Source organism: Pezoporus flaviventris, unplaced genomic scaffold, assembly GCF_033815535.1.
Source record: "Pezoporus flaviventris isolate CSIRO_AGI_PZ_B2104156 unplaced genomic scaffold, CSIRO_AGI_Pfla_v1 ptg000002l, whole genome shotgun sequence".
NCBI classification, from domain to species: domain Eukaryota; kingdom Metazoa; phylum Chordata; class Aves; order Psittaciformes; family Psittacidae; genus Pezoporus; species Pezoporus flaviventris.
Window position 1 is genome coordinate 7,287,347 of NW_026892550.1, and position 72,089 is coordinate 7,359,435.

General features: G+C 39.3%; 1 protein-coding gene and 2 long non-coding RNA genes across 3 annotated transcripts; 2 read left to right on the forward strand and 1 right to left on the reverse strand.

Annotated features, from left to right (window-relative positions):
* Positions 1–15,259: 15,259 nt before the first annotated feature.
* On the reverse strand, positions 15,260–30,681 carry LOC133276849 (uncharacterized). Its single transcript, XR_009746036.1, has 3 exons — positions 29,819–30,681; positions 23,549–23,626; positions 15,260–15,479 (listed from the first exon to the last, which is right to left on the reverse strand). It is a non-coding gene; the product is annotated as an uncharacterized LOC133276849 (long non-coding RNA).
* A 24-nt stretch (positions 30,682–30,705) lies between these two features.
* LOC133276854 (uncharacterized) lies at positions 30,706–34,432 on the forward strand. The gene is made up of 2 exons (XR_009746037.1): positions 30,706–31,040; positions 34,156–34,432. It is a non-coding gene; the product is annotated as an uncharacterized LOC133276854 (long non-coding RNA).
* ADRA2C (adrenoceptor alpha 2C) lies at positions 31,804–33,742 on the forward strand. The gene has a single exon (XM_061468008.1). The coding sequence runs from the start codon at positions 31,818–31,820 to the stop codon at positions 33,153–33,155; it is 1,338 nt and encodes a 445-aa protein (XP_061323992.1). The 5' UTR covers positions 31,804–31,817; the 3' UTR covers positions 33,156–33,742.
* Positions 34,433–72,089: the final 37,657 nt, after the last annotated feature.

A 72,089-nucleotide genomic window follows, 5' to 3' on the forward strand; every position in this document is an offset into this window, starting at 1 on the left:
AATAGAAAAGCATAAATTTAAAAATAATTTTTTAACAAATCAGAACCCTGCAGCTGGAAATGAAATCACTCCAGCTTTTAGCTTGTGAGACCTAGGCAGTAAAATGAGATAATGGTAGTAATAATAATAGTATGTATCACATTTATTACACATAAAAGAAAGAAAAAAAGTGGATATTAAAGAATATAAATTAGGACATAAAAGTGCAGGAACTGGTAAAACCACAAGGAAAACTATGTGGTCAGCAAAGTTCAGGATAAAAAAGAGATTGTTAAAGCAAATTTGGAACAAAAGAATATGTAAAGAAGTGAGGGGTTGGACAGGGCTTTGAGAATCTAAGGCTCTAGTAGAATATGACCCTGCCCACAGCAGGGGGCTTGGAACTGGATGGTCATTAAGGTCCCTTACAAACCAAATCACCATTCTGTGATTCTATTATTCTATTTCTAAGGAATTGCCTACAATACAGCAGAAAAGACAAGCTTCTCTACATGTTTCTCTTTCAGGCTTTGAAAACAGTCGATGTGCTGTGATAGCAGTGCATGTTGTAGTGATGATGATGACAATGATGATGTATTTCCTATTCTGACCGTGACTCAAAGAATTGTTAGAAGGCAGCTACTGAAGTTAGATCTTTTTATATAAGCAAGTCTGGATAGCTTGCATCGGAGATTTTAAAAATGCTGTTTGAGAAGCTCTGTGGATCCTTAACACTGATTTTCAACAAAACTGGGAACAGTAAGCTAGTTTCAGAAAATTGAAAGGAAGCCAACGCTGTAAGAAAATCTGAAAAAGGTAAAGTGTGCAATCTGGTGGGTCTATTGGGCCTTTCAGCTCTAAAGAATTGCAAAAGCAACGATGGGTAATAAGATTTTTTTCTCATTGCCAAGGATTCATTGACAACAGGTCATGATAGTTAACTTGATATATTCCCTTGATGTCATAAATTTGGTTGAAAAAGTAGTAGTGCGGATGCAAACACAGAGCCTTCAATGGTCTCAGACCATATTTTCATTAGAAATGAAAGTCTTAAAAATAAAAAAAAAATCACATTGAGTACTTTTCAAACCACTGAAAACTTAATGTGTGGATGTCTAAATACAGGCAGCCAATGAGCATTATACTACTTAGCATTTTTACTAACAAGCTACTAGAAGTATTGACAGATGATCTAGAAGTGTGAGGGTCATAAGCCATGAAGATAACATACCCCTCATCAAGTCTGGTGCTAAGACCCCAGGAAGTGGAACTCTGGGTGTGTTCACCATGGCTGAAGAGGACTTAGGAGTCACAGCAGATAGGGACATGAAGATGAGTTCATACTGTTACTGTTTTATGGTGTTTCCAAATATTTCCTCTAATTGACAAAGTCCTGATATGGTTACAGCTAAGGGTGAATTTCCCACTGAGAATTGCACTAGTGGGACACCATGAATGTGAAAACAAGAAAGTTCTTTCAAGAAGAATTTTGCTAAACTGCAGACTGTACAGAGAAGGCTCATGGGAAGGATGAAAAGATTAAATATCATTCTTTATACTGATATAATCAAAGACTCTGCTAGCTTAGATTTATGCAGAGAAGATTAAGGGGATGACTTCGTGTAGGCTTGTAAGTACTGACATGAGAAAGAAATCTCATAATAGAGTGTCCTTCAGGAAAACAGGCTGAGACATAATAAGATGCTTTGGCTGGAAGGCAAGGTTAGGCAAATCAGATGAGACAAAAAAGATGCATTAAAGCTATTGCACCTACCTGTTGCTGAGGTATGTTCTTGATCCTCAGGAATGTTTAAATCAAATCTGCTTTACAGATAACACTCCACTGAATACATAAACATGAAATTCACACACTGTGATTTCCCCAGGAATTTCTAATGCTAATTCAATGCTTTGGACTTAGATTTTGATTTTTATAGAAATCAAAGTGGAAGATAGATGTTGAGAGGTCTTTAGGTGCATTCCTGAATTTGATGCCTTACCTTCAGAGAATTTCATCTTGGTTTTTCCTAGTGTCATTTCAGAATAAGTTTTTATGTTCAGCTTATTTTTCTAAACAGGAACACACGGCTGGAAACCCATGACAGCAGAGGAGTGTTCTCAACAAAATAACTAGTGGCCATAGGAGAATAGAAAGATGAACCAAGGCCTAATGTTTCTGCACATGCATTGCAAAATTCAAGTTTTTCTAAATGTCTCTGTTGTCATCTTTTGTGATTGACCAGGCTGTGATGGTGCCTCCTGGATTTCCCATATTAGTGTTTTGGCACTGATCAACAAAATAGGAGAGAAGGTCTGAGGGGACTGACCCCACCTTGAGCACAAGTCTGGAGAGCTCCAAACCTGCTCCTCCTGAGGCTGAGCCATTAGACAGCAAACATGTACGTTTAGATGGTGAACAGACAAGGAGTGGTATGACAATGGTCCAGTGGAGAGTACACCAGATGGGAGGTAGGGAGAACTCCCCAGTCATCCACTTTCTCAATAAGCTGATGTAACAGAGCCTGGGTCAGGCAGCAGCCTAATCCAATTCCAAGTAATCATAGAAAAGGAGGGAAGAATACAAGGAACCAGTCTGACACAACCTCTCAATGGGGAAAAAAAAAAGAAATAAATAATAAAATCCAAATATTTCTAAAGAAAAAAAAAGCATCCTTGGTCAGTGTTAAATTTTCCACACAGGCAGAATCCTTCCAAACCCTTCCTGGAGATTGAAAGCAAATATAAAGTTAAGAACATGAAGATGTGTTTTTCTGATGCATGAATAGCTCACATTAGCATTAATAGAAATTACCCACATGCCTCGTAGACTGAACAGGCTCAATATTCAAATTGACTCCGTGGGAGCTGCTAGGTACAAAGAAAGCTACACAGGAGGCTCCTGGAATGCGTAATACTACAGGCTAGTATGAACTTCTCTTATTTTCTTAGGTGTTCCATGAAGTTAAATATGTACCTTGAAGATGCATCTACATAGTCTTGCTTAGATAGACAAGAGGCAAAGCTCATTATTTTAGGACAGAAACCTTGTTTAAAACCTGCTGAAAAAGAAAAATTGAAGACAATGTCATGCAACAGATTTCTGGACTGGTATAACACACTGTCTTAAACAAACTTGTGCTTCTTCAAATTAATGTATTCTGCTTGCAGAATGAAATCAGTTGCTTCCCAATAGAGTTCTGCAATTTCAGTCTTCTTTGGAACAGCTGTATGGAAAAAAATGTAAAAAAGTGAAAAGCCACACTTTAATTTTGTTGAGGTATTTAAACAATAAATGTGCATTTCTCTTTTTATTTTTCTTTTTCAATTTCTTTGATTATTGTGAATGAATACATTTTAATTCTAATACTCCCAACAATATGAATATCCTCAATGTGCTAAAGAAATAACTTTATAGACAGAACTATCAGCTGTGTGCTAAATAGACTTTTGCATGCATTTTTAGTTAATTTTTAAGTATTAATGAATGTAAATGCACAAACTAACATTATGGGGTTTTTTTCAAGGTACAGAGTAAATCAATTAGACATTCTAAGCATGTTTTCATTGTCTTGATCAGTAGCCCATGCAAGCACTTCCCCTGACTCATAAGGCAGCTACCCGAGCAATTTCAGAATAAAGTGTAACATTCCTAGTTTTAAAAAAATCACTATTGTAATTTCTATTATTACAGCTGAACAACTGAGTCAAAATTCTGTTCACATAATCTTACTGCACTCAGTCTACAAGCTATTGTACATACAAAGCACTTCTCCTTTCATTTTCTTAGCAGAAATACTAATGGTTTATAAAATGTATCATCATTAAAGTTGTGCTTATTTTAAATTTTTCTTTTCTGAATGTGAAATACGACCTTATTGACAGATGGCACCAAAAGGCAAAGATATTTAATACTTTTCCACCTCAGCTTTTGCTAAAAAGGACAAACGGTTAGAATGTTCAATATCACTGAGAAATAGAACATCAGCACAGGGAAAAGATCAAGTAACAAGTTGCTCTTTGACAAGTTGAATCTTTTCATAACTGCTGGCCCTGATGGGATACATTCAAGTTAGTTAAAGAAATGACTGAAGCAATCTCAAAAGCAATAGGGACCATTTCTGAGAACTTTTGGGAGGGGTGTAAGATGCTGTAAGACAAAATATAGCTCAAGATTTAAAAAAAAACTCTGGAACAGAAATAAAATTATCTTTATGAAGCCATAGGATAATAAGGAGGTGAGTAAATCATGTCAAACTGCTATAATTTTCTCTTGTAATAGCTTGATTGGCATCATGAGACAGTACTAGTAGTACTGAATCACATGTCTTGACTCATTCCTGGAACCATCTCACACAATATTCTCACATGAAAAGTAGGGAGACATGGGCTAGGTCACCCACGTCACCTAGGGTGGATATGATGATGGTTATGTACGCGTTCTTAAGGAACAGTTACAAAAGACACATTCTCAGGAGTAATAGACATACCAAGTGGGATTTTGTAATGTCTTGGTCTTGGTCTAACATAGGCTTTGACACTTGGAAGGGACCTTAACAATCATCTAGTTCAATCCCCTGCCACAGGCAGTGACACCTTCTACTAGACTGGGTTGCTCCAAGCCCCACCCAACCTGGCCTCGAATGCTGCCAAGGGTGGGGCATCCACAATTTCTCTGGGCAACTTGTTCCTGTCCTTACAGCCTTCACAGTAAAAATGTCTTTGTAATGTCTAATCTAAGTCTGCCTTCTTTCAGTTTAAAGCCATTCCCCATTATCCTATCACTATATACCATTGTAAAATGTCCCTCTCCAGATTTCTCATAGGCCCCTTTTAGCTACTGGAAGTCTGCTCTAAGATCTCCTTCGAGCCTTCTCTTCTCCAGGCTGAACAAGCCCAACTCAGTCTGTCAGTATGTTGAGCTATTGTAGAGCTCACAGGAGAGCTGCAGGAATAACTGGAGTCCTAAAATATGCCAGCTATGGGAGATTTCAGAGGTTTGTACCACCTAGAGAAGATTGAAGGGAGACAAGTTGATGATTTTGTGATTTGTAAAAAGCTCCTGCCAAGAACAATGAAGAATATGTTCTTCAGCTCTGTAATGAATTCTGGCAAGAAAAGTTCAAATTAAACATCAGTAAAAGGTGCCCAGTAGTAAAGTTAGTAAAACTCTGTGACAGGTTGCTCAGCTACAGTATTATGTAACATAGAGTACATGCCTGGGTATAAGTAAGAATGGCACAGATATGAGGGTGTCTGCCTGTGGCAGGGAATAGACTAGATGAACTCTACCGGCTGATATTTCACCTTTATTATCTATGATTTGTATGCTTACCCAAATTTCTTAATGAAAACCAGACGCTGATACTTTGGGAACAGCTATGCTGCTGATGTACTGAAGCCATTGCCTTGCACACTGGGTAAAATTTTTCCATTATTTTTCCTACCTGTCTATATCTATTTGCAATCTTTTGATTTATCCTAAGCTTATCAACCCTTTCGGGCATGATCTGCCCTTTTTTTCCCTTTAGTATACTGCCCAGTGCAGTTGACTAACTAACGCTACATTAATTCCAGTTATTATAGCATATACAGTTACTGTATTGATCATCATCATTATTACAGCTCAGGTGCACCCCCTGAGCCAATGTTTCGTGCTGGTGCAAAGCGTAGATAGGCAAATAAGCAATCCAATGACCACTGCCCTCTCCTGAGATCAGTGTGGCAAACAGACTTTCATAGGGGTTAGAAACAGTCTTCAGAGTGTGCAAACGTAAACTGTAAAACGAAATCATTTGAGGGGAGGTTCCTTGGGAAACCACTCCTCAATTAATAAACTCCTAGGAGAGTATGAAATATGCTGGCTCATAATCGTTACCGATATCGTTTGCCCAGGGGACTGATAGCATGTAGAGAAGGCAGGTAAAAAAGCCATGAGAATAGAATTGGAAAGAGGGTAGAAAGGAAAGATCAAAGTGGTGTTTACTGTTACAAGTGCTATAAGAATGGTGCCTGACCAATATCATTTAAATACATTAGAAATTTCTATCACCATGCAGGATCTGAGAAAAGTTATTATCTGGAAGTCATCCTCTGTTTTGAACTAATACCTTGGCCTAAATAATTCTGCGTGATTCTAGGATGAACATGACAGAATGGCAGCGATCAGTGACATCAGTCTTTGAGGTTGGGTTATGAATAAATGATAACAATAATAGATAGAAGAAATTTAAACTGGAGCTAGCTAGGAAATATACATTGTTTTAAGAGAAATAGTCAGGTATCAAAACTTTTTAATTGTTTTCCCAAAGGAAGAAATATGACAGGTTTTATAACTTCTGATCAGATGAGAAGTTTGTCACCTAACAAGCAGAGCCCCAGGATCTGGGGACTCACCTGGAAGTTGCAGAGGCAGGTGTTTAATCTGAATTCCTTCTGAGAAACTTTATGTTTCTGACAGAAAACAGTGTTATATGATAATTTTTAACACTGATAGCTTGAACCAAAATTATTAAATGTGGAGCAAATAATCCATTCTGTTCGATCTTCACTGCTTCATGCACTGGAACAGCATCAAAGTCATTTTTTTCTACCTGAAATACATCCTAAAATATATTTTAAAAAGCATGTATCCATTTGTCTTTTTTTATTATTATTTTACAAATAGCAGATTTAACCTTGACTTTTATTAGAAGTTTTATTCTTTTCATGCTTTCTTTAATATCTTAGCTCAGGTAGACATTGTCAGCCTGAATTTGACCTCATAATTATTCTACACTGAGACAATACCACTGACTTCTGGCCCTGATGCAGGCTGTTAAATCTTGATCCAAAATGAGTATCATTTGCATTAATATGTGTATAAGAGCATAAACACTCAAGGGGATTCAGTTCTCTTAACTTACAACATCTATGGCATAGACATCTATGTCTGTGTCAGCCCAATATCTCATTTCTGGCTGATGGAAGGAAATCTATCTGACCAAACGTAGGTGGACATTTTAGGATGAGATAAATAATATCCAAAGAGCAACTGATTCTGCCCAATGACTGAAAGAAGAGCCCAGAACTGCTTGAAAGTCCACAGATTTCTACACTTAATCAGATGAAGCCAACTTTTAAAGGCAATGGCTGAGACTAAGCTCTTATCTGTGCGCATGGAAATACATAATGAAATCAAGCCCTCAGGAGTTTACAGCTTGGAGCCCTGATCCAGCTGGCTCCTGTACACACACAGTTGCTAGATAAATCAAAAAGTTAAAACATGGTAAAAAGACAATATTATTAGCCTTTCTACATCTCCAAAAGATGTTAAACATGTTAATACTTGGTTGATCATGTTCTTTTTAGCATGGGATCTCACATTACAACTCACTCTGCAAGCTTAGGCAGTCAGAGCATTACATACCAGCCATCCCACTGCCTCTGCAGAGCATCTGACCTCTTAAGCCAGAATGAGAGTCCCACCTTATAACAGTCTGACTCCCTAACCAAGTCAGTTTGCCAGAATTCACATTCTACTAAGGAACATCTTCTAATTGTTTCATTCTTGATTAAACTGCCTTGGATGTATATTAATATGTACTTTGGAGTAGTCTTAATTTTGAGTGACTAATTATTCAAAATCCCTATTCTGTAAAACAGCACCTTCCCTTTCCAGAGAAGTAAACAACCAATTTAGAAATCACAGTATTACATATATATACATGCATATAATTACAGTTTAGCATTTTAGCAATCCCAGTGAGAAATAAGTTAGCATGACAGCCTGACAATAGACTTCAGTGGAGTTCAGAAAGCCTGCTCCCTTGCTACAGGGCTCTGCACTACAGTTTAAATTCTGCACGTTCTTAGCATGCCTCGTTATAGTATTATAGTAATACTGCAGAATAGTGCATTAAAGTGGTAAAATTAAGGGATAACCACTTGCAAGCTGGTCTAGTGTGAGGTGTCCCTGCCTGAGGCAGAGAAGCTGGAACTAGATAAACTTTAAGGTCCCTTCCAACCCAAACCATTCTAGAATTTTATGATTGCAAGAATGCTATTGATGAAGACCATTCAGAGTGCTGCAGCAAACGTAGACCTTGTCTGTACGTGCACAGGGATGTCATATGCAATAGACTGTCCTCCAATTATTTTTAAAAAGAGGTTCTCTTTGGATTTTCATGCAATGGCTACTAAGAGGAGTCTACTTGACATGAGAAAGCACCTAGGAGGGGTACTGGAGACTTACAGTCCTTAGAGGGAAACTGCTGGGGAACAAGAGATAGCAGTCCCTCAGTACTGAAATGTTAGCCTTCTGTGTCATGTAACTACTGAAAGTCTTTTGGTCTCCAAAGCCTTTAATGACCTTCTTTCTCTTGGAATGTCAAGCTTCTCGGGGTCTGAGCATGATAAAGCACCTCGCTTTAATCCTTGAAATGATAATTTTCATTTCAAGGCAACAGTTGGTTTAAAGATGATGCTGCTGCTAGTGATGGTTTTGATGTAATTATCAGAGCTGGATTGACTCAAAATGCCAATTTATCCAAATAGTTCAGAAGAGGCTTATATGTTTGAAAGATATTCTGTTTATTCCAGCTATATCTGCTGGTCTAATGACAGATTATTTCTCTTTAAAACCTTGTGCTCTTTGTATTATAGACCTTGACTGCTATGAGAAATCTCCATGCTGGAGAATTACAAAACTTAGCTGGCCAAGCTTATACTTCTTTGAACATATCTTTGCTTTTGAGCAGGAAGTTAAAATAATTGGTATCCAGAAGCTCCTTCCACTCTATATCAATCCCTGACTATACAAGGCTTAAACCTGGTAGGTTTGAAATTTGCCGTTTTTAAGTCTTTGTAATGAGGGATCTGATCAAATAAATCAGTTCTGGTATTCAAAATTCAAATTCAGTTCAAAACTGATCAGTTATAAAAGGCAGATTCTCAAAAAGCTAATAGGAAATATGAAGCAACATGAGTTGAGTTGCCAAGGATGTTATGAGATTCCTTTTAACAACCTTGGGCTTCCCAGATGGAGAATAGATTTCCAACTGGATGCAGTTTTCTAGCAGTTTTGCCTTCAAAAGAGGAGATGAATAGAGAAATGCAGGGAAGTAGATACATTCAGTTCAAAGAATACACAGAACATGCACAAATATAATAGAATATGCAGAATCATGGCTTGAAGAGGTATCTCTGTCATATGTCTAATGTCTCAGACTAGAACAGGTTTGGGTACAGAAGGCAGTGATGTATTTATGGCTGTATAACATGCATGTGTGTTTGGGGTGGTGGTTGGACAAAGAGTTTAATAGGAGTTTGGGGTTTTATTTCTACAACGAGTACATATGCTATCTTCAACTTCAACACCTATTTGAATTTCCAAAACAGAAGAAAAAAACCAAACTTAAGTTACATTTGAAGGAAATTTATAGTCAATTTCAAGTAGGCGTTTTCTAAGCTGAAAATAAAAGATCTTTTACACCACTGGAGTTGAAAGGGAGCTTTCACTTTCTGCAAGCATTTTGGAGTTTAATACTGTGTGTTTATAATATATCCATATCATATTTAGCATTCACTTTAATGGTTCAAATATTTCCTTAATTGAAAAACAACTCCAGTGCAATAAGCGTAGTTGAGATCTTTTACTTTAAATAATGTTTTGCTTCATCTAAAATTAATGATGACAAGTGAGGGCTTATTTATATAGTAGAGTGTAATTAAAAATGATGCACTGATGTGGGTTATTCTCTATGGCCCTGATCGTGCAAATACACGAGATTAACTTTATGCAAAACAGTTTTTACACTAAATTCCACAGAAATCTTCAAGCATATAAAAAGGCTCAGAAGAAGAAGTTTTTTTAAAAATTAAGTTATATACAGACACATCCTAGTGCTCAGGATGTTCTGTAGCATTCATATTGCTCCTACTGAACCTCTTTGCCTGCTCAGCATCAGTAAGAGTCATTATTTGGTATTCTTAGTTCATAGAAAGAAAACCAAATATTACCTCTCCAGCAAGGACAGGAGCCGAACTGGGGGGATCAGTGGATGAATTTTTGTTAACCACGATTAATTGCTACAGTGGCTTTGATTTAATTTAGGTTAAACAGACTGAAATTCAGTCCAATTTTGCCAACCCAATTCAGAACCTTGCAAAGTGAAGATTTCACTCAGCTCAAACTCCAAATGCCTCATGTGAAAAAAAAATATAGAAATCGAATGTCAGAAATTTACAGATCTTGGCTCACAACTTCTTGTAGTGTAAATCAATTTGGCCTAGAATTTATTTGATGAAATATGCCTCCTGACAGTCTGTGTAGGTGATTGAAGCTACAGAAACATTTATATCTGAAAATATGAGCTGCCAAAGAGAATCAGTTTTAAAATTATGTCCATAAACTGCAGTAGGATTTACTAAGGGGATGCCATCTGCTGAGGATATTAGCAATTTTTAGGCCTTCTGTAATGGCCTTTTTCTGATGCACCTCTAGCAGTCTGTATCATATACAGAACGAGATGTTGAATCCCATGTGGTGTGATGTACGAACTCTGATCTAGAAGGCATGAACCAGCGCCAGTCTACTGAGACTTACTGGTTGGGAACCATCAACCATAGGTTTATCTAAATGGCTTTGAACAGTGCGAAACACTCAAGAGACCAGGCACAACTGGTATGACTATCTCCATCACACCATGTAGATGTGACATGTCCTCAGCTGCCTAGACCTAATGATCTGTGCTGGATGTTTGGGGTTTTGCATGTCAATTCCCTCCCTGGTTTCTCTGTACAAACATGATGGATGATGAGAGGGACCTGTTTTAGCTGACAGGACTTTTAAAAATGTATCTGATTATAACTGTTTTAATTATATTTATAAAGTCATAGGCTTAACAGGAGAAACATGACTGATTCCCATGACTTAACATGTTTAATAGGAAACATTACTGATACCCTTCTTAACTTGAAGAAAAAGACCTACCCAACATATTTTTTCATTCACCGCACACTTAGTTTGAGCAAACATTTCCTGAGGCCTTATTCTGGACCACTGAGCATGAATAAGCACCATAGTGCTTTTGCTAAATGACCAGACTAATATAGCATCAGTATAGTTAATGCATCATTTGTCATAGTCACAAAGATGGAAAATACTTTCATGCATTTGTTTTTATTTGGGTACTGCATACTTTCAGCTGCCATACTCAGCAGGAAACCTAAGATTATTAGAGCACAAGCAATCTTTGGAATCGAGATAAAATCTGAAGATGTCTCTATCATATGTTGTGATCAGAAAACTAAACTCCTTGCAGCTACTTTAAAACAAAACTGTGCACCTTCATCAGTCTTATTTTGAAAATATCGTATTATTCATCAAGATTTATGAGCTTTGGTTTGTGTATCAGTTAGGTCTAGAATCTCATTCCCTTCATGTGTCTGCACATTATTTCAACCCATGGCAAATTCTACACTAATGACACATTCAAGAATGTCATTAGGGAATGGTCATATCCATGGCAGACACAAATATTGAAGAGACAGAGGACAAATAAGAATGATGTGCATTTTCAGAAAAGCCCAAGCACATCCAGCCACACCTACATAAACACATTACTCACACGAATCAGTGAACAGGTCAGGAATAGCAGCACTTAAAACACATCAGAAATACAGTGAAATTAATAAAAAGGATTCCATTGATTTCGGTGAGCTTTTCATGAGGCATAGCTGCAAATTATGCAACAGAGATTTAACCAGCAAGTTCTTCATGGGCATTAAAATACAGCTGCTTTCTTAAATTAAAGAACCTTCCTCTTTATTTACTGCTTGAGAGGAGTGAGGATGCTGGGTGCTGCAGTAGCCCAGCCCATGTGGTTTGAGCTATGCAGATGCTTGCTGTGCTTGTCTCCTTCTTGCATTTCAGTATTGCCCAGCACATCTATTTGGAGCAGAATTAAGTGTTTGCTCTCAAAGCAAAGCCCAAGGAATGCAGAGGGAATGAAAGGGTCAGCAGGACTCTGCTCTGAGAAGCAACTGTGAAGTGCCTGCTGCTGTTTTTTCCTATTCCATTCCACAGCTTCTATATTAAAGTTATTCGACTTCAACCTTTCACTTTGTTGGGTGTGTGATGTGTGGGTGCTTGTTTATAATGGAGTTACAGATAAATCCATTTTCAGGTGTAATTCCTTCACTTCAGACCATTGTTTTAGCTTTATCATCCATTTCTCCTCATCTCAACTTTTTTTACTAGGGTTCTTTCCAGTTTCCCAGTCTACCGCACTACCTTCAGTTCACAGCTAAAAAGCAAACCATTCTTCTTACACTGCTCTGTCCTTCAGATGATGGGTTCACAGGAAATACTATAACCTGAAAAAGTTATTTTAACTTTTTGGAAGACCTATTCTGTTGTTTACATACCTCATTGCAATTCCTGTCTGCCCTGTGGGCTGCATGTACTGGATGTACAACAGCATATTACTAATACCTTAGACATTGCAGAAAGATTTGTTTGTTTAGGCTTCTTTGTTGCATCTGAAATCATTTATTGATGCCAAATGCTAACCCAGAGATTAACATTTGTTAAGAACTTCCTGGGCCTGACTGGTAAAATGATTAAGGAAAAGAAAAGATGTTTTATGATGCTACAGAAAATGCAAATCTTCATTTTAGCAGTTCTAAGATCTAAAGCTGAAAAGAAATAACATTTTAAATGGCCAAATTGAATGAACTGAAAACTGCACCATCCGGAAAACATTCCGTCTGACTCCCAATTGACATCTTAACGAAATAATTTTAGTAAACAAATAAGAAACAGAATTGAAAAGAGACAGATTGAAGGGGAATGAAAATGTCTGTATGAATGTTGAATCCCATAGTTTTGTCAGTTACAGCTGATATCAGAGAAATGTGATAATTACCAAGTAAATCTCATACTCATCATGACTGGAAGGTCTTTAATGCTGGCAAAACAACTGCTGATCTTTCTCAATCAACTTCCACATTGCAGGAGAAGGGTGATATTTTTCATCTTTGGGTTATTATACAGTTATTTCATTGCCACCTTGATTTCTCTTTTCTAATCCATTGATGAAGTAACTATCCTACGAATACTGTGATTTAGCGCCATGTCAGTATGCAAGTGATGGAGCGCTATGGCCCCTTATAGCAGAGCCTTCCACTCCATTTGGTGTATTTAATCATCTGGCCTATGTTCATGAAGTCTTTTTAATTTAGTTCCTGCTTTCTAAAACAACTTACTGTAACATTTCAAGGTTTGTTTCATTAATTGAAACATGAGGTACTATTGACTACAGGCTGGCAGATAACCTGTCTACATCTTTAACTGACTTTCTCATGAAACTAGCAACATCCTTCGATGTTGCTCCTGAGATTATCATTTACAACATTTAATATAAGGTTTATTCACAAGTGAAAAGTGAGATTTCTCTCAATCTCTTAGCTGTTCATCTCTGCCCTGACAATTCATATTCCATTTATATATATGTGTAAAGGATGATGCCTGACGAAGAGAGTGGATAATTGTAGTTGTTTAGCATGATGGCTTGTGTTATATATTTCTGGTTTTCACCTAGGATAGTGTATACCATGTAGAGATTTTTCTTTCCTAAAATTAATGGATGTACTTGAGTCTCTTTATAATCATTTCTTTCAAGCTCACACAAAAACATTTTAGACCAAAAGAAAGCTGGGGTTTCTGGGGTTTGTCATGAGTGCAAGACTGCAAAGGCCTGATCCAGTAGTCCTGAAATGGAAAGGTTTCTCACTGACTTCAATAGCCATGCTTACAGCAACATGGCCCCATGGAGGTGACCTAAAAGTTTTTGTCAAACAGCATATTGCTTTTCCTCTCAGAAAAATGCTAGTCAGATCTTCTAGGAACAGAGACCATCCCTGCATCCCCATGGGAAAAGACAGAGTCACGGCTGCGCATGTCCCAACAGAACAAATGCACCTACACCTACACTTACACCTACACTATGGCTGCCATAGCTGTCATCGTTCTACACTGGAGCTGCAGGTATGAGGCTGATCCCCAGCAGGAATTGAAGCAAAGTTTGCCAGTAAAGCATTGCAGTTAAACTGTATAGTGGTTCAGAGGCAGAGTGAAAGAGTGTGGGAGGAATAAAGAACAGTTCCTTAATGGGGAGGGATTGGCTGCTCCCTTCATCATCAAGCCAGATGCAATATATTCTGATCTCGACTGTTTTAGTACCTCAATAGATCAAACCTATCAACCTTTGCTTTTACTGGAGCTCTTTGATAGAATTATACTTTTTAATTGTATATTTAATGCCTGACCAGTGAGAAAGACGAAAAGAACAAGTTCACTGCTTCTCACTACCTTCCTCAATGAAGCTGATGAAGATTTTTCCCATCTTTGTGCTTTAAAAATTACTTAATAAATCTTTACAGACTGAGGAACAGTAAAAGCTCTAGTGCTCTTTTAGGCAGAAAAACCCAATATATAGGAGGATAAATAATTTAATACATCTCACCTCACTAAATAATGTTAGCACACATTTCAGAGAAATGTTGCTGTGAAAATCAACACAGACATATTAAAATATTAAACAAAATTTGCCTGATATATTTATTTATTTTTATGCTTTCCACATGTTTAAATAAAAGTCAGGGCATAATCTGTATGTCAGTAATACAGGAAAGAGGTAATCAGGACACCTATATCAACATTGTTTCTACTTCGAGCTGATAGTGAACAGAAGTAGTGCAAACACATAGTTCTTTCAATTTATCCTATGTATAGTAAAAATGAGTTTTTATACAAGATGTTACAGTGAATATATACTGAGGGAGTAGCATTTTTTTTTCAATGGTTTCTGCATATTAAAAGGTTGACTTAACTATGCATTGCTAGGGTATCATTCTTAAAAAATCAAATATTTACCTAGAAGTTGCCATATTTTAGACCTGGATTTACTGAACAGCCCTCAATTTTAGGTGCAAAGACAAAAAATCATCATATTTAAGATCCAGATTTAGTGAACAACCCTCCATTTTAGATGCCAAGACAAAAATAATCATATTTTCCAGTGTAATACCTACTAAAATAGCCATGATTTCAGAGATTATTAATATGTGTGATCTCATTTTAAAGTTTTAACTCATTTTAACTACTAAAATGTTTTTGAAAAGCCTTTTTGATAGATTTTGGTGAACAACATGAAGGAAAACACACTTCAGTCTTGCAGACACTTTCAAATTGAATCAGAATCAGAAAACTGTTGCATTTTATTTCTACATATTCCCTCTCTAATAATATCATTCCACCTTCTTCCTGTGATCGCATGTGAATTCACATATTCACATCAAATTGCACACAGTCTAAATTTTGGGGTTTCAGTGTGGCTTTTTTCCTCAATGCGGAAAGGAAAGGAGGCTGGGAATTCAGTGCCAGTAAAACCCATTTCCTCCTATGCCTGTGGGGTATTCCAGACCACCTTTCCTCCCTCCAGACTGCTACCTGCCAAAACCTGTGAGCAAGTGGAAGGAAGGGAATTTTCAGTTCCCTTGCTGACAGTCTTCTGTCAAAAAGTAGCTCAGCCAGACGACTAAAGGCAAGTAAGCAAATCTTTCTAAGTAACATCTGGGAAAGCCAAGGTAGAAGAAGTCCTGATACCACATCTTACATTAATGATCACTGCATTAAAAAAAAAAAAACAAAACATAAAAAAGACTGAGGCAAACAACAGAACTCAAAATAGTACCTTATGATGCATGAAACAAAATTATTATTAGTCTGACATAAAAGAATTTACATAAGACAAAAAAAAAGCCTCCACCAGAGAATCGACCATATATCTTAAAACTTCAAAGCACAGCTAGAAATAAATTGACAGACCAGTCTTTGATTCTAACAAGGGGCTATAGCCCACCATCATTTATAGGCAAGCAGAGTTAGACAAATGTTCTCATAGAAATTAAACAATGCTATTGTTTTTTTCAGGAAAATATTGATTTCCATACTGTTTTTCCTGAAGGAAATCATGAAAATAAAACATCTTTATAATACTAAACCAAATACATTTGAATATGTCAAAGAAGATACGCAAATTGTGGGCTTGAGGCCTGATTCATTTGCCTAAATTTTAATAACATAGGCCTAAACAATACTGATGCACTTGAAGGTTAAGTAGGGTTTGCCATGCATCTCCATTGGTACTAGATATCTAGATTTAGGCAACTGAACCAAGCCTTTTTGTCTTATCATACTTTAAGATTGTCGTGGTTTAAGCCCAGCTGGCAACCCAAAACCATGCAGCCGCTCGATCACTCCCCCAGCTTTCTTCCTCCCCCTGCTCCTGGAGGGATGGGGAGGCGAATCGAAAGAATGTAACACCCATCGGCTGAGATAAGAACAGTCCAGTAACCAAGGTATAACACAAAACCACTACTGCTACCACCAATAATAATAATGATAACGGAAATAACAAGGGAAGAGAATACAACCGCTCACCACCCTTCCGACCGATACTCAGCCTGACCCCAGCAGTGATCTAGCCCTTCCGGGTAACTGCCCCCAGTTTATAAGTGGGCATGATGTGCTGTGGACTGGAATACCTCTTTGGTTAGTTTGGGTCAGGTGTCCTGTCTCTGCTTCCTGCCGGCTTCCCCTCCTCCCTGGCAGAGCATGAGACTCAGAAAGTCCTTGGTCAGACTAAACATTACTAAGCAACACTTAAAAACATCGGTGTTATCAGCTTTGTTCCCAGGCTGAAAGTCAAAAACGCAGCACTGCACTAGCTACTAAGGAGAAAAATGACTGCTACTGCTGAACCCAGAACAAAGATGAAGCAAACAATTGAAAAATCTCAAAATACCCTTTAGGATCAACATTCAAAATATTAACTCATCTGTGGAAAATAAGTGCTTTCCATTAGTGAGGTGACTTTTTTAATACAGTCAGCTGAGACCCAGTCCATTACAAGATTAGAGATTAACCATAATCATACTCTTTGAATAAGACACTTGGACAGTCAGGACCAGACTAAATACATACGCTTATAGAAGGAAAATCTCTCTTACTATCAAAAATACTATAAAGACATTACATGGTTACATCTAGATTTATTTGTCTTGGCTGTGATGTTTTTTCTTTCTCTTGAAGAAGTAAACTGCCCTGATTACTTTTAAAGAAATCTTTCCTCTTAATGACTCCACATTTAAAACATCTTTTCCAGTAAATGCAACCATCAAGGGATTTTCTGCAGATTGCAGGGGACATTAAAATGTCAATAATTAAACACTGCAGGAATAAGAATTTTGAATTAAAATGGCTTATACCTGCTTTTTATCTTCAAAGTATTTTGAAATGAACTTCCAATAACTTCAGGGGAGTTCTTTTGATCATCCATTTTTAAAATGAATGCAGGAGATGCATAAAAAGGATTATTTTCTTTTACCCCAAGAAATACTGGAGTTCCAGGAACAGCTTATTTGTGCTTATTTATTCTGATTGCCAATTTTGAGATGCTTTATATTGTGAAAACAAAGCTTGGTGTAAAAGAAATTGATGAATATAGGATTCCTCTACCACATTGATTAGATTTATTCACATTAGAAATGCATTGCTTTGTTTGTTAGTCAATATCCATTCTCCTGAAACTTCAGATTTTATTACTTGATGAATTCCACAATCATAGAGTTTTGAAATCCAGCAGTACTGCAAACTCCTAAAACAAATGTTTTCTTCACCTTTTGTTATCAGGATCAAATACTGAAGTTATTAGATTATCATTCCATTTTCTTCAAGGTATTGAAATAGTGAAGTGCAGCCCACTGGCATTTTTAGCGTTTTGTTCATTCAATACCCTCCTTGTGACTTTCAAAAGACAGAGTGGGACATATTCAACTGAAATTCACTGCCAGATTCTTGAACCATGCCTACTAATACACTTAACTGGCTTATCATGGCTATTCTAAAATATTTCTTCCTATTCCTTTAAATAGAGCATATAGATCTTTATATATGCGTCAACAGTGAGAAGCATTTGAAATACAGTAATATAGTATGCCAGGAATAAAGCAGCACTACCTACAGTAAAACATATATATTAGAAATAAAAAGAGACATGGCATCAAAAAGGGCAATGTGATTTCTGCTTTTATCAGTGAATGTAAAACATGGGTAAGCATTTTTCATTTCAGTAGCAATCAATTCATAAATATAGAGACATGCATCACTAGCATTTGCAAACAAACATAGCCTCTTTTCCAAGAGCTGAGAACCTCAAGTGCAGTGAATGATGCTTTTCATATTCCAGTTCAATACATCTTATATTTATTTTGTACTTGCTTTCAAAGTAAATTAGGACTGCAATACTATTTATATAGGTCTCCAAAATATTTTTCATATAAGTGCATGCCGAGTCACACAAGCTGATATTTTGGTCTGCTCTCAAAATGGCTCCATAAGTCTCAAAGCTATAAAAGAAGGTAACAATCCAGTATATATTTTATCAGTACCTGATTATTCACAAGACTTTTTTAATCATACAGTCACAGCAGAGGCTACTTCTTCTTCATATACATATGGCTGATCAAATACGTATGGCAGTCACTGATGCTGATTGGAAAGCCTGAATTAAAAATGTCCTCTGTTGCAACCTGGATCATTAAGGGACAGTTTCCAACAGTGGACAAATCAGTGCAAACCTGATTGTACTGTTCTTTTCTGGGAATTATACGAGTACAGCTGGCTGACCTATCCACTGTTACGTCTCTTCAGTTCTCTCCTTTTGTCCTTAAAATAAATCTGTCTCACATTCTACCAAAATTAAGATATATTTCCTGATCCTCGTGTTTCCACTGGTCAAGTGTCTCTGGAAGTTTTCTTCTCATTTAGTCAATAGTAAATTGGGTGGTATTTAGGGCTTACAAATACTTTCCAGTTTACTAACCTTTAGCACTACACTAAGGAGAAATGTTTGCTGCTTTGTTGCTCAGTAATGCTTTCTGCTATGAAACAAAAGCTTGGACCTTCACCATCCAAACAAGAAAAAGAGGCATTTCCTTCTCTGGACCTCAGGTCCCAGGCTGAGCTCCTGACCATGCAGCAGTATACCGACAGCTTTGCTGCAGCTTAGGGACCAGGAAACTGCCCTAAACATATTCTCCAGCTCATCTGGCACAAAGCAGGGTGCCATGGCCCTGCTATGCCTCCTGCCTCAGAAGGAACATGTGTATACATGCCTTGAGGAGCAGGAACTGGGTGACAGCAGAGGCACATCAGACAGCACACCAGAAAGGCCCAGGATGTTTTCAGCAGAAAATCACCACAGGCAACATTACCCCATGGAAGCATACAAAGGGCTTTTCTCTCCTGTCACTTGCTGTAGTATAAACCAGGATGAATCCTGTGGAGCATAGTCAATTTAGGCTGGTATTAACCTGGAACAAACATCTATATCTAGCCTCTTTATGTATACGGAGAGACAGGGCTTTGTTGTTGTAATTGTTTTGTTGGGTTTTTTTTAAAGATGTAAGTTGCATAAATTTCATAATCATTTCCTCTGTCTATAATGGCTGCAATCTGCAGTTCAAGAAGATTCCTAATTAATATTAATTCCCAGCCTGTGAACAGTGTTTTGGCAAATAATTAAGTCTGAAGGGATGGCCAAACACACTGATCTTCAAATTTTGAACAATTTAATTACAGGCTTGCTTTCTGTGTGGAGCTGCATAAGCTATGAGTTTAGTAGAGAGTATCGGTGTGGTCCTGTTACAGACGCTATCTCTTGAGCAAACAGCAGAGTCCTCAGCAGGCTGGAGAGCAGGCAGCCCAGGCCTTCTGCCTAAAACCATTTGATTTAAATTTTGATTTAAATGAAATCCAAACTGTCAGATTATGTGAGTGATTGTTTACTTAGAGGCTGCTCTGTCAGACTGCTGAGTTTGCTGTAAATACCTTCCTATGAGAAGCTGGCTAACAACTGAAAGCAGAAAGTAGACACTCAAAAGCAGGAATACTTTAAATTTTAAATGAGTCCATCAATAAAGAAACTTCCTTTATCACAGATTTACAGAGTAATTTTGCATGACTATGCACAAGAGAAATTGCCCTTTTTAGTCTTTTAGAAATTCAGCCCTTTGTTAGATATGTTTGAATTTATTTATTTTACTCATTAAGTTAGAGTGGCTAACGTTAAGGCCACCTTCAAAAACAAGTTACTGTTCTAGAAAGGAGGAAACATCTCCTGTCCCAGCCTGTCATTCACTAGATGTTCCTTTGATGCCAGGTAATGGGATCTTCACTGATAGGGGAGCTCTGAACCCTTTAGTCACTCTCTTAATACATGTTTCAAAGAAAGTTAGTATTAGTAAAATGGCTGTTATATATCTCACCCAATTGCTCCTGCCCAGTCAAAGGTGTCAAAACAAACTGATCAAAGTACCAGAAGGAACAAGACTTCTAACTTGTCAGTCCCTGCCCATGGCAGGGGGGTTGGAACTAGATGATCTTAAGGTCCTTTCCAACCCTAACTATTCTATGATTCTATGACTTAACTGATAGAGAATGATAATACAGTTAAATAGTTTAGTGTAAAATGGTAAGTAACAAATGCTATATAAATGATTAAATGTGTTTTCACAGGTGTTTCAGGAAACCGTTACTTGTAAACTCTTTACTTATAACCTAACCTTAATTGTGGTGGATAAAAGCCAAGATTTGCACCTGCTGGAATTGCTTAATATAAACAGCATGAACCAGAACATCTGACTGGGGTGATCATGTTTAAAGATCAAGAGAGGGAATAAAAAGAAAGAAAAAATCTATGCTGCACTGGTATTTCCTCACAGGATATTCTCTGCACTGTCTCAGCATGTTTCCCTACTTTGGTATCCAAAATATTAGCTATGCACATAATTTAACCATTGGAAGAAGAATTGATCTTGAATAGCAGCAATAAGCATGTGTATCTATCTGATCCGTGCTGACACTCCCAGACCTTACACTTGACTCTGGTTCACGGCAACATCATTAAACAACAGTACTCCCCAGAGAGCTCAGGCGTGCTTCGATGGGGATGCTAGCTCTAGGAGGGCAATGTTAAGAGAAATATATGTCTCAGATGTCCCTCTGCAGTGGACACCAAACTGTGGTTGAACAGGAATGTGAATCTGTTTCAGAGGAGGTGCAGTTGACAAATGCCACAGGTATTTAGTCTGTTTCTTGTGTTGGTATTTAATGTTTATGCTGGTACACTTCCAGTAAACATCCACACCTACCTAGAGGTCTTTACAGCACTGAGCTCTGAACAAGGCATTTGTGATCCATAAGTACTGATGTCAATTCAAGAGTTTGAGTTAAATTTCATTTCTGCATAGTATAAATAAAATTTCTTCAGTATGAATGTTTTCTTTATACAGCTTATAGTTAATTTGTATGGCTTCTGTGTTTTTATTTTCAAGACTGAAAGATTGTTAAAGTTAGCTGAATCTACAGCTATGACAAGCAAGTAGAATACAAATAAGGGAATGTTAAATATTGTGCTAAACCAGCTTCCATTTCCAATACTTGCTGTAACTTAAATGATCAAAGACTGGTAACAGATACTATAGGTTTCTGATTGATTATGGTCTTCCTATTGCTAATTGATTATTTCAGTGGGTTATCGCTTTCTGATCTCCTGAATGTTCTGTAAACTTAAAATCAGCATTGCCTTTGCATGACAGATATATAGCGGGCTACAGTACGTGCTCTTACTCCTGCTATGCATCTTTTTTGAGTTAAACGCTTCTTATTTGGAAAAGCCTACGTTCACCACATTCAGTAGATAAGTTGTTACTAAAGGAACACTGCAATTTTGACATGTTTTACCTAATATTCTTGGAAATCAACATTAGCCTCAATACAAATGTGGAGTATAACCTACCGGACACTGCAGGTGTTGAAAAAATGGATACGATCAGAAAAAAAAACACAGCATATGAGTCCATATTCCTCAGATATTTTGTGAAGAGCAGATGGAAGTAGCATCTTCATCCCTTCCTCCCTTGCTTCCTCTCTTCCTCCCTTGTTTCCTCTCTCCACCTCTTCCTTGCTTCATCTTTCTTACTGGCAAACATGAGTAAGAATGAGTAAAATGAATTAAGAATTAATTTTATGACACATTTTTTCTGCTTTGAAAGATGCTTCTAATGAGCCATTTTCACTTCAAAACTTTGCTGACACTTAGTGATTTATTGATATTTACTGATTTACCATTTCTAAATATAAGGCTCCATTCATCAAAACACAGAAGGACATGCATAAGTTTAATTACATGTTTGAGTTGAAAACCAAACCAGACAGTAAAATGTCAAATGCATCTCTTTGACCTGCAGGTGATTCTCCAGTGGACTGCATAAAGTGTACTGAGAGATACTGCTATAGCAGGGAAGTAATGCCTGCTAGAAGTCACTGCTCCCAACTCATTCTCAATGGTGGGCTCCTTTCTGGAATATAATACAGGATGTAAATAGTCTCAAGTCATCAAAGAAGTGAAATATTACAATGCATACAGAGTATCAGAATTCTTGGCAATAATCTAAGTGCATGTGTGAAAATTACTAATATCTAATATCAAGCTGGGACAAATGAATATGATAAGAAAAACAATAATGTTCTTTACAGGGCTTTTACTGGTCCTTACTAGCAAGGTCCAACATGACATCAACAATGTGTTGACTTGACAGATACAAATAGTGTATGTACAGTCAAGGCTCACTTGATAGTAGTGAAAAGGCTTCTTGGTTGTATTGCCCTTTTTGGTGGAGGGACACTATTCCTTCAAATTAAATACATGAAGAAATTCTGGATCTTCTCTGACACCATTACTAGAAGTCTAGTCTCCAACCCTAACTATTCTATGATTCTATGATTCTAAGTCAGGTAGCTCTTTTCAGTATATGATGAAATTCATAGACACTGGGGACATATAAACATCAATGATACATAACCACCACGAAAATTAAAAATATATCAGGAAAATATTACAAGAGAGATTAATATATATAAAAGAAGGATGAATATAAAAGGGATGATTTTCAATTGTAACATTCAAATAAGCTTTCAGCTGTAGCAAAAGCTGTATTTGACATTATACAAAAAGAATGGAAAGCCATTTGTAAATTTTATATTAATATAGCAGAGATTGTTCTTTATTAAAACTAGGAAAGAGTGGATTAGCAATGCCACATGGGATGCTATTACAGAAAAAAGCAGGATAAGTTAAATCTACTCAATACATTAAGGCCAGAAAAACAAACAAAGAAAAACGGAATATAGGAATAAAGATAAAACAGTAAAAAGATTAGCCAAAAAAAAAAAAATTAAAGAGGCTCTCTTGATAGACAGGAACTGAAAGCAGAACGGCAGCACTGAAGCGACACATGAAAAAATTTTATCAAACTGTTTGAAGTCTTACTGGAGATTTTAAGCCACAGCAAGGAAAGTGCAGTAAGGAGTAGTGACTGGAAATCATGAATGTCAACTTGTTCTAGGGGTACAAAAGAACAGAAAGGCAGAACACCTCCCAGGCAAAATTGCAAGAAAAAATACCTTATTTTCCTAGTGAAATATGGCAGAACTCGATGCCTGTCTTGAAAGAATCAAATCTTCATGAGCTTGAAGCACCCTCTGAAAGACAGAAGAATGCTAAATTAACAAATACAATTCAAATCACTATAGTATACATACGAGGAAATAAAAAGGACAACATGATGTTTGGACATGTCCCTAAGGTTTCATGTGAAGCAGAAATTGGAGCACCTCCCATATGAAGACAGGCTGAGGAAGTTGGGGCTGTTCAGCCTGGAGAAGAGAAGGCTGCGTGGAGACCTCATAGCAGCCTTCCAGTGTCTGAAGAAGGCCTATAGGGATGCTGGGGAGGGACTCTTGATTAGGGACTGTAGTGATAGGACAAGGGGTAATGGGTTAAAACTTAAACAGGGGAAGTTTAGATTGGATGTAAGGAGGAAATTCTTTCCTGTTAGGGTGGTGAGGCACTGGAATGGGTTGTTCAGGAATGTTGTGAATGCTCCATCCCTGGCAGTGTTCAAGACCAGGTTGGATGAGGCCTTGGGTGATATGGTTTAGTGTGAGGTGTCCCTGCCCATGACAGGGGGGTTGGAACTAGATGATCTTAAGGTCCTTTCCAACCCTAACGATTCTATGATTCTATGAATCTGTTCTTGTTCCCATAGAAAGTCTTTGGTGCAGTCAACTATACTGCTTTGAAGTTGTCACTCATAGCAGACTTGGGAAACATGACAACATTTGCTCTCATTCATCTTGTGCAGACACAGTCTTCCTCTTACAAAGCACCACAGAACAGTGTACAAGATGGTAGATGCCTCTTCTCCCAGACTGCATGAGGTTTGATGATTGATTATCATGGCAGTTAATACCAGCCTTTGAAATTCCTTGGATAGTGATTCAAAAAATTAAGATGTATGCCATGAAGTAGATACAGCTGGGAGGTGATGAACCATGGTACCAAAGACTGCATCATCTACTCCCCCACCCTTCATTGCAATGGCTTCTGTTACTTGATTATTACTGTGGAAATGGGTATTTCAATATAAATGAAGAGGGCAGAGATGTAAGGATTTCCAGCCAAAATCTGTCCTAACTAAATCAGTTGAAAATCTGTCATAAGAAAGCTTCTTACACTTATGCCAAGCAGGCCCCACAGCTAATAAATTAGAGGTAGGCAATGTCACAGATGATAAATTATCTACACAGAATTTTCTCTATTTAGAAGCTGAAGCTCATACAAACTTGCAAAACCTAAATCAGAATGCAAATAAATGCATGCTTAACATAAGTTCAGAACAATAAACTACTTCCCATACACATTACTGTGCAGAAGTCTTGCATGATTAAAAAACACACTGAAATCAAGGGGAAGAGTCCTCAAATGCAGTGCAGAGTCCTAGAAAAATAATGCACTCATCCTGTGCAAATGGCATAGCTATCAGTACAGGTGTCTGTAAAGGCTATTTAAAGTACCAACTTAATAAATAAGAAATGAAGAAGCCTTAAAATGAATACAGATAATGGAAACAGTACAAATAGGGAAAAAGAAGAGAGGGGACAGATCTATTTTTCATGACTCTCCAGTAACAGGGAGAATCAAACAAATACTTCTGTGGTAGGTTTGGTTCAAAAGGGCTGAATTAATGGTGCTCTGCAACACAGTTATGGTTGATGTGATTCTATTACAAAAGCAAAAAAGACTTCCAGAAATGAGCCAGACAGGATATGGCTGACTAAGATTATTTGACTTCTGTTTCATGGTCTTACCAACAACGACACCGTTTAGTAAAAGCTTGAAAAAGGGTTACAAATATATCAGAGAAGAAAATTGCATTAGGGAGCTGAACCAATAACTTTCTTCATTCAATTTTAGCTCAAGCATAATGCTAACTTCAACTCCATGATTAAGTTTTGGTTCTGCATCGAGGAAAAAATAATGAATAAACTGGCTTTGGTTTGGTCTTGATATCTTAATTGTCAATGAAATATTCTTTCACACAGAAGAATGAGTTTGAAACAGTCTCATTTCAATCAAAATTTTCTCCTTCACTGGATAGTGTAATAAAAAAATAATAGCTAAAAAAGATGTCAAAGTCCAAAAGTTGCTTTGAAAAAGTGGTTTTGAAAGCCATTTAATTTCCATATTTCTGATGAAATATTTCAAATATTCACAAATAAATATAAATTCTTGTGGTATTATTTCCCCAAACATTCTTTCCCATTTTGTGGAAAGCTTTAAATAATTTTTTTAGGATTTAAAATGACGCTGTGATTAATTTTTTGGTGGTTAGTCAACAAAGCAAGAACTCAACTGGTCCAAATCACATTTTCAAAGAAAAGGTCAGCTGATGCCTAGATGTACAAAAGAGTCCAATTATCCTGTGTCAAAGGAAAAATGATCAGGTGCTGTCATGAAAACTACAATGGAAGCAGGTTGACACTTACATTTTTTGAGAATTTGGTTCCTTTTCTGCAAACTAAAAGTTTACCTTCATTTCTTTCAGTATTTCTTTACAGGTTAATGTCCGTTTAGTGCTATAGAATTTCACAATAGTTCCCTTGATAACAGTATTTACTTCTTGAAAGACCTGAACTCTCCTCCAAAGTAACTGTTTCCTTATATTTAGTCTCTTTCTTTCAAGATCCGGAACAAGCCACTTCACTATCCTATTTTGCTATCACAGGGTTTGTACTGCAGCTTATCTATTTAACTACTTACAGAGATTTCAGCTGACCTGTTCTATTTGATCATGGCATTCTGAGCAGATTTATAATGCAAATTGTGTCTCAGAAAGTATATAGATGTACAAAATGTTTCGTCAGCAGACAGTTTCTAGTACATTTGATAAGACTGCATAATTTTGCCTATTGACGTAAAGCTTAGTTTGAGAGATTAAAAAGAACTTCCAAATGTTTAATAAATCCAGCTGGCCTATAAATCTTTTTGTTTATCCAAGACATATTTTCAAAGTCACAATAGGGGAAGTAAGGACCCCAGGTCCCACTGAAAATCGAATACCATTCCCTTTATTAAGAAAGCTGACATATTCCCTCCATAAATCATAATGTTGCTCTTCTGTGGAGGGAGGGATTATTAAAAATAAAGTGCAGTGAAGAGCATTTAATAGCATAGTTACAATTGTGATGACTTAAAGATATAAAGTATAAGATGACAGGTTTGTATGGGGACATAGTATTTTCCACTAACTCATCTGATATGTTTAGGAGTTAAAAATAGACAAGCTTTCAAGCACACAAGTTCTTCAGATCTTGAACAGAAGAGACAAAACATGGAAGTGCAAAGCACCTAGAACACTTTTTACTGCTAAATCTGTGTTTGTGCAAGCATGGCATGACAACACTATTCAAAGCAGATGTTCAGATGTTCTTATACAACCTAGCAGAAGCCTAAAGATCTGGATGTCAGCAGGAAACTTTCCACCAACTTCAGTGGTTGGGTTGAGATCACCTTTGGTAATTGTCCCTGAGTTTGGACGTGACTTCTTGAAGCCACAACTGGCCAGTCTCCCAGTGACAGCTTTTGGATTTCCCAAGATATAAAACCAGGTGAAGGTCATGGGTCTCTGCCCAATAGTGTCTTCTGGTAGCCCAAACTGAACTAAAGGTCAGTCCAGTTTGAGAATCCAAGTAAAAACCAACAGGAATTAGAGACAACAATCAGTCAGAAACAGTTGTGCTCCTTCAGGATCTTCTCAGCCTGCTGCGATGGCAGGTTTGTATTGGGATGCTGGAAGAGGGAACCGAAGCAGCAGTGACAGCATACAGGTAGATTGGTATAACACCGTATCTACTGGATTACTTCAGGAAGTGTGGTCTTGGGTCAGTTTAAGCCAGGACCATCTTACTGCCTAGAAGAGCCTCATACAGCCTCTAAACTGCTTTATTTTTTTTTAATGAGATCCTGTTAGCACCTACCAAGCATGAGCTCAAATGAGCACATTTAATTTATCTGCTGTCATTTACCCTGCTCCTACCTTTGTCAGTAGACTAAGCAGATTTTTATGAGGGTAGATTTTTTGTATCTGTGCCCATGCTCCATATACATGATCTGGGGTGACATATGGCTATTTAAGCAAACTGAATCTCAGTTACATACATAAAAACTTAAAAGTTACTTCCCTGGCTTCAGTGGAGTTGAATACCAAATTGTTTCAGCTTCAGAGTACAACTTCAGTGCTAAAAAAAACAACAAAAAATATGGATATTTTGCTCCAAATTTCTTTTTTAATTCTTTTTTAAATCCCAATTGGCATTTCCTTATTAGAAATGCCAAGTAATAGCTCAGACATTTTGCTTGTCTCATTCTTTTTGTTATGAAACTTTTGCATTGACTTACTTTGAGCAAAGATAAGTCTTCAAAAGCTTCAGCTCTTTTAACCTGAAGCCCGAAATCATTAGCTGAAAGTTTATTTCAACTTCAAGTTCACACAACTTTAAGACATACTTGGTCAGTCTGACCTCATAATTACCCTCGTAAGGGAATTAAATATTGTGGGTCTTATATACCCCTTTTTGACAGTTAGTTCCTGAATCCCAAATGTTCATGTGATTTTTGAGTTTGTATTTATTGTATTTTAATCCCAGATGAAACCAGTTAGATCATACATTCCTGCTTTCTCCTTAATGCCAGTCATACAAAAGGTTACACTTGTCTACTCATTTTATAGATACCATTATGAAATTTTCAAATGTGAAGAATTGACCACAAATATTTAAGAAGCTGCTTCAGTGGCTATTCAGGTTTCATACTAGAAATGTGCCATTTACTTCCTGTTTGAACTTTACTAACCTCAACATCTATTCATTTAGTCATCTTGTGGTTTTCTAAGCTTTTTTGAAGAGGCCTCTTTATCAGATTAATTGTATATTTAGGAGGACTTGAGGGGGCATCAGATTTCTATTTCCTTTTGTTATATATGTTACACTTTTGTTGTTCAGGTGATTACTGCCTCTGCATTTCACTCTTATCAGAGCTGACACAGTTTAGTTCCAACATTATCGCCTTTGTCTTCCAGGTGCAGGTACAATGTGTTTATTCACAGAATCATAGAATGGTTTGAGTTGGAAGAGACCTTAAAAATTGTCTAGATCCAACCTCATGTGCCATAGGCACCTTCCACTAGACCACGTTGCTCCAAGCTTCCTCCAACCTGGCCTTGAACACTGCCAGGCATGGAGCAGCCACAGCTTCTCTGGGCACCCTGTGTCAGTGCCCCAACACCCTCACAGGGAAGAATTTTTTTCCTAATATTTAATCTAAATCTCCCATCTTTCAGTTTAAAGCCATCACTCCTTGTCCTATAACTACATGCCCATGTAAAAAGTTCCTCCCCACCTTTCCTGTAGGCCCCTTTAGGTAATGGAAGGCTCCTATAAGGTCTCCCCAGAGCCTTCTCCCGTCTGAAGAACTCCAACTCTCCCAGCCTGTCTTCATAGGAGAGGGGCTCCAGTTCTCTGATCATCTGGTTAATTAGTCTTCAAATGTAAAAACAAACAAACAAACAAAAAAAAAACCAACCTTCAGACTAAATTGCTTACAAAACACATTAATTAGATCATAATCTCTGGAGGAATTTTCATGCCTATCACAGCTAAGCATATTCACCCTTCATACTCCAGTCCATGTACCTACACAGAGAACAGAGGAGCCAGTGCTGGTTGCACTAAAAAGATATCTGGAATCAGAGTATCCCTTATCATCCCCCAAAGCCTCAGGCTGTTGTATTTCAACTTGTGCACCATTAAAATATCAAGTATTTTATTATTTTAAATGTTACACAGAGAAAGAGAAGTGCTCTGGAGTGCATTTGCCTTCACTACTCCCAATTTTGTGTTATAAATATAAACCTGGCAGTAAGAAGCAGAACATGTACCAGACTGTGACTCTCCCAAGACCTAGGGATACTGCATTTCTGGGTCCAGATGGGGCGCAGGAGGGAGGCATAAACCAAATGCTCAGACTGTGAATGCCCACAGGCAAAACATCAGGTTCCTCTAGAAGTCAGCAGGGTGAGGATCAAGGAGTTTAGGCATCTCCAAAACTAAGTACTAGCCATGGAATCCAGTCAGCCTGTGGTTTTCAGCGCCGCTGCGTGCTGCAAGTTCTGCTGTAGATATCTACCACTTTACCGTATCTTTTACACTGTCACAATGGGGAAAAACACTCATCCCCTGAAAGCCAGTAACACTGCCACACAGCATAAAAGGAATTCATTATTCTGGATGAAAAGTGAATTAATTGGCTGTGGATGAATTCATATTCTGGCTCACCTGAAATGAACACAGCTAATCCAGTGGTTAGGGTTATGCTACTGTTGTTAGGATTATATAAGCACAGGCTTTTTGCAGTGTGGCACAAGAAAAGCAAGCGCAGCAGCAAAGAGACCAGTGGGACAGTCCTTGCTTTGAAGACCTTGTGATCCAGGCAGTAAGATGTGCTCCCAGAAGAGGCACGCTGTGTATATGGCTGTTCTCTTTACATTCCTGTAACCCTCACCTAAGTGTACCACAGGCAATATCCAGAGGAAGACCCGGGGACTGGTAGCAGTAGAGAGAGCAGGTGGAAGAAGGGGCTTAACAAGAGACAACATATTCTCCAGCGCAGGGCAGTGGCTTTTCTCAGGATCACATACCACCACAGACCAGGACTACACTGAAATGCCTTCTACCCTCCAGTAGGCAGGTTCAGCTGAAGAAAGAGGCATGAAAGTGGCCGTGGCTTTATTTTTATTGTCACTTCTCAAATTTTGCATCCAAAGGAAGGTAACATAAGTCACAGGGCCATCAGTGAAGGAGATCTGAAGATGTGCTCCTCACAGCAGGCACGTAAGATGGATGGGGATGCAGCAAGCGCATGCCCCACTCCCCTTCTGCTTTCCTCTGTGGAAAGGGGCAGTGAGCTAGCCATATCCTGCTCTGATTATCTCTGGCTACTGATAGATCAAGCTCTCCTGTACCTCCAGAGAAAGTCCGGAAACCCAAACAGTGGAAATACTACTCTAAGTTCGCTCAGTGCTTCCCATATTATCGAGGTTTCTCTGCTCTCATGACTACAGCCAAACGCCCCAAAGATTTTCCCCGCTGCTTCCCACCCAGGCCAGCACCCTGCCGGTGCGGGCTTGCACGGGAGAACCGGGGGGGGGGGGGGGGGGAGCGGGCTTTACCCTGGCCAGCAGCTACCCTACATCTGTGCTTAAACACGGCTCTACAGCCCCGCCAGGAGCAGCCGGGTCCCCGCTGCCCGCGGTCCCCTCAGGGCGGCGCGGCCCCTCAGGTAACGGCTGCACCTCACGCGGGTGGACAAGGCCGCCCCCTAGCGCGCCAGGCCGGCACCGCACAGCGAGCACCCTCGCCGCACGCCCGGGAGGTGAGCCCGCCGCCGCTTCCCACAGCACCGGCAGCTTCCACCCGCCGGGGCGGGCTCCGCCAGGGCCGCTTCCCCTCACAGCTGGCGCCGCGGAGAGAACAAGCACCTGCCCGGCCACCAAGAGGGGTAAGGAGCTGCGCTGAGTGGCGGGGAGCACCGCGCCGCCGCTCCTCCCTGAGACCGCCGTGGGACAGAGCCGCAGCGGGGAGGAGAAGGCGTCCGGGCTGGGTGCCGGGGCGGCAGAAGGGGCGGCGGTAGCGGTGGGGCGGTGGCAGCAGCCGGGGCGTTTTTCCGCCCGCCGGGGTGCTCCACGGAGGCGGGCGGGTGCGGCGGCTTCACCTGTCGGCACTGAGCATGCGCGCGGCGGTGGGGCACACCGCCGATTGGGAGCGCGATGCGAGTCTAGGACGGAGCCGCTGGGCAGCAGCGACTTGGCGCCGTCGCGCCGCCGGAGAGGGGCCGCCGGGGGCCGCTCTCCATGGGATTAGATGCCGCTGCTGCTGCTGCCGCCGCCGCCTCGGACCCTGCTCCCTGCGAGGATCCAGCTCCCGCCCCCGACTCCCGTTGGCTGGGGGATTCTTTCCCGGAGCTGCAGGCTGCCTTGAGCCGGGCATGACCGGGCGGGTGACGGGGGCAAGCCGTACCTCGCTGCCCCCTCGTCGGGGACCGGGCGGAGGTAGCGCTGCCGGGCTCCCTGCCGCGCCGGGGCGGCGCTGCCCGGCCCTGCCCTGAGCGTCCGGCGGGGCAGAAGCGGGCGGCTCTGCCGCTGGAGCCGCTCTGCGAGGCGGCTGTTGGACCGTTGGCGGGGGACGATGAGGGCAGCGGGGCGGCGGCGGCGGGGCGGCGGGGCGGGGCGGGGGCTCCGCCGGGCTCTCTAGGACTCCGGCGCCCCGCACACCCACCATGGATCTGCTGCTGGTGGTGAACACGAGCCTGGGCTCCCCCAACGAGTCCCTGGCGCTGCCGCCTTCCTCGCCGTCCTCTTCCGATCTCCTGCAGCCGCCTTCCCCGTACTCCCCGGCGGCCGTGGCCAGCCTGGCGGCGGTGGTGGGCTTCCTCATTGTCTTCACCATCGTGGGCAACGTGCTGGTGGTGATAGCTGTGCTCACCAGCCGGGCACTGAGAGCACCCCAGAACCTCTTCTTGGTGTCCCTGGCCAGCGCGGACATCCTGGTGGCTACCCTGGTCATGCCTTTCTCCTTAGCCAACGAGCTTATGAATTATTGGTACTTCGGCAAGACTTGGTGTAACATTTACCTGGCGCTGGATGTGCTCTTCTGCACCTCCTCCATCGTCCACCTGTGTGCCATCAGCCTCGACAGGTATTGGTCGGTCACACAGGCGGTGGAGTACAACCTCAAAAGGACCCCCCGGCGGATCAAGGCCATCATCCTCACTGTCTGGCTCATTTCGGCTGTCATCTCCTTCCCTCCATTGATCTCCATGTACCGGGACCCCGAGGGAGACAGTTTTCCCCAGTGCAAGCTGAACGATGAGACATGGTACATCCTTTCTTCTTGCATTGGCTCTTTCTTTGCCCCCTGCCTCATCATGGTGTTGGTCTACATCCGCATCTACCGCGTGGCCAAGCTACGGACCAGGACCCTCTCTGAGAAGCGTACAATGCCAGAGGGGTCCTCCCAGACTGAGAATGGCTTGAGCCGCGTTGCTGGTGGTTGCACATCCGTGAGGATGAAGCTGGGAGAGAATGGACATTATTCAGTGCCCCACTGGCGCAAAGCCTCTGAACTGGAGGACATTGAGCTGGAGGAGAGCAGCACCTCGGAGAGTAGACGGAGGCGGAGCCGGGAGGAGCATCCCCGCAAAAGCAGCAAGAGCCAGTCCTTCTCCTACTCATACTCCTCCAAGCACTCTAGTAGCCGTCTGTCCCGCGCTAGCAATCGCTCCATGCAGTTATTCTCATATCGCCGTCGCCGGAAGCGTAGCAGCATCTGCCGTAAGAAAGTCACCCAAGCCCGGGAGAAACGCTTCACTTTTGTGTTGGCCGTGGTCATGGGGGTCTTTGTAGTTTGCTGGTTCCCTTTTTTCTTCAGCTACAGCCTCTATGGTATTTGCCGGGAGGCGTGTGAGGTCCCTGAGACTCTCTTCAAGTTCTTCTTCTGGATTGGGTATTGCAATAGCTCCCTGAACCCAGTCATCTACACCATCTTCAACCAGGACTTTCGCAGATCCTTTAAACACATCCTTTTTAAGAAGAAGAAGAAGAACTTCTGGCATTGAGCTGGAGGGATGGATTTGCCTTGAGCAGGAGTATAGTTAAAAGAGGAGAAGGCTCTGTGCTGACAAAGAAGGGAGGGAAGAGAACATGGGATTTGGGCTCGCCCCCTTGGTGGAGCAGAGTGGTGCTGTGGGGTATAGAGATAGAGCCAGGGAGGCTGAGGGCATTCACAATGGTACAGAATGGTGCTGGCGTGTGAATGGGTAAAAGGGAAGGGGAGTGGTTGTCTTTGAACCTTGATGGAGGTCATGGGGAGTCCACAGAGGAAAATAGGCTGACACTGATTTTGGGAGGCAGTGAGCTTTTACAGGATCTGGAATTTTGTGGGAAAACAAGCAGAGACATCAGGAGGAAAGGATTAAGTGGCAGTGGTGATGAAGATTTGAGTATTTATAAATAGAGCAGCTGGGTCCTGTCTCGTCCCAGTAAGAAATTAGCTTTTACTGCTTATGTGGGCAAAGAAAGTGCAAAGTACCAGGCACTGGCAGTTTTTTGAGTTACAAAAGGATTTAAATGTTTGCCAAAAAAAAAAAAAAGTCCTAAAGAACAATCCAAACTCTTTTCTAAATAAACCTTTGTACTGTTAAAACCTTCTGAATGATGATTTTACACAGGGCTTAAGTCAAACAGAAAGCATGGGGGTTTCTTTTCTTTGGAGGGGTCTTTGCATGTAGAGCTGGATGGGAAACTTTCTATCTTCCCATAGTTTTTGATTGGTCAGTGGGACAAACCTGTGAGTTTTGCATGTCTTCATGAAATATGAAAAGGAGCACATGCACCCTATGACCTTACTTCTCCCGCTTGGATTGCCAGGCAGTAAGATCCATCTCAGATCAGTGTCCTAAGCACCTTGGTGTCCTGAAGCAGGTAGTGGGGGAAAACAAAAATCATTGTTGTGAACTCACCTAGTATTTTCTGAGTTAAAATAAAAAAATTCAGATTTCCAACCAGCTCAACTTGCATGTGTCTTGGGGAACTTCCCCCCCTGCCCTCTCTTTTTAGGTTCCCCTCAAAAGGCTTATCTCAGGGGCTGGGTGGGTGCTGCTCTCATCCTCAGACAGGCAGTTGGAGGCAGTCTGCTATGTAGATTTGAAGAGGAGGAGCAATCACCACACCACTAAGGTTTTTAAATCCTTCTTATTTACAGTCTAGAACAACTAAATCCTTTGTATTTATTTTTTTAATGAGAAGCATACATTGCAGATTGTCAGTGGTGTATGAGATTTCAAAAGAAGGTGCAGCTGTTCCAAACCTTTAATATTAATGTTGCTTTCTTTCCCTTTTGCTGTTTGGATTTCTAGTTTATGATTTCAGAGGATTTTGTTGGGAGGAAGGGAGGGAAGAGGGGAGAAGATAGAGTTATTGAATAGTTATTAAAGCAAACTGTATTTCCCATGAGTTTGTAAAATGTTATGAACTGTAAAGAAGAGGAGGAGAGACAAGGTCTGGTGACTGTACATTCACCGTGGAATGCATACCAAGTGTAAGACTCAGCTGAGCATTTACACCCCTTTCCAGCTGTGCTGCTGCAAGGTGTGTATTCTGTTTGTGGGTAAATACTGCTCCATTTTAGGTGTATCTCTCCTTCCATAGGCAGCAGGATTTGGCATCTGCCTGAAATGAACCTTTCCGTAGTAAACAGCTCTTTGAAAGATAGAGCAAATTCTAATCTCATATGGCAGGCTTCTTGAAACAGCTGAATTGAATCTACACCTGAGAATCTTTAGATATCCCCTTCTTTACTCCCTCTGTTCTGTCTGACACGTGTCTGTAGTCTCTCTTATCTTGAAATATCTATGACATAAGGAGAAATGATAGAGCAGTCACTTTGTTTCATCAGTTTTTCATAGTAAGCATTAAGTTCACTTAACCCTAGAAAAGAAGGTTGTCAGTAGCTAAGAGTCTGCTGTTAATTCAACAGACAATTTAACCTCAGGGCCAGCTCAAGTGGGAGTTCTGCAGGCATGAGGATTAGAAGATTGCACCAAATTTTGCTTGATTTCACTAAAGAAACAAATGAGACATTTTCCAAGTCTTGAATCCGTAACTTATTGGATCCTTACTTGATATAAGGCTTGGAGTTGCGAAAAGATTTGAGCTTTGTTTGCACATCTGCACCTAAACAAAGGATGTTAAGACTTATTTTCAGGAGCATCCCTTTGTAAATAGCAAATGGTTTGGTACAAATATGTACCTGAGACAGATAAATAAGAGGAAAAAAAAAATAGCAAGGAGGAGGAAATTAAAAGCCATTTCTCTCTTACAAAATGGAGAATTCTTTTTTAAGTTACATCAGGAAGAGCTGAAGCAAGCTCGTATTATTTGTAGGTAACAATGTAGCTAAAAAGTTCAGGTTTGTTTAATCTGAAGAAACTATGTAATTGCCAGAGCAACCAAAGCAACACACGGTATATAGCTACTACCTCTGAGCTACTGGACAGCTTCATTAGAGATACTTATTCCCACCAAGATGAAGGTCTGCTTTTGTCACTTAATGCTCATTTAGAGTGGTTTCTCAGTGCGTAGACAATGAGATTTGTTGCCTGTGTAAATAATCCTTCCCTTTTGTTTTACCTTGTAGAATTCAAAGAGTCTATGGAAATGAAATTTAATTAACAGATTTTAGTCGACATGAACTACATATGGAATGACTGATGTGCCTTAAAAGTAATTTCTTCTCTATAAAATTATTCTGTGGTCATTATAAACGTAAAGGAAATAATGTTTCTATTTTGCATTTCCAAATGTCTAAAAGAGATTGATGCAGACACTGTATATCCAGCTGCAGCAGCATTCGTAAAAACAGGGCATTTTCTGTGGTTTTATTTTGTTTATCATCACAGTTACTCACCCGATTAAATTCCTTCTGAGCTAGACTAAAAAGTAACATTATCAATAAAGACGTGCAGTTTACACGCCTTTAAAATGCATTTCCCTCTATAAATCAGTGAATATAGAGGATTTCTGCAAAAATTGTTTTTAATGTAATAACTGAATATGCAGCAAGGAAGTAAAATGGGGCTGATTTATTTTTTTAATTATAGTGTTCTGTTCCTTGCAGTAGCTGAAGACTGGAATTTGTTTGTAACATATTGGGTGGTGGTAACTTTTTATGAAAAGTTATCAGCTTTGCTACTCAAGCTGTGGCTTTGCTTTCACTATAAGTTGGCTAATAACTTATACAGGAAAAAGGTCAATGCAGCTTTTGCTTAAGAAAAAAAAGGAGAAGATATTTTATGTTTCAAATGTGTCCACTTGTGTCTTTGATCACATCTGATGAGCTGGTTGAAACATTCACTTTTTACTGTTGTGTAAGAAGGAAATGTTGCTATGAAGTCATACTGTTTTTAACAGCAAGCACATGATCTTTAACTCTTCATTTGCTTATTTCACCCTGAAGCAAATTTTCTGTCAGTCTAAAGTGAGAAGTTAGTTTCATTTTCAAAACCAGTTTTCTGAATAGTAACTCTATTGGTTGGTTATTTAAATATTGAACACTGTAACTTATCTAGGATGGGAAATCAGTGCTGCTGCCCTTAGCTCTTTTCTGTGTGAGTTTTGCATGAGTGAGACTGCAGAATTAGCCTCTTCAAGGCTTGGTGCAGATGGAAGAGGCCTTATATGTAGGAGATTCGACTGGATCACAGCTTTAAATCATTGCCTAAAATAGAAATCAGTCCCTTGTTCTATGTGCTCTCTGTTCAGAAAAGTCACTTTCCAGGAGCACTGGCAGTTTTTGAGAAGTAGACCTGAAAGTTACATGCAAGCAGCTTTGCCAACATTGAGCTGTATCACACTTTGCGAGTAAGCACAGAAAACTTCGGTGGAGTTTACTTGTGAATGAGGAAACTACTCGGTGTGAGCAAGGATGTTAGGGGCTTCCTTAGACATTGCCTCTTTTTCAGTAAATGTGCCTGAGGAATGTAAGCAAACATTTGTGCACAAATATACAGGAGCAAAAAGAAAGCAGTCTTCTCTGCTTAACTTTGACTGCTGTTCAAATCCGTAGAAGGTGTGGGTCAAGAGGTTTTTGACAATATAACCAGAGCAACAAACCCTACTGTATATTTTCAGTATAAGGTGTGTGAAGAGCACTTTCTGATTGCAGTTGTTTTTCAGAGAAGAAAACTGTTGGTCTCCTTCTTGTTCTGTGGAAGTTGGTATTGGTTAGAACTGCATCTGAGAAGCATAAGGATTTCATAGGAAATGTCAGTAACATGCATTTCAGGTGAATGTTCTAACCTTAAACTATGACTCCAGTCAAGAAGCAGAGAGAATACCTCCAAGCTGTGCAAAAATGAAGGCCAGATGCTATTTGGGAGTTTGTTTTGATGGTTGTGACCTTATTGGTAGTGGAAGGCAACTAGATGCTTCAGAAAAAACGCTCTGAGTTGGAGGAGGAGTGGTGCGTGAGGAAGTGACTACCCATGATACCAGAGGAATTGATATTTATTTACCTTCTTTGCACTCTAGACAAGTACAGTGAAGGAATTTGCCTTCTTTCATTGCACAATAGCAAATGTTAATTTGCCTTTCACATCTGTGGGTCAACTAGGTCATACAGAAAATGGCACGGGAGAAAGTAGGGATTAGGGATTGCTCACTTCAGTGTTAAACACCAAGATTAGTTTGTCCTTTGTCCTTGAAATTAAGCCCAAAATACGGTTTTGGCACTTGGACCCAAATGGCCATGTAGCATCAATAGTGCTACGCTGAATGTTGTCTAGTTTTTGCAAAAAGCATCACTTCATATTATACACCCTGCACATCTCTGTTTCAGACCAGAAAAAGGAGTCTGACAATTAAGGCATGTTGGAAAGGAATAGTCAGCATTTTCTAGGGTGTACTGTGAAGTTTCCCTGGATCCCACTCCGATAACTGAGCTGGCTTTAATTTTGTGGCTTCCTAATCGCTTTGAACTTCTTAGAGAGCTATGTGACATGGAAATAGTAGAAATACTGCTTCTCAAGCAAGCAAAAATTGGCAAATTGCTCAAAGAGTCAGTGTTCAGATGGTTATTCCAGATGCCCAGTCCTCCAGCAGGTGGCTGACTCGATTACTGGTTTTGAGCTGAAAGGCTGGGGTATTCTCAATTCTCAATGACTATCATGCTTGGTCTGAATTTAAGTGATACCTACAGTTGGTACATTGCCTTTCTTTGAAGTGGCAGCCCTTAGAGTACGACAGAAGACATTTTAAGTAGTTTATATCTTCTGGCACGTGTCCTTTACTACAGCATACCAAACATTTTTTAATTCAACTGCACAACAGTTGATAAGGTAGAGAAAGATTGCCAGTATCTTACAGGAAAAAAGAGAGGCACAGAAAATACTAGGAATTGAAATCCAGTGTCTTAGTCCTAGTCTAACATCTTACCACAATACCAGTCTTCCTCTTCCCACCCTCTCCTTTTTCTTTTGGAAAACAGAAATTGCAGAAGCTTATTTTTAATAGATTTACACTAAAAAAGGAGCTTTTATGTCAATAGCCTTCTGCTGTAAAGCAATTTTCTTCTCTGAGAAATCTAATGAAAAGCAAAATAGCATTTAATTCGGTTTGTCTATATGTAATTCTCATAACAAAAATGCTTTATTAACAGTCCTGAATGTAAAGTACACAAATATAGCTGCCTGCTTCATCAAAATCAATTAGTTGTGTTTCAGCATTTTTGTGAACAGCAGTCATTCATTTTATGTGATACTCTTTGCTGATAGCTTTCTGCTGACAGAGAAAGCTGTACATCCTGTTGACAGCAGGAAAAAAATGAGGATTCCTATGTCCCTCTATTAACTCTGTTAAGTCTTCTCTGATGAATTAAAAAGCAGGCCACTTGGAGTAGGTTTTTTGGTGTGATGTCTAGTTCAGAGGTGTACAGCACACTCAATAGGCTAACCCTAGGCTGCAGGGGCATGCTTCTCATTTGCCTTCTCTGTGCCTTTGACCCAACATTTCACATTATTTCCTCTGTAGTGGAACACTGAGCACAGCATCTCTTTCAGCCCGGTCTGCTGGAGTAAGAAATTAATACTGAGGTCTCCCACTTCCTCACTGAGTGCTTTCACCAACAGACTATAAAGGTGACGCATCTAAAATACCTTTCCTTCAGGCACATAAATGTTTTATTTGATCTAGCTTTCTATCTCTCAGTAGATTAACATTCTCATTCCACAAGGACATTCTCTATCTGGAAAGCAAACACATGTCAAATACTGGGAAGAATATGAGAAATCCTGAAAAAAAAAAAATAGCCACTCCAGCTAAATTTTAAAAGAAAAAGCCACAGCTGAACTAAGGAAAAGGCTTAATCTTGTCTGTGGTGATCTCTGAGATCACCTACTTAAATGTGTCTCTCATCCCATTTTGGTGCAGTGTGGAGAGGTATTCAGCCAGGGCTCTTGCATCTGTACTGACAGGAGCAATTTCAAATGCCCAGCAAAGACTAGAGTATGAAAATAAGTGTCTATTGAATCACGTTATAGCAGACTCTCTCACTTTGTCTTTCTGTTTCCCTTTCCCCTCTTTAAATCAGTCTCTACCTGCAATCTGAAAACAGTTCACAGCACATGCTTGCTGTGCCTTTACCTTGTACGCCTTAGTGTCTGATCTACAAAGGGTAGACAGTACTTTCCCTCCTCCTAGGAATCCTTGGGAGGATTGCCCAGAAGACTTATTGTGAGATGCTTTAATGCAGTTCTGCTATATGTAAGTACCTCAGAGTAACACGAGTGATGCTAAAAGTTCTTGACTCATCCCAAGCCATACTGTTTTATCACCAATAAATGCTTATGTGCAGTGCCTACAAATGTTCATTCCCTAAGGCTGGCACTAATTTGTTTACATCAGCAGCAGTTTCTGTTGGTGATTAAAGGGAGACTTCTAGTCAATCGATCAGACCACTACTTTTGATCTGCTACATGGTACATCAGAGGAATGTGATGCATCATTTTAACAACACAATTGGCTATAGAAGTGATTAAAGATTCCTGGATGGCATGTTCTTCTGTCGGAAAAATGCCACTTTGGTGAAATCTGATCTTTTCTTAAAGAATGTGTCTTTTTTGCCCCATGTACAATGGAAATCAGGAGATCATTAATCAGCTTCTGCTGGCCTGACTGCTTACTGGCTTGTCTGGCTGGCTCCTGGATAAGGTGCCAGAAAGCCGAGACTTCCAGGCTCCTGGATCCTGGGCAGTTCAGGCCCCTGGGTTTATGGGCACTCAGCTCTGAGCTCTATTATCATAGTATCTAAATGCTTCATAACCTTTGTTATACTTAGTCTGTCAATGTCTTTTTGCATTAAGGAAGGACTACCTTGCCCTTTTGCTGATGAGAAACCAAAAGATTAATGGCATTTAGGTAGGTCAGTCTTAACAAGCTTCTAATTTATGTTGATCTTCCCAGTTGCAAATTCACTATTGATTCTCGGAACCCTGCTAAGCTCCAATATATAAAGTTCTGCTGTGCTTTAAAGTTCTGCTTGTCCGCCAAACTTGCACATGAATCCTATCAGGATACATAAACTAAATGTTTCTCTCCTTTGCTTGTCTCCACCCAGTAGCAGGCCATGCAGTTTGGGTTTTACAGAGTAAGAAAAAAGGAAGTCATTACCTCCAGTTTGTGAGAAGGCACTGACATTGTTAGCTTGTTAGCTTTTTTTTTTTTTTTTTGACTATTTTTGTGTTTTTAGTCATCAGCATTGGATTTGCACTCCCATTTCTAGGTGCCTGTTTTTACCATGTATTGAGCAAGTATCCTCAGGGCACAACTGACCTGTGGTTTACACCCCAAAGGGGGGAACTTCTGTATTCCTGCCAAATACAGAAATCAGATGTATTACTGAAAAACAAATAAGTTGACCCAAGATCCCCCAAAACTAGTCACTGAAATGGACAACCTTATTTATGGGTAAAGGCTCAAATTCAGACAGAAAAAGAGATGAAGCCAGGGATCTTTCATATCTCCCATTTTAGTGCCTGCCAAGTGTCTCAGGACACAATGCAGATCATTATTTTCTCATACTTTGAGGGTCACTCCCTTGAGATTACTGAACCTGTGTCTTCAATAATCCAGAAATTACCTGTAAACCGAATGAAAAAATAATGTAAAGAAATAACATACATGATTCTAACATTAGGCATGATGGACTCTCTAACTGGCAATACAGCTGTTGAGAGCAAACATCTTGGGGCATTGAGCAATTCTGTGCATGTTTTTCAGTCAAAGTGGTGACTATAGAGGGAACTTGAATGCCGGGTGAACGTTTTGTACAGAGAAGGCTTCCTGACAGTATTTACCACCTTCAGAAATGCCAGTCAATGTCTGTCAAACTCACACTTTTCATAACTAAGGGAAAGGATTGTCCCCAAACATGTTATTAAAGGAAAAAAGTAGGTAGAAGTAATTTTTTTAAGTAGTCATGCATAGTAAATGTGGATGGAGAAGGAACCTGTCTGTTCCTGGAGAAGGAGTTCAGCAGCAGTCCAATTTTGCCTAATTCTGCAATCCGCAGCATGGGATAACTGATAGTCACATGGGTTGAGGCTGCCCTCAGGTTACAATGTTTTCAAAAGGTGTTATAACCTTTTTGTGCGTTAACTAGGTTTTTGTTGTGGTAACAGTTACTACTAATTAATGACAGAAATTACTCCTCCCTCCTGCCTCACCCCTCCCTTTTCTTTCAGAAGAGAAACAAACCAACAGAAAAGATGTTTTGCAGGACTACAAGAATAGCTGTTCCTTTTCTATTTTGGTAATGCAAAAATAAACATTAGGAATAAACATGTTAAAAAGTCATTTCAACTTTTGGATGCAAATTAACCATTTCATTCTCTGATTAATCAAGCACAACTAGATTAACTCAGTGCGCTTACTTATCCATGAGGATAAGTAATGTCATGTAATAAAATTTCTCGGTTGCCCAGAAAGTCTGTGCTCTGTCCTTAGAAGTTTTCAGGACCTGATTGAGTAATGCACTGGGTAACCTGGGTTGGCCTCATAGCTGACCCTTCTTAGAGCAGGAAGCTGGACTAGAAACATCCTGAGGTCCCTTCCAACCTGAATTAGCCAATGACTTAAGAACTGTTTCCTCCTAAGAATAAACAAAAGGAAAGTCGTAATAATTGGATAGCATTAAAATAATAGTCTATAGAATGATGCACATATATTGTTACAGGAGAACAAAGTTTGTTCATCTCTTCCTTAGGCTATTTGGATCTAGATATCTAAAATTTTTCTATCTCCTGTGTGCAAATTCTAACATATATTTGGCTGGGTCCAGGATACAAACCTTTTCTTTGTTTAGAATTAACCTAGTAGCTGGAGACCCCTACATCATGTTCCCTTGTCCTGCCAATCTCCCCACCCCGGCCCAGTACTTAAGACAGTAGAGTCACATACAGATATTTTACAGGCATTTTCTTTAGAACTCCAGCCAAAGTATTGCTTTTGGGTTGTTGTTTTTCTTTTTTTCCCAAATAAAACAAACCATCTTATGTCCAGGAAGTCAAATGTGTCTTCAATGGTCTACTGACTCTGAAGCAGTGAAGTATATAAATCATAAAGCACCTAGCCATGATGTATACCATAGCTGTCACGAGCAAGACAAAACCATGGAAATGAGTGTGTTTCCATACACAGCTGAAGACTTTAGTTAAAGGCTGAGCAATGAGAAGTCTCTGACCATGATACATGTGGCTTCATTCCTCATTCATTTTTGCATGGAAGGGGCCTGACCCTTCCGTAGAAGTGGCATTTCAGAGGATCAGGTGCTAGCTCATGAGTTCATGAATATGTTGTCACATCTGGAATTGCAAGTCATTTTTCTTCCTTTCAGAATATCAGTAATGATTCTCTGCAGCTACAAGGTAGATGCTATTGTAGGGCATGGCAATACAGTTCTATATAACATGTATGTTATAAGGTTTGTTATTTGGTTGCTACTAAGTATATCACAGGTCTGAAAAATGCTCTTAACATACAGTAATCCTTGATGTAGCTTGCAGAAGTACAACATAAAGTATCTGTATCCTCCCTGTGTCTACTCAAGAGAAAAACAAGATTCCTGGGGCCAAATCCGCAGCAAGGTATGATCAGAGCTGCTCTGTAACTGCTTGCTGTAGTCTCTGGTCTGCAGACTCTGCTGAGGCAGCTGAAAGCCCACCTGGGTGAGGGAGTGATAAATCAACACCATCATGAAGCCACAGGCTACATTCCTTCCTCACTATACTTGTTCATGGGGTCAGGAGAGTACAGGTCCCTTTGCTGCTGATGGTGAATATGTTGCTCTGTTTAATTATCAAACCAAATCCTTTCTTGCTGCCCACTTCCACTGTCTTTTATGAAGCTCAAGAGGTGCTTGGTACCATTCATGCTCCCACCCAGCTTCATAAAGTTTAGAAAACTCTTTGGGAGCTTCTTCTGTCATGATGGGGACTCCAAGAATGCTTTTAAATGCCAGAAGTTTTATTTAGCTTTTGATACTATTTGTATGGAGTAAAAGTGCTGGTTCTGGGCCCAAAACTTTTCAAATTCTATTTTAGAGTTAACAGCAAACACTATTGAGGCCTGGACAAGGGTTCATATCTCGTTCCATTGCTGGCCTCTAGCCCAGTGTGCAATGTGCATTGAACCTGTCATTTCAATCTTTTACCTCTTTGTTTCATTACAAGATATGCACAATATTATTTCAGTCATAAATATTTTTGAAAGTTATGAACAAAGAAAGAGCTACAGCAGTCCTAGATCATTATTTTTAGGGGAAAAAAAAACATATAATGGAAACTTGAGAATAGTCACCGAGGTTCTACTTGGGAAGGAGTTCATCTGCTGTCTTGTTTTGCTCTGAATGACTTAAAATTTGAGAGTTGTGATATGTATCATCAGTGTTTAGTTTGTCTAATTTTTGTAGCTTTCCCAAACTCTTGTATACTGAAATAGCTGTAAAAACTTTGAGCTTGCTATTTCATGTATCTACAGAAGATATTACAGAACTGATGATTTACCAGTGGGTTTCAGTCTCTTTTCCCAAGTAGGATAAGACAAAACAGACTCAAGTTGTGCCAGGGGAGGTTTAGACTGGATGTTAGGAAAACTTTCTTCACTGAAAGGGTTATCAAGCACTGGAACAGGCTGCCCAGGGTGTGTTGGAGTCACGATCCCTGGAGGTATTTAAAAGGTGTGTAGATGTGACACTTAAGGACACGGTTTTGTGATGGATTTGGCAGTGTTAGGTTGTGGTTGGACTAAATGTTCTTAAAGGCCTTTTTCAACCTAAATTATTCTATGATTATAGCTAAAGGCCAGAACAATTTTTAGAGGAAGAATTTTGCCTTATATTTTCCTGCTTAGCTTGAGTTCATATTATACACAAATATACAGTGCAAAGTCTCTCTCTCTTTCTGTCTGTCGTACAGCATTGGGAAGGAGTTAAACTCTCTGGGAGCTGCGATTCCGGGAGCAGCACTTGCACTGAGACTTTGATGCTTTTGAGACTGTTCTTGTTTTGGGTTTTTTTATGTGCAAGTTCAATGACTAGAAGCAGGATTCCTGCTCAGGATAAAATAAAGACAAATTGTCTGAATGTGGAAAAAACTCTGGAATGGTAAATGTCAAAGTTTTGTCTACATATATCCAGGAAACTGCACTCATGAGGCTTCTAAACCAGTGTGCTCTGCTTCTGTTCTTTTAAATTATTTTTATAATAACTTCCCAAGCAATTGCACATCTTACAATGAGAACTACATGTGTCCCAAGATTAAAATATCAGAAATAAGCCATTTTTAAACCTTCAGTGCTCAAAACAAATGATGAGTGTGTCTTTATACGCTAGCTGAATATTCAACTCAATTAAATAATTACATTGTGGAAAAATAAAATAAAATTCAGGATAACAATATGTTTTTATGTGTTATTGTTAAAAATGTAAATTGTCCCCTTAGATTGATTTAATATATACCTAAATTTGTCATGTGCTTTTAAAAGTTTGGTTTTGTCTTTCAGTTCCATTTTTGTTCTTTTTTAAGGAGCAATCACACACACACGCATAGTCAGGTAAATATCTCCATGAATAGCCTCAGGGTTCTTTTGCAAGAATGTAATTGTCTGTGCACTGACTGTGTAACTGAATTGCCTTCCTTAATAATGGGATATTGGTTTTATAGGCCTCTGACATCTCCCCTTTAATGCCCATTAATTATCATTTTACTTTTTTTAATGAAAGTCCCTTTCTCCTTTTCTTCCTTCATACTTCTTTTGTTTCTTCCCTGTTCCACAACCCCCTGTAAGGTGCAGTGAGTACAAGAAAATAAAGCAGCAAAATGACTGTAAGCTGGCATTTACAGACTCCTATTCATTTCAAACAGACAACTCCTGCACTGCAATTGAATTAACTGATGTTAGAGCTCAGAAATACAAGCAGGCTCACTCCTATAATTCACAGCTGCTCCTCCCAGAAGTGAAGGAGTTGCTGCTGCCTTCTTGTAATCTTTTGGATCAGGAGACCTGTAATACTGCAAAATAATTCTCTTTGGGTAAGTGTATCTGGGGATAAATTTGAATAATACATAAGAAAGAACACAGAGGATACCAATTCTGCAGCCTGCACCAGCTACAGATGGCTATTAGGTACAGCAGCCTCAGCTTCCAAATGGGACCTAGAAGAAGCCGAACCAGGAAACAGGCATAATTTCATCTGTGATTAAATGTTTCAGTGCAGATTACTTGGGTTTTCCTCTATGTTTTTAGAAAAACTTCAGTTCTGTGCTGGAAACCAGCATGTGACATTTCAACCCCCAAAATAGATGAGAAAATTAGTGCTTAGGTTAAATGGGCTATTAAAACTGTAACTACTGTTTTGCTGAAGTGATAATTGCAATATATATTGTCCAGTAAAAACAAATAGATTCAGCATAGGTGACCACAAAATACAATTCTTACATTACTGTTTCTTCCAAAACAGGTATAAAAATACTGAAGGATGTATAGCTTCAGCTTTCTTTTGCTGAAGTGAGACTTTTGGTATTGATTAACAAATCCTATGAAGAGACTGTGAAGGAGGAAGTATCATTCATTCATGAAATGGAACTAAGTTGTCTCAGAGCACTTATTTTGCAAGGGCTAACTGTTCATAATTCCTCTGGAAATGATCCATCATTGTACTTGAACTTGAGTTCTGGGGCTCAGAGATGGGAAAGGAAAGGAGCTCTTACCTGAAAAAGGGAGTTTATTTTTTACACACCTACTGTGTTTAGCTGCCTTAATAGCTGATGCCTCTTTCACATGAGAATTGTATGACAAAGCTGATAGAGGGGTTTGCTGGAAGCGAGTGCATAAGTTTTTGTGGCGGGTACCAGCAGTTTTCAAGGACACCAAAAGATGTTGCAAAGGGCAGGAACAGAACCAAGTGGGCTGCCCACTTGAATAAAACTACACCTCTGAGCAAGGTCAGCTGTTGATACTGTCTGGAAGGACCAAGCAAGAAAATCCCTTGGGATGGGAGACAGACTTCAACTGAAACACCTGGATGTTGTGAGCAGGTTTGAGAGGTGGGTAGTGGTGTTAGTAGATGGACCATCAGATCAGTGAATGGAAAGAAATAAGCTACCACAAAAGTCACTGAGGATGGGAGTCTTTCACTCCTGTTTGTATAGGGATTCTTATGCTGTATCTCATCAAATTATGATCAGTTTACTCTCCTAAGAATGGTTTGTTTACATATTGCTGAAATGTTACCAAACGGCGATTTCACTCTACACCATCCCACAGGTTAAATTCAGTTTTCAAAGGCATTTTAATGAAAAAATAACAAAAAAAAAACAAAAAAAAAAAACAAAAAAAAAAAAACAGAAAAACCTGACACTAATTAACAAAAATTAACCCCCTTTTTGTACCACTGGCTACCTAGCAGGAGTAGCAGGAGAATCGGAGCTAGTTTTCAACATTGTTTTTCCATTGTGTCAACATTTTTCATAGAATTTTAATATTTCCTTTTTCTTTTTTTTTTCCAATGCGAAACACCAATGTTGGGAAAAACCCTACCAAATCATATGACATAAAAATCTCTTTTCTGTGATTTCATTCCTCTACACCTGTCTTCCTACTGGTATGATCTTTCCTATTTTACTACAGAAGCATGTAGAAAAGTAAAAATCTATACCTGAAAAAAAAGAATTTCAGATTATTTTGTTCATGAAAAAGTTCCTGAAATCCAAACAAGAGAAATAGTAGGAAGAATGAAAAATTCTGATGACTAATAAGTCAGAGATTTTTGTACAAGATACCATTGTTTCTGGACTAGCATTTTCCATTTGAGCTTCAAGGTGTTAATGTGAATACCCAATACGCATATTTATGCCTTTAGTTGAACTCTCTACTAGGAGTATATTTTGTGATGCTTTTGTCAGAGGCTGGATTTCATCAATGTTAACTAAACAAACCACAGTGCTCTGAGGGGAAGACTACTCAAACGCATGGCTACACCTTAGCAGCTGCTGGCTCAGATGGTGATCACTGGTTGTTTTCAGAATAAGCTGCTCTGTTAGCATGGCAAAAACTCAAACTTGGAATTTAGGTATCTTCAGTCTGGACTAACAAGAATAACTTTAGACTATGAGCTTGGAAAATCTTGGGTCTTGCATCTGATCCCAAGCAAAGAGCATTCTGGTAAATCTCTTTGCTTGGACTATAACCAATTTTTATTGTTATGGCTTAGCAGCTTTTGAAATCATTTCAGGGAAACTTTTGTTGTCAAAAAACAATACCTTTCATTATTCAGTCCCTGCCATCAGCACTTCTTGTTTTCATAATATGTTCTATCAATAAACATTTACTATCAGTCAATCAGTGCAAACTCTGTGAAGGTTCATCTACTGCATATTCCATTATGAAAAATTTGTGACAGTTCTACAGCCAACTGATCAGAGAGCTGATTTTTTAATCATATGCATGGGTGAAAGTATTTTACTAAAAAGGAGATATGAAAACTAAGTAGATCATTGTTACTGAAGCAGAGATTGCTTTATATTTTTATCTTCTAAAATGCAGCTGTGAAGATCATTATTAAGAAGAGAATGTCATTTTTCAAAAGAATTTGTGGCAGTAACAGCTACTGAGGCAATTTTTATTAGCTTCAAGAGGGAATGCCTGTTACATAATACTACAGCAATTGTTTCAAGGCACCAAATTCAGAGCTAGATGATGAGGAGAAAACATTCAGGAGGGCACAGGTTCAGAAATTTGGTCTAGAATATTCTACAGAGTTGGCATTTATAGATTGCCTGTGTTCTGTGTAGTGAATAATGAGTACTATTGCTCAGATAGAGTAAGTATATGCATTTACTACATGATGCAGATACTTTCATCTTGCCCTGATAGGTATGGAAGCTTTTTCTCAGTATATAGAAGTGAGATTTCAAGTGATATATTAGACTGGGGGGGAAGTCCAAAAGAAAAGGTTATTGGAGAAGACTCTTCATCAGGGACTGTAGTGATGGGACAAGGGATAATTGGTTTACACTTAAACAGGGGAAGTTCAGGTTAGATAAAAGGAAGAAGTTCTTTACTGTGAGGGTGGTGAAACACTGGAACAGGTTGCCCAAAGAAGTGGTAGATGCTCAATCCCTGGCAGTGTTCAAGGCCAGGTTGGACAGAGCCTTGGGCGACATGGTCTAGGGTGAGGCATTCCTGCCCATGGCAGGGGGTTGGAACTGGATGATCTCAAGGTTCTTTCCAACCCAAACCATTCTATGATTCTATGAAAAAAGCAGAGTTTTTTCTCAGGCATGGTGTGTAGAACAGTTTCCATTGTGGAACCGAGAGGGAAAAGTTAAACTTCATTTACAATGGTGAATGCATGTTTCTGACTAAGCTAATCTAATTGAATTTCATCTACTTATCCACCAGTAGTCATGACACTTTTATTTTTGTTTCATCTTCTCCCCAGTAGGCTTCACTTATTGGCACAGATGGATTCCGATACCACAGGCAATTTCCAGTTGGCTTTAGGACAGCTATTATTTAATTGTTCCCTTTAATCATCTTTGTTACCAGAAGCTTCTGAAAACTCTTGTATTTAAAGAAGGCTGGGGGGAAGATTCCCTGCTGGGACATTTTTAGGGAGGTATAATCGCAACAGATTTCACCCAGTAAATTCCACTCTCACTGCAGTATCTTAAATTTATCTTTATCTATTTGTGATAGCCTGTGAAACCTCCATGTAAATAACCAACAACAGTACACTCACCAAACCCCAGCAGCGACCAAGCAAGCCATGTCATCCATCATTTCTCCCCTTTGGTACTGAAGAGAGCTACTGGAAAGGGGCTTGTGGCTGGGGGTTGCAAAGCAAGCTTTTTGAAGGAGACAGGCTCCCCAGCCTGACTGCTGAGGACATGATGCTTTGCACCTCCTTATGTCACTGCTCAGCACAGTAAGAGGGCAAGCACCAGGAAAGACCCTGCAGCATCCTTCAGTTTACCAGCCACAACTGTTGCTCAGCAAGGTCAGTTGGTTTGTGAAAAGGGATAAAATCACAGAAAAATGGTGAACTGTAACACTGGATGTCAGTGGCATCTCAGGAACCTCCATGACTTGTTCCACAGCATGGGGCAATCATGTCCTTAATCATAATTCACAGGCTGAAGTGCTTTGGGGACATTGTTCCTTATGTTAGTACACGCTGTACTTACGCCGGTAGGAACAGGTGTGGTGTCAATTATGTTATTGTAAAAAACATTGTTTGAGTAGCAGGTGGCAATGAAAGAAGAGGCAGTTTGTAATCCTGCTCTCCTAGTCAGAGCGTTCTGGAGATCATTTCTTAAGATTTGACTAATAGCACAGACAAACTCCCAAGTAATGGATCAAAATCTGCTTTTGCTTTCTGAGGGACGAGAGGGCTGGAAGACGGTTCAGACAGATTTAGACATATCCTGTAGAATATGATTACAAAATTTCTTTGTGTACCTTAGTTATTAAAGAACTATTGATGGATAGACGGGCTGTGTGTGCATTTGTGCTTTCAGAGCACTTCAGTGTGCAAATAGGTGAGCTGTATCCTGAAATATTGTTGCATTTGGCTGGAAAGCCTTGACTCAAAAGGAAGTAAAAGGAGGGTGAATTTGGGATGTCGTGTTAACAAAAGGAAAAGAAGGTCATTTCTCTGAGTATTTTTTTTGCATCTTAGAGCAACCTAAATCTGACAAGCCTCCAGAAATGCCAGAGACAAAGGTATCTGCATTTCTAAGCACACCAAATGCATAGAAGCTGAATTCTTTTTCTGTGAGATCATGAGACTTTTCTAAACAAAGCCAGTGCCAAGAGCTGCCTGTAGGAAACATCTCCATTAAGAGCTCTATTCTGAACCTTTTTGGATCAGAGCTTTATTTATGTCATGTGCTCTTGCATGCATGTTTCCTGCTAGCTCAGGAGTGCCTAATCAATCCTACACAAGACGTATTCCCAGGCCGCTAGGCAAGATTCAATTAGGGGCATGCTTCTGGTGTGTTAAAAATAGTCCTGTAGTAATACTTATTTTTATGCTGACATACATGTCATCTCAGTAAATTCTTCAGTCACGCTCTAGATATAAGGCTGTAAGCAAAATAATCCTGTAGACAAATTAACATATAGATTTAAACTTTACAACAGGAAACCTTTATGCAATGCAGTAGTAACGCTCACTGATATAGCAAGGTGGCAACGTTCATTTACAGCTAGCTCTCTGCAGGGACTTAGGTACCAAAGTGCTCACATCTGTGCCCTGTACCAAACTCTGGTGATTTGTAAACTCTCAAATTACGCCATTTTCTCCCCTATATATTATATAAGGGCAGAAAGCTCATGTAATGAGAGTGGGAGAGTACAAATGAGTGTCTGCTAAAAATGCACACTAAGCACATTGCTGCTGGGAAAACCATGGTGGGATGGGTGGGATGAAGAGACATTTTCTTAGGGGAGAGCCACTCTCATTCACAGGTGGAAACTCTTCCTCCATACAGAGTAAAGTGTAAACCAGGAATTTAAGTCATTCATAGAAAGGAAGGAAAGACCTGAGCTTCAGTCCTGAACTCTAATGCTCAGTCTGAAGCAGGAAGAAAACCACAGTTTCTGTGGCCCAGCAAATATGTAATTATATTTGAAAAGTTTTGACAAAACCAAGTAAAAGGCACGCAGGCTCAGAGCTTATAGCAAGTTGGGGCTGTTCAGCCTGGAGAAGAGAAACTGAGTGGAGACCTCAGAGCAGCCTTCCAGTATCTGAAGGGGGACTATGAGGATTCTGGAGAGGGATTCTTCATCAGGGACTGTAATGATAGGACAAGAGGGAATGGGTTCAAAATCATGAGAAGTTCAGGTTAGAAATAAGGAAGAAGCTCTTTACTGTGAGGGTAGTGAGGCACTGGAACAGGTTGCCCAAAGAAGTAGTAAATGCTCCATGCCTGGCAGTGCTCAAGCCCAGGTTGGACAGAGCCTTGGGTGACATGGTCTACAGTGAGGCATCCATGCCCATGGCAGGGGGGTTGGAACTGAATGATCTTAACGTCTTTTCAATGCAAACCATTCTATGATTCTATATTCCTATCTGGTTTTGTGTGAGCAATGACTGTGGCCTGAGTTCTGGCTGGATTCAATTTGTCATAAATGTACAATAAGGAATGGCCACTCTGCGAGTCCTAGCAAACTGCCCCTGCTGCTCAGCCCAGGTTGTGGAAGAGCACAAATTGAAACACCAGTGCTCAGAACTTTCATGTTAAAATCTTGCAAGCAGGCTAAGTGAAAAATCTCACAATACATTAATTCCTGCATCTGTTTGTTGGGTGAGATCACACAAGGGCATGTCTGCTGGGCGGCCTTGGCCTCACACTGCTTTCAGGTCTTTTAGGTTTAGGAGATTAAACCCGACATCTGCAAATGCTTATGGCAGAGTCTTCACATGCAAAGCTTGTTTGTCCAAGCAGACTATGCACACACAGAATTCACTAAAGGGTCTGATGGCACATCCAGCAGGCCATGTGTAAAAGATTTGTTTTACTACTGCTTTAATAAATGTTCCCTCTGTATCCCAGGGAATATTAACCTCTAATAGCAGTTCTGTCTCTATATTTTTCTCTCCACCTCCAGAACAGGATTATAGTGTACATTCAAAGAAACCTTATTAAATAATAATAATAAAAATATCATTCTTTATAGTCCTACTGTTACTGTTTCCATCTGTTGACTGAGGTAATGAAGTAATGAAATGAAATGTTCTTTGTTTTGAGATTGCTAGTGAAATTATGGAGAGAGATCATTTTCCAGTCTTTAATCTAAATAATTCAGTTGCCATAGGATCAAAGTATGTGTTATGCTGCCCTCAGTCCTCCATGCATTGATTCACCCTTATTCCCCTTAGCACATTTTTGCTTTGATTTGATAATGCTCATAAAATCAGTTAGCAGTGAGTATGGTCAGCATCCAGATTGCTCATTATCACTCTTATTATTCTGAGCCCTATGCTCTCCTCTTCCTCTTGTAACCATTTATACTTGAGAAATAAAACCTTACCTTGTGTGCATATCTGTGTAAGCATTCAGGAGAAAGTCAAATCTCCTGCATACGTACTAAAGCAAATATTGGAAAATGGTTTAATCTTTGCTATTCTAAACTGAAATTCATGAAGTAAAATACAGTAACATAAAAAACTAATCCAGTCACACATGATGCTTATACTCAACTTCCTCTGATACATCATCTGAATTCTGCCAGAAAAATTAGGCTTCTCAGAGTGAGGGTCTGGTTTATTGCCTGTGTTTGAGAACCAGCAGAGTTAAACATTTGAACTTAGGTGTTACAAAAAGGAGGTTTTATTCACCTTTGTACCTTATAAAGAAGAATCACAGAATCACAGAATCATAGAATCGTTAGGGTTCATCTAGTTGATGATCAACTAGATCATCTAGTTCCAACCCCCCTGCCGTGGGCAGGGACACCTTACACTAAATCATATCACCCAAGGCACAGAGGTGACACTGACTGCTCTGTAATTCCCTGGGTCATCCATTTTCCCCTTCTTGAAAATGGGGGTTATATTTCCCTTTTTCCGGTCATAGGGAACTTCACCTGACTGCCATGATTTCTCAAATATGATGGCCAGCGGCTTCACAACTCCATTCACCAGCTCCTTCAGGACCCACGGATGGATCTCATCAGCACCCATGGACTTGTGCATGTTCAGATTTTTAAGATGGTCTCGAACCAGTTCCTCTCCTACAGCGGGCGCAAGGTCTTCACTCTCACAGTCCCTGCATCTGCCTTCCAAGACTTGGGTGGTTTGGTCAGAGCCTTTGCCAGTGAAGACCGAGGCAAAGAAGTCATTCAGAACCTCAGCCTTCTCCAAATCCTGTGTAGCCAGTTCTCCCGAGAGCTTCCTGAGGGGGCCTACATTCTCCCTAGTCTGTTTTTTATTTGCTATGTACCTGTAGAATCCCTTCCTGTTATCTTTAATACCTCTAGCTAAGTTTAATTCTGACTGGGCCTTAGCTTTCCTAACCTGGTCCCTAGCTTCCCGGCCAACATCCCTGTACTCTTCCCAGGCTGCCTGTCCTTGCTTCCACTTATTATAAGCCTCTTTTTTCAATTGAATTTTCCTCAGCAGCTCCTTATCCATCCAAGGAGGTCTCCTGGCCCTCCTGCTGCACTTCCTTCTAGTCGGGATGCAACCTCACAATAAACCATGAGACCCAAGGCTCTGTCCAACCTGGCCTTGAACACCACCAGGGATGGAACATTCACAACCTCCCTGGGCAACCCATTCCAGTGCCTCACCACCCTCACAGTAAAGAACTTCCTCCTTATATCCAATCTAAACTTCCCCTGTTTAAGTTTTAACCCGTTACCCCTTGTCCTATCACTACACACAGATAGGCACAGATAGGCAAGAAGGACTAAAAAAGTGGGGAGATTGTTGAGGAGAAAGGAAGAAGAGAAACTCACAGCTTCACCTGCAACTTGGTATCAGAGCACCAGGTATCATCACAAGTACTTCTGTCTATCAGGCAGCCCCTTAACTCTGACAGACTGGAGAGCATTTCCTGCTTTAGATCCATGTAAAGAATAACCTTTCTCAGCCCAAAAGTCACATAGCTAATCAAGGACATATGAGTGCCCAGAAGTCAGTGATGTCTTTTCATTGAACAAGGTTTGCTTTGGAGGGTTAATTTTGTTGTTTTTTGATTTATTTCTTTTTCTTTGAAATATTTAGTTGAATTACACCAGGAAAACCAGCCTTTCTGTGTACATTAAGATTAAACTTTAGCTATTTATCGTTTGCTAACGACAAAACCAACGACAAAAACTGCAAGGGATTTAGGACACAACTCTGGACTGCTGCAGAGTAGCTGCTCCTGCATCATCCCTCACGGATGTTTGCCCAACCTCTTCTGGAATGCCCTCAATGACACATTGTCCTGAGCTGAGCTTTTGCCTCCCTATAAGTTACAAAGATTTTCCTTACATCCAGGCAGAATCATCTGTCTTCCAAATTAAACCGATTTCTCTTTGTTCCTCCCAGCAACCATATAAACCCATTGATCTCTAGTCTCTTGCTGTTCAGACTACTAGTATTGGTAAACATTTCATATAAACACACACTCTCACCCAAGAAATCTCTTTGGTTCATTGCTTATCTTCTCAATGGAAGCTGGCCTGTTGCTGGCTGATTTTAAGACACTGCAAGAGTTACAATCTAGTCTGTTTTGTAAGATTTCAAAGTTAGAAGAAAAAGCACCAAAGCAAACAAAACCCCAAAGCCAAACGGGGATATTCCACAATGAAATGGAATTTGATTACAAAATTCCAACAATCACAAGAGCATCCTGCATTGCTTGGCAATTATCATAATGTAACCTTCCCTTTCAAACAATTAAGTATTGCTTTTTTAGTAGCTAGGTTCTGAAATTATCAGATCCCTCCCTGTATTCAACCTCATACATCAAAGCATATAGGATCTGATGTACAGAGGAATCTCTGGGTTTTCATGCAAATCACTCCACTATCTTAAATCTGCTCTTTCTTCCAAGACTACAGATGCCATGCAGTGTGTGGATGGCTGCTTCTGCATCCAGCTCTATAGGTGATGGAACACAGCCAGATAGAGCATGCTTATGCCAGGAGGGAACATATGCATCATGTTTAAGATGCTCCAGGAGGTTTGATGGCTCAAACCCATCACAGAGTCTTTGCACCCTGATTATCTGTAAGTTTTTTTTTTGAAGCTGAAAGGAACTGCAGGAGTCACGGTAGTTCAGAAGGGAGCCTTTCTGATTGTCAAGATTAGTTCACCAGCATTTGTGCATGCTATTGCGGTTTAGGTTTTTTTCACTTACCATCTCTTCTACAACCAGCTTCTGAATTTCAAGACATGTTACCTTTGAAAAGCAGACACCCCTCTTCTAATATCTAATAGACATTTTCCCTTTGATCATATTACAGGTGGCCTTGGTAACATCACTTATTTGAGCTTTCCCAACGTTTTGCATTAAAATTGCCTGGTTTCAGTTGCTTATGATATTGCTAAACTTCAGCTTTTGGAATAAATGATTTCTATAGTGCCTGTATACTGAAATATTTTTATAAAATATAAACTGATGTATTTTAGTCATTTCTGAAAATGAAGTCATGGAAAAATGTTATTTTGTCCATCGTAAAAATCATTCAGAAGCAAGTCCTGAAAAAGATCAGGTGGTCCTGCTTTGGCACTATCACCAGCCTTTCTGAATCCACTCTTCCTTGTTGACATACTCATTTCCCAATCTCATATCTAACTTCTAGGGGAAGTAATATTTTCTTATGATTTAATGGAAATGGAGCTCTGTGCTCATTTCTTGGCACTTCATTGGAACCATTATCTTTTTTAATGATAACCATATCTCCATTCCCTGCATTTGTTTTAAAACAGCTATTTCCTTTTCCCATCTTTTATCTGACCTGCCAATTATATATGTATTAGGGCTGCAAGGCCATGTGTGTGTTTGCGGAATGTTTATTCCACTGAGGCTGTGCCATAAATTGATAACTTTTGTTGTTGTCATAAAAGTGTAATCTGGAAAATTGATCAAGACCTGGAGAATCTGAATAGCAGAAGGGAATAATATGAAAGGAAGCGCAAAGGAGGCACATTGGAGTTCATCTGTGCAGGTGACATGAAGTAGCAGTTATCACTAGTATGGGCTTATCTCTCTTCTTCCCCTGTAACATAGGATCAGATACAGTAGGGATATATTTCTGTCTCTCACCGTGTTGTTAAGCAAGGCACACAGCTATCAGATCTGAATATGAGGGCTTCACAACACAATGTGATATATCTTATGCCTTTCAAACTGACATTATTAAAAGGAATAGTGCACTGGCAATGTAACCTCTTATATTCTATATAATCTTCAGGGTGATGTAATTAAGGAAGAAACAAGAAAAAACTGGGGCTGTTATCAAAGAAAATGTCTTAAATCATCAAATGAATGAGAAACTTTATATAATGCAGTTTTGTAGACAGGTAAAAAACCTAAAGTTAAACTACCAAAGGCCGAAAAATATATGATACAGCACTTTGCTTCAGATGAGATCTCTGTGATTAATTTCATCACAACCTACACGAGGATACGGATCACAGATGAGGTATCTAAAGGAATCCTGGTCACCATTAGCATTACATATTTGTCTGTAAGTACAGGAGACTACAGCATCACAGCTCAAAATAAAGGTCCTTCATTGGTTAGCTAAATAATATACTTTGTCAGTTGATGGTACTGTAACAATCCAGGCTCTACTGTATGAAATCTAGTTTAAAGTTCAAACTATGATATATTTATACAGTACATGTTCTAGAATGACTTATACACAACTACAGAGCACCATACTCATCATTCCTTTTCCTTGGTACCAGGAGTACTTGATGTCTGAAGGATAAAGTCACCAGAAGCAATGCACAGGTTTAATCACATTAGTTATTTGTAACCTTAAACTATACCTACTTTGGTTAATGTAAGCTTATTTATAGGTTGTTGGACATTATTATAGGGGTGTGATAATGAAGAAAAGCTACCCTGAGTTCTGGTAATTGTTTTTTTAAATATTTAATATAAATGTTTATTCATGCCATTATGGTTTAGTAATGAAACATACTAGTGCTTTTACTAGCTCAGTTGAATGTTAGTGATTGATGTTTTGTTGGAATAGTGACTTTAAATGAGACCATTGTTTGAAAATGATCCTCTTGTCTACAGTCAGGAGTCCAAAGAAAAGACAAAGAGAAAAGAGCTAGGAAAGTGTTACAGAATGATCTGAGTACTGAAAAATGAGCTTTAATGTGAGTTAAACCTAATGAATAACACTCTATTTAGCCTATTCAAAGGAAGGTTAAAGGCTAAGATCACAATCAAGTAGTGTAAAAGAATTATGACTCCTCAATGCAGAATAAACAGATCCAAATTTCAGAGGCTGGAGCTTGATGTACTTGAATACACAAATGTTAAGTGACAATAACTAGCTGTCGGAACAACCTATTATAGGATGTGATAGCTCTTCTAATCAAGTTAGAGTGCTTTTTTAAAAGACAGATTATAGCTTAATGTTACAGCCTTGATGCAGGAATGATTGGTGAAGGTCTTTGGTCTGTGTTGTGCAGTGGAGTCAGACTAGATTATCATAATAGCCTTTACTGTCCATAGTAATCTATACTTATAAGATTTCATCATGGCTAAGTGCAGATGTGGGTGGCATAAGCAAAAAACTCCTGCTTTAGAGCCTTTGCAGCAGAGACTTTTCCCTGCTTCTCCCTTACCTCCCAAGGGAGCAGTAGAAATTGTGTTCTTCACATTATAGGTTTAAGAAGAAACAAAGCAATCAAAAAACTTCCCTTTCATAAATGTCTTGGAACATTTAATAAGAGAAGTTAAAAATATAAAAGTCAAAACTGGTTACAGTGGTTAGACAGCAGTGCTGAGTGCACAGATATTAAAGAGGCTGTCCTCAGGGAAGCTTCAGAATGTTCCTCGATCCCAGTTCAGCTGCAACTCTCTATAATTCATCTGAGGATCAATTTTTTAAGTCATGTAAGGTAAAGAAGGCATCTTTAAGAACTACTACACTCCTCAACCTAAGGGAAAAATCATTATGAACAACCTCTGACTAAAAACTTGAACTAAGTGCTTTACTGAGGCAGATTCCAGCTTACTGCAATGTTCAAAACATGTAAGAAGTTGTTTTGCTTTTTTTTTAAATAGATGGCTTTTGCAGCAGACTTTTTTATTTGATTTATAAAATTTGTATTTATATATATATTTATTTTATTTATAAAAAGGACATGGAATTTTTGGAACAAGTCCAGAGGAGGCTACGAGGATGATCAGGGGACTGGAGCACCTCCCATATGAAGACAGGCTGAGAAAGTTGGGGCTGTTCAGCCTGGAGAAGAGAAGACTGCGTGGAGACCTCATAGCAGCCTTCCAGTATCTGAAGGGGGCCTATAGGGATGCTGGGGAGGGACTCTTCATTAGGGACTGTAGTGACAGGACAAGGGGTAATGAGTTAAAACTTAAACAAGGGAAGTTTAGATTGGATATAAGGAGGAAATTCTTTCCTGTGAGGGTGGTGAGGCACTGGAATGGGTTGCCCAGGGAGGTTGTGAATGCTCCATCCCTGGTGGTGTTCAAGGCCAGGTTGGACAGAGCCTTGGGACTCATGGTTTAGTGTGAGGTGTCCCTGCCCATGGCATGGGGGTTGGAAATGGGTGATCTTAAGGTCTTTTCCAACCCTAGATATTCTATGATTCTATTCTATGATTCTATTTCTAACTCACTAATATCTGATAAATGAAATTATGCTTCCATTACTAATTACACTGAATCCATCTAAAATATGATGAGACTAATGAAACTCAGGTAAGGGCACATGCATATAAAGAAGATGGAGGCAAAGAAAAAATACCATGAACAATTTCTCTTTTGGTCTTTTGTGGAGATTGGTAATGGTTGACCCCATGGGTGTCCATGAAATTCAGATTTGAATTTCTCTGTCCTGTCTATTTGGTAGGAAAATTCCTAGAGTTCATTTTCTGTAGCACATCTTGTAGATACACTGAAATAAAAATAGATAGATAGATGATAGATAGATAGATAGATAGATAGATAGATAGATAGATAGATAGATAAAAAGGCAGCTAAGAAATATCTATGGCTTTCGGATAATTTTGCCCAGTATTTTTACAGTTTTCCAAAGAGAAATGGTTGGTCTTTCTGAGTAGGAAGACATGACCATACTGAATTGTGTATGTAAAAAATTATATGTGTCAATTGCTTAGAAAAAAGGTTAAAAGTCAAGTCAACTGCTTTTGGAAACAAAAATATAAATGCTTTCTATCAGGTCTTTCTTGTGACCTTTTATGTCAAATGTACAACTGCAGAAGGATGCTAAGATTTACTTTCTCTTAAGCCTTCACAGTTGTTCACCAAGATGACAGCTCAAAGGAAAAAAGATGTGTATATCGGATAAATAAACAGTGGCTTCTGTGTGACAATATGGCACTAAATGTTTTCTATTAAGGGTGGAGGAATGCAATCATGTATGAATAGGATCACTCTAAAATTGTGTAGCACCGTTGTGAAAAGAGAGAAAGGGGCAGTGCATGCAAAGCACCTCTGCCTCAAAAAAGAAGCAAGAAAAGATTGCAGCAAGCATTACAAGGAGGCTGCTCCTGGGCATGAGCAGCAGGGGTGAAAGAAAGCAGTGATTTCATCACAACATACCTGGTGAATATTCTTTCATATAGTCCTCATCATCCTTTTACCTTCTCTGTAATTTTCTCATCTACTAAGAAATACCTGCTTTCTGGTTTACCTCCTACCCTGATTATGTAAAGGGGCAATTTTCTTTCTACAAGATCAGACTTCTCTCACTGGTACACAGGCAAGGTTTAGACCCCTAAAACAGGCCCATTAACCATAATCTTCTCCATACTGTCACTCTGAGAACTTCGTTCTGATACCCAAAGCTTGGAAAATTATACAAATGATCTTAAGCACATTAGAGATTGAAACCAGAAAGCTTTACACAGCAAGGCTGAAAACCTGACAGTAGCTTTCACAAAAGGGCCTGAAATCAGATAGCAGATTATAGGCTGTTGTGAATCATAAGGGAAAATAGATGGGACAGGAAAATGGAAGAGACTGAGTGTCTAACCTTCGCAGGATGATTACTGAGGTCCTCTCAGTATTTAAAAGCACTAGGTAAAAGTCTGTGTGATGCTTTTAACTTCTCTGAAAGACCAGAATCTTGGGAAAGGCAAAGTGTAATTCAAAATTAAACTTTCCATCACCTTGTGGGTTTCAGTCACTATCTCATGTCTTTCATGCCATGTCTCTAGCAATGAGTGAGATTATTTAGTTCAGATCCCATCTGAAATGTTCAAATAGTTCAAAATATTTGCTCTTTTGGGAAGGGTTAAGCAATTTGACTTCTGCAGTTCTAGAAATTATTAATGTCACCCTTAAAACTCAAGTACTGGGTGAGATGCTACAGTTAGATCGTTTGACTTAAGGAAACAGAAGGTATTAAAGGCACCTTAGTTTAAACAGCTCTTCACTGTATGGTGAAGCATAAAAAGGAACTGAAAGCACCCCTGGGAAGGATAATACTGCTTATGTTTATGTTCTAATGGAATCTAGTGAAGCTTTCAGTCCTCACTGAATGATCCTGGCCTCCTGGCCTTGCTTTCAAAAAATTGAGGGACTGTGCTTTGCAATAATTTCCACCAAGTTGCTAACATACTTAACCAAACTCTAAGAAATTGCACTTTTGCATTGACCATGACCTTCTTTTTGTGAAGCCAGTTTGACTTTAGTGGTACAAAAACATCATGATGGAAGTGGTTAATCCAATTTTTAAGTTGCAGTGCAGCATTCAGAGAAAGCTTTTAGTCCTTAGGTAAGTTGACAAATTTAATTTAGGGTTTCTGGTTTAGGGACATGTTGTTGTGATTCCTCCTATTCATTTTTCTTGCTGCTCCCTGGTATTCTCTGTGGAAGATGAGAGTTTAAAAGTTTGTTTTATTTTACTTACAGGCACTATAAATTGGAGGGAGGGAGTGAAGGGGAGGAAGGTAGACAGACAAAGGAAAAAGAGACTAATAAGGGGAACACTCACACCAGCTCAGCACTCTGAATAACTGAAACAAGGGTACTTGTTTGGTGACTACACAAGACCTGAGGCCTCTTCCTTTTCCTGTTAAGACTGGTAAAAATTTGTAATTAATTATGCAGAAGACAAATGGAAGGAAAGGTTTCTGTGGCAAACAGGACTGAATGGCTGGTGTTACAAAGGGATCTGCCACCAAACCCAGTGCTGGGAGCCAGGTACCCTTCTGCTCCAGCAGCCTTTTCGCTATGAAGCTACAAACAACTACACTGTGCAAAATTTGGGCTTTCAGAGTCATTTTGCTTTCACTGTTGAGCACTTCTGATAGCACCCAGTAAAAGCCTTTCCCACCTATATGTATGTAAAACACATGTACTTTACAATACATTTTGCCTCACGTTTGCATATCATTATATTCTATGCACAGTCAGTAGTAATGCTAAATAACCGCAGGGGAATCAGGTAAACAGCTGGTTTAGACAATCTGTTTTAGAGGGAAAAGAACCCGAAAAGCAATAAAACATCAGGTGATCCACAAATGCAGAAAGTGGGATTCTAATCTAGTCTTTGATGAAACAAATCTATGTGGCCAAAACACCCTTTCCCACCTCCAAAAACAAGTTTCAGTGGTCAAGAAAGCAATTTAAGAGAAACATTTGCCAAAATCGACTCATTTGTGACCACCTCTCATTGCTGCTTTCATTCACTGATACACCACCCACAAAGACTAACTGATCACTCCTAGGGGTAACCAGAAATAGTACTGACTAATTTTGAAGCTATTCCTTTCCAGGTGAAGTCTCATTGCTGATACCAGATTCTGCTATGTGTTCTTCCAAATACTCTGTCCAGACTTTGTGTATTTAATTAACATTAATCTTAGTACTAGCTACTTCTATCAGATAGCATTAACTTAGTGTTAGCTTCTGACAGAAGAGTGCACTGAACTCAAAAATTCAGATTTTACCTACTGACAAGTGCACCTAGTGCAAATTGATCCATGGCATTGGGCTTTGCAATGTAATACAAATCAAAACAAACTCCTCTCTCTCTGCATTGAGTTCCAGTCTTTGAAGCCTAAGCCTCTTCTTTATGCAATCATTGTGAAAGCTACCATGAGATTTGCTGGAGCAAGGCCCAACTCATGTGCTTATATATCCTATATATCTGTGCATTACTGACATATGGAGCATTTTCCACAGGCTTCAGAGAGGAACGAGAACATAGATTCTGTACTGCTGCATTTGGTGCAATTTATCAACAAAACTGAAGTGGATACATTTTCCTCTTTATCATAAAATTCCTCATGAAAGAGATTTATATCTTCAAAATATTTGCTTTTCATCAAAATATTTGGTTTTCATAACTCTTCTAGTCTCATGTTTACGATAAAATAAATTGCAGTTTGCCCAGCAATGCCTGAATCCTTTACAGCATGAAATATCATCATTTTGTTACTAATACAAGTACTGAAGGTGTATAAAACTCCAAGCAACTCAGTGTAACAACTTTACTTCAATCAGCGTAATATCTGGGCTTTACACTTGAATGCATGCTGGTGAGCTAGGACTCTCAGACTCACAGCTCCCCTGTATGGTCATTGACTGACCAAGATCCTCCAAACACTGGAAGGATTGGAGGATTCACTGAAGTAACTGACTTGTGGCAGGGTAAGTAGGGCTGTTGCAGCTGGGAAGGCTGAAACATTTAATAATCACTCTGTTCCTCTGTTCATCCAGCTGGAAAACAGGGGCCATGATGTTTGCCTACTTCTTAAGGGGCTGTGAAGCTTAATTAATTAGAATCTGCAAAATGTTCAGGGATTTTTGCTTAAGGGCATTTTGCATACACAATGCAGTCTTCTGAAATTATTAATTGTGCTGTAAAAGCATCAAATGACATAATTAGGAGCTGAGCTCCACATCAAAGTCACCTGGATAGTGCACACAGCCAAAGCCACTCTACATTCCAGTAATTTCACAGCAAGATAAAGGAAATATGCACAGGAGGGAGAAGAGAAACTCTCACAGAATCATGCATTTCCACAGGGCTAGAACAAAGTTCACTTATTTGAAGCTGTTTCAGTTGCTTTGGCTATGTAGTTTTTCCCTGTAAAGTAGTAAATTTGAAGGTTGTATATTTGCCTTTCCAGACCTTCTGTATTGCAATCTTTCCACTATTACTTACCTTTGGCTTTGTTTCACGCTATTGCACGCTTCTTTCGTTTCAGACCTCTTCAGGAATGAGATACCTGCATCAGCTTTAGAAACAAATCTATGAGCATCTCTGTTGTCTTTTTGTTAAACTTAAGGTTTTAATATCAAGGATAAATTTTCATTCAGCAGTCTCGTGGCAGGAAGGCCATCACAACGGCAGCTCCAGAGAAACATACTAAATCCTTGTTTGTAAATTGACTTCTCATCCTGACACATGGGTAAAAAGTACAAACCTCCTACTTCTGTTGATGAATGGCTCTGAAGTCACAAAGCAAATCAGACTCACTCAAATATTAATTTTCTTATGACTTAAACCAAGATTTATAGTACAAGATCCTGGGGTTTGGCTCATTTTTGTTATGAACTTATTCACGTAATACTGCATCACTGTGATTAGCCAAAATGAAGATTTTAATTTTCATTATTATCTAAAGGAAGGCTCCTGATTTGCATTTCTTTTTTCACCTCTATATAATTTTATTCTCTGTTGTTAGACCTGAATATCTCTTATTGGGTTTATCTATTTTTCATTCATCGAGACCAACAGGAAATAAATTTCTACTTCAAAATCAGAGCAGAGGAAACAGTAGGAAATGTTTTAAGGATTATTTTTCTTAGGACTGGAGACTAGCTTCCTGTTATGTTTTGCCTGTCTTTTTCAAATTACATCATTTGACTGTTGCAGACTAAAATCCAAGAGGCACGGAAGATAACATTGACAACTAGCTTTCAGTTTATGGTCTGGGACATTTTGAAAGAGCAATTGAGAAAATCAGGCATGTTTGCTACAGATTTAAATTTACCATCCACGTGCCTGCGCCACTGTTAGTGGATATTTAGGAACTCCAAGAAGGCTGCATGCATCAGCAATGTGAACAGACTAGGTACAACACATTAAAAGTCTGGCAGAAAACCCTCAGCTCAGTAAAATCAATCTGAGCTTTATCATTCTATTTCACAGTACCAAGATTTTGGATCTTGGCAGTATTATTTTATTCTTAAACCAACAAACAAACATATGAAAGGAGATCACAGAAGTGAGAAATGAAGTCTTTTGCAGTCTGCCTGCTGCTTAGTAAGCTAAGGTTGAGTTGATAGCTTTAGATTATTTCCGTGAAAGACAGGGAGGAATCCTTACTGGTGTTCAGCCCATCACTTTGCCATCAAAGCTGCATTTTCTTTTTCACAAATATCACACGTATTGTGTACCTGATGAGAAACCGAAGTGCCGGCAATTAAAGCACAGATTTTTCAGCCTGATTTGGGAAGATGACAATATAGCAGGTGGTAAGTGCCAAATACCCTTTATTTTTCACACAAGATATTTAGAAAACCACAAAGTTAAGCCCTGTGGAGATGTTTGTCATGGAGAAGACCATATGCTTTTTATCTTCCTCCCATTAGGCTGTTGTGTTAAGTGGAAACCCAGAAGATATCTAAGCTCACATGCACAGAGATTTACAGCAAACTTGGGGAATGAAATTGTCAGAATATTATTTCATAGCAATATTTCATGCAATTTCAGATATGTTTCTCACCCCACCCCCCCAATTAATTACTTAATTAATCTGGTAGCAAGACCAGGATATCATAGTCTCTTCCACTTTTCCATAAATAAGATCTTGTCCTTCAAACAAAACCCCCTCACTTTCCTGTCTCTGAAGCTGTTCTGGTTCTACCAGACTCTCAAAACTAGCCAAGAAGATCTGAGGGGAAGGAAAGCCAGCAATGACAAAATAGGAGATCAGTCATTTTCTTTGACATCAAGGCTAGAGTTGGGTAAATCCACTGATCTCCGTTTTGTACTAGCTTCACACAGAGACAAATCAGGTTCAAAAGCACTAGCCAGTTAAGCATGAACACACAGATCTGATTCCAGCTTCAGGTACGGGAACTAAGGGGTCACCTTTGACAGATACAACTGCTTCACCTAGGCAGTGATAATCTTGTGTGCTCCAGCAGAGCCCTCACTGCTACTAGGTTATATCTCAGGACAAGCTCTGAGCCACTGAGTAGACAAAACACCATTAAAATCAATAGACCTGCATCTAATTTACTAAAAATGTAATGAGTTTGTCCTTTACCCATTTAGAATTAGGAAAAAATAATCACAGTATGAGGGAACTTTACTGGTTCTGGCCATGTTTAATCTAAAGTGGAGCAGAATCCTAGAAAGCCAATTGATTGCTTCAAAGCAGTAAAAGCTAGTTTATTCAAGCAATCAGTCTTGCAGTAAATGTCTTCAATTTTTAAGAGCTTGTAATTTAGCACTACTAGGGCCAGTGAAACAAATATCTGATTCCTGTGAGAGGTTCCAGGACGTTTCACAGACAGACCATCCACTAATGCTTCACAAATGTTAGCAAATGAAATAGTTTCACATGCTGTAGCAAGATGTGAATTGTGGATCCCAGGGCTGTAGCCACACATCAGTAGAAGGGAACTTACTGACTTTTTGTCACTCTATTGGGTAACCAAGTTGTGGTTAAGGCAGAAAAATTCAAAGCTCTAGTGAAGACACTGGAGAGTGCGTGATGTCAAAGGACATTATTTAAACATTCTATGACGTAAGGGGTCTCTCTGTATAGGAGGCCTGAGGAAGTTACAGATAAAGGATTTAAAAGAGCATACATCTGAAGAGGAATATAAGCAAACGTGAGCACATTGATAGAGGTGACAGGCAGAGGCTGAAGGGCTGGTCCTCTAGTTTCTGTGGCATGTACAGAATAACTCCTCTAGTGAGCCAAAAGAGAAGGAAGTTCATGTATGCCTGTTTGCATTTGGACTTTTATCCTTCAGTTCACTTGCACATATTTTAGAGTCCAGCCATGTCCCTAGAAAGCCTCAAAAATCCACATATCCAAACAAATAATTACTTGACATGGTTTTTAAGACAGTGTCACAGTTGTTATTCTTTGTAAGGGAGAGAATGATTTGAGTCGTTATTTTTGAACTTGTGGAGTCTGCAAAACTATGAAAGCCACAGTATAAAACTCAAGAGATAGCTACAGCATTTGGCTGGTAAATTGCACATAAAAATACTTTTTAAAGTAAGATTTTGCAAGAAGCATTAATGTTATTCAATTAGATTTGAAGAAATAATCATCCCAGATATTTATCTAACATTGTAACATAACCCATAAAATTCAAGTTTGATTTCAATCCATGCAGTACGGAAATGTAGATAATGTTATTTCTTCTCAAATAGGCCTGATCTGAGCATCTGGACAGCCAATTTATTTTTATGATGTTCTGTGTGATAAAGCAAGAAATGGCCAGGACACTTTATAGCCATAATATATTTGCCCACGTATTTTTAATGAGGTATTTTTTTCTTTTGCATATAATTTGCTACAGAAATGATAGCTCTCAGATCAGTTGCCTATATCTTGTAACAAGCACTGTTGCATTTATGTCTGACACAGGGTTCGACATCATGAGCATTTTTTTAAATTGATGTTAAAATGATTAATAGTAACATATTTGAAGGAAAATTTGGTATAGCAAGGGTTTGGGGTATTTTTTCAGATGACACTATCTCCTATCAAACTTAAAATTCAGACCCTTCTACGAGAGAATTGGTGAGATCATTTTAGAAGCAATGATAAACCTATTTTATGATATTTGTTACGCATTTTTATTCATTCATGGTAACCTCCAGGTACCAGATTAGATGTCACCTGATGGGCTTTGGTTCTTAGGTCAGGTGAATAAATGGCAGCCTTTGGTTCAACTCTATTCTCTGCCTGTTACAGAGAAAAAATGGCTAAATATTTCCCAGATGAGCACGCTGATCTCTGGGCTGAGGATTCACTCCCATTCTCTTTCTCCCCAGCCAACTTGATTTTTAATTATTGAACTACAGTCATTATTTCATGCAAACTAGGGCATGAGGGAACCCTAACCCAGAAGTGGTAGGTAGCCTTCTGACTGAAGTATTCCCAAAGGGGGTGTGGGTTCACTTCCCCCAGGCAGGGGAGGAAATTAAGCAAAGGCTTCATTTCAGCCAAAATTATGCAGAGAATTCCACCCACATTTGCAAATATGAGATTCAACAAAATAATTTCACTCTTTTCTGCTCCATTACCATGAGGTGCTGTGAGAACATCTTTTCAAACTCTCCATCATCCCACACCACATGCAAGGTGTTGAGTAATGCCACTCTAGATGAGTGTCATGCAGGCAGAACACCTTACTTTCGATGCTGATGTTGCCTGTGGCGATATCACTTAAACAGTATGATGGCTGGCTGCAGCCTAGGGGTCTATTTAACAGAAGAATAATTTCTAACCGCTGATATAACCACACTCCACATTAAGAGGCCATCTTAGGGTGAATAATAAATGGGTTAATTTTACCTGGGCATTAAGCAATTTTGGATAATATTCTATTTCTTTATTTTCATGAAACATAAGCATAACAGAAATACGTGATTCAGTCAGTAATTTTTCAGTCTTAAAGTTAGTGTATTAAATAAGCAATGGTTTACATCTTCATAGAATTATTGTAAGCCCTTAAATCCCCAAATTACTGTATTAAGCTCTTTTCATAGCAGCATTTCATTGTTGAAGCAAGCAGTAGTTCTAGGAAGTTTCTGGAGCTACATCTGATGTGTTAATGTGAATAAGATACTAGAAATATGATTTTATATTGGAAAATGTTTACCTAATAGATTAAGTATCATATTCATGTTTTCTTTTTTGTTCTTCACTGAAAACTTGACAATGTTCCTCCATCTGGCATAAAAAGCTTCTAATTATACCACGCTAAGCTTGTGTAATTACTTCTAGCTGGTGTACGGGGTAGTATATATACCTTGCAGTAATGAAAAATTACTTTCATGAAAAGACTGTTGTTACAAGCTCTCTCTGTTGCAGTGGTTAATAGGTAGTCAAGCCGTTACACAGCAGTGCATGGAGAATATCTCCACCCACAACAATGGAGACATTTAACTGTGAAATTACTTATACCATAAAATTGATTAGGTTGCTCAGGTAAATAAAAGTACTTTCCAGCAGTCTGATGGTGCAGCTGGTACTGCCAGAATTTACAGATCCCCTTTCAGCTGAATGCTTCTTTAATCTCACTTTCAACAGATAAAATAAGGCAGAGAAATCAGCAAACCAGCAGCTCAGGTTAAAATAAATACCACAGCCATCTTCCTGTATTCAGCAAATACAGCACACTTTTGAAAAGGATTCTTCTTTTATTCCTCAGCATCTCTAGCAGCACATGGAGCTCTAAAATAATCACTTTTCAGATCTATTCAGGGGTCATTCCTGAAGTCCAGCTTGACCATATATCTACAGATAATACCTTGTTGATAATCACTCTGTTAAAGTCAGTCTGACTTGGTCACTCCCATCCTGACTTTTAGCTGTGCTATGTAATGTCTCATTAACTAAAAGTAAAGGACAGCTTTCAAACACATTGTATTGTATCTAGAAAGTAATCCCCTCTGTCAAAGGAGCCTTGCTCAGAATATTGGAAAACAAGGAAGTTGCAGTGTTCCCTGTTGCATTAATTATTTTCTGTTCTGTGCCTGGGTCACGTACCAGCACTGCATGGAGAAAATGACAATCATGCAAATGTACGATCATGCAACCCCATCCAACACAATGATATATCCAATAGTTCAGGAAAAAATTGAAGTGGCATGGGCAACTTTTCTGTTGCTGTTTTATTACCAGGCATTCTTTTAAAGGAGAAGACACAAGAAAATTGCTTTTTCAGTTGTCTTTTTTTTTTGGACTCAGAAAAATGTCAGCAGAGACAGCTGTCATTAGAGCCATTAACTAGGAGCCTGTCAAAGGGAGGACAGAACTGGCCCCAGGGTAAAAAGAGAATTTACTTATTGCCCTTTTTTAGCTCTGCATAGAATTTTGGGAAGGCAATAGGCTGTGGAGACTTTTAGGGGTATTTCTCATCCCCAAAGGGGTCTCACAGGGGTCTGAACCACTGAAATATGTGCTTCAAATAACATTCGATATCATAGCAAAATCTGAAGACCTGTAACCTGGGCATATTCTAGAAAATATTAAAGACTCACCATCTTAAGGTCTTTTCCAACTCCAACTGTTCTATGATTCTGCAATTCTATGATTAACATAGGAGGTGTGAGTATTTTGCAAAGAGAAAGCTGAAAGAATACTGTGTAGAAAAGTTCTGGCTAACCCAATATAGATTGGCAGCATCTTTAATAGAAGTGTACATACATGGCTATAGCAGCATCTGTTCCAAATTATTATGTGGCAATCATCAGAGTGACTCTCACGTCCTGGATATTGCCATATTCAAAACCATAGACTGAGTCACTTCACAGAATACAAAGAAGTTCTGAATCTTTTACGTGCTCAGTAATCACTGCCTTAGTGGTAAACACAAACACTATTATAAAATAAGACCATGGTTTATTCCAGATCAAATGAAGTACATTTAAAATAAAGCCCAGTGACAATTTTCCTCAATGACAGTTAGCCAACACCTTGAAATTTGCCTAAATGTGAAAATTGCATAAGAAATATCAAAAAGCTACACATTATCCAGCTTTCCTCTTAACCTCTAATGGGCACTGATACAATAAAAGTAAAAATACTCCCTGTTCTTGTTCTTTTTATTCCTTCCAAAATAATACTTTCAAGAATAATGTATTCTTGCAACATATTTGGATGTGTTTAATTATTGCTGTCATAGCAAGATCGTGAGTTCATATAAATACAAGCTCCAAAAGATCTGTTTCTCTAGTATTTCCAATATTCATTAATGTCTTTGGAGTATTTTGGGTGAAAAATAAAAGCATCTAAGTGACATTTGCATCGATGGGAAGTCCTACAGCTTTTTTGCTGTAGGAGTAATAAAATTACATGTAAAACAGAGTAATATGATGAAGAGCCTATTGCAGTTTGTTGCTTATGAATATTAACAACCACTGGGTAAGAGATGAGATTGGAAGAACTGTTCTCTTACTAAACAAAAAGAAAAATAAAAAAAAAAAAGAGGACAGTTCTGCAGAAATTCAATTTATGGAAAATGGGATCTGCTGGAGACATGATTTATGTGGACTTCTTACACAAAAGCAGGATATGTCAGTTCACTAGTCAGTTAGCGACTTCTTCCCTTCCCCATTTAGAAAATATACTATAAAATGTGCACATCTAGTTCAGAATCAGTTCAAAGACACATAACCAATATGAGGGAAGTTTGACCATACAGGAATGCTGAGAACAAGATGCGAGCCTACTGCTCTTCATGAGGGTCCATGGCACTGCCATGTCCCAGCGTCTTCTTCAGGCTCCCAAAGGCGTTGGCATGTCCCATTACCTTTATTGAAGCAGTCTTCCTCCTGGTTATGCAGCACTTGATGCTCCAATTACCTGTGTTATGAGGCTCCCACTCTACGAGTGGGTGGACTTCAACACTGAGGAGAGAAAGTCGTGCATGTTTGGAAAGTTTCAATGTTCCCCATGAGCCCTTCCTGTGAGAAAGCGCGTACTGTTTAAATATCAGACAGTAATCACAGGGAGATGTTAACATGCAAAATGCCATGAGAAGTCAAGATCTATTTTGGAGTAAAGAAATTATGGGTTGTCTTCACCAGGTAGACAAAGACAAATTCTAACAGCTCCACTAAGCCCAATATATGTGTGAGAAATTAAAACCATATTGTGTAAAGTAGCTCAACACTGAGGATTTTGAAAAGGCTTCACCTCTCAGAAAACGCTGAACGGATCAAGTTTAGAGAAGGAGCTAAGTTAATGCAAAACTAAATGAGGAAATGGAGTGACCTTGCTCTCAGTTCAAAAAAAAATTGAATGGCAGCATGTTTTCCAAGTTTTTACATTAAACAGTCAAGGTAGAATTTGCTCCTGGTGTTATAGCTACCTGGATGTAAATGAGGGACAGCATGGCTTTGTACCATTTTTGTATGCTTTTATTTTGAGGGCAAAAATACCCACTTGGAATACAGTTTCACTGTTAGTCTTTTCTGTCAACACAGCTGGTCAAAAATAGATGAAATGCATTACACAAATATTTTCAGACTAAGTCCCTTTCCAGGTTACTCTTCAGCAATTGCTGTATGTCCTCCCCCAGCCAGATGCTGATGTACACTAGGTTTATGATGTGTTTTTTTTAATGGGTCTAAATGTGTCTTGAGAACAAAAAAGGTTGTTCAAGCCTCTAAGGACAGCAGATGATTGTCATAATGATTCTCTCCAACAGTAAGTAGCTAAACATTATTTACTAATTTCAGGGTTTCTTTTTCTGAAGTTTATTCATATAGTTCTGATTATTTCTGAAGTTTATATATTTCATACAGTTCTCAAAGACTCAAATTAAGGATAACTGGTATATTTAGGCTGCATATCAGACCCAAAACCAATTAGGTTTATGAACAGACTAGTTCAGCTTTATTGCCTGAAGTAGAACAATGAACAAATTAAATATATTTCCTGTCATCAAAAGGACCTTTCAGGTTACAATGCTGTTTTGTGAACAGACTATGAGGGACTGAACAAGCCAATACAACTATTTCAATGTTAGCGTTCTGACTTTTAGTTTCAATAT

Bases quoted from the DNA above. Each gene is read 5' to 3' on its own strand.
- ADRA2C (XM_061468008.1), top strand. From the start codon at position 31,818: ATGGATCTGCTGCTGGTGGTGAACACGAGCCTGGGCTCCCCCAACGAG.